Source organism: Eulemur rufifrons, chromosome 28, assembly GCF_041146395.1.
Source record: "Eulemur rufifrons isolate Redbay chromosome 28, OSU_ERuf_1, whole genome shotgun sequence".
NCBI classification, from domain to species: domain Eukaryota; kingdom Metazoa; phylum Chordata; class Mammalia; order Primates; family Lemuridae; genus Eulemur; species Eulemur rufifrons.
Window position 1 is genome coordinate 28,912,023 of NC_091010.1, and position 72,089 is coordinate 28,984,111.

A 72,089-nucleotide genomic window follows, 5' to 3' on the forward strand; every position below is an offset into this window, starting at 1 on the left:
TCAAGGAGCAGAAGTGACCAGGGCTACCCACGCGAAGAGAGAGATGCGCGAAGCTCTCAGAAAGTCCAGAGTGATGACTTCTGGTCCTGGGAAATTTCATTTCTTCAAACTGGGCAGGAACCTCGCGTTTCTAAAACTGCTTGGGCAGCGGATTCTTTGGCCCTCCTGCGTCCCAGCTTCGAGTCACCGTAAGAGCGCGTTCCTGTAAAACGTGTGAGTAAATTAATGTACTTCGGTGGAAAAGTAAGGAGGAGGTGCCAGAGCGGCGCGCTCCCCCTCCGCCTTTGGCTATGCAGCACCTTGACCTTCAGTCCACCTCCCTCCTCTGTCCAGCCCCTGGACTGGGGAAGTTCTGGTGGGCCCCTCGGAGGCCCGGAGGCGGGGATAGAGGACAGGGATAAAGACTGGCCCCCAGAATTGGAAGGGGGATGGGCAGCGCTGGAGAATAACGCCCGGGAGTCAGGGCAGCGCAGCCCCGGACTCCCTGGAAAGCCCAGCAGTCTAGAAAAGCTGGATTTGGATTCTCCCCTCTTGGAAGAGTTCTCAGGAAGTTTGAGGGGAGGGGCGAGCCGCGCTCCCGGGTTCTACCCGCGTCGGGCGCGGGAGGGTGAGAAGGGACCACCGCAGCATCAGGTCTCCGCGCTGTCACGTTCCCGCCCTCGGGCGGGCTCCTGGTGCTCCCGGCCGGGTCCGAGGGCAGAGCGCGCAGGCCGGCATGGAGGGACTGGTCCTGCTCAACGCCCTGGCCACGCGGCTGCTTTTCGTGCTGCACTCGCTGGTCGGGGTCTGGAGAGTGACCGAGGTGAAGAAGGAGCCGTGGTACTGGCTGCTCGCGCTGCTCAACCTCTTGCTCTTCCTGGAGACTGCGCTCACCCTCAAGTTTAAGAGTGGCAGAGGCTACAAATGGTGAGAGTGCCCCGGGAAAGGGAGGGCGCACGAGGGCGCAGGATATTGTCCCCCATGGCACTCGCGGGCAGCCCTAGAGCCCATCTGCCCGAAACCCGCCGCTTCTTTACTGGAATTCGGCCCCCACTTTGTCCTCGCTGGAGCTTGGAAGGCGCGCGAGATGCTGGTGCGTCCCTTAGGCACTTCAGGGGTACCCAGTGCAACGCTAGGAAGGCGCGAGCCGTGAGCGCAGGCGAGCGCCATTTAGTCTCGGATTTGGAAACTTGGAAGATGAGAAAAAAGAAGGGAGGCACTTAAATGCTCTGCAGACTGTGTCCCAAAATAGGGGAATCTTGGATCAAGGAGGTTGCCACGTGCGATGCTTTCTGAATGTGGGGTTGTGTGGGTGTGCGCGGGTTAGTCTGTGTGCGTGCAGGTGTGGGAATGCCCTTTGTTGGGCATCAGCGACCTTTGGGAGAGCTGTGCGCACCGGCACAGCTCCCGGGATGAGAAGCCCCTTGCTGCGCGTCAGTGATTTCAGCCGCTTCCCTTCCTTCCAGCCCGTGCAGTCCCAAGCTCTCTAGTGCAGGGCAGTTAAAGGCGTCGGGTTTGGTGACTTCGCAGCTTGGCTAATGGCCAGCCTATCTTGCCAGGAGTGGTTTGCAATGCTGGTAGAGGGACCAGCAAGTAGTGGCTGTCTTAACCTCAGTGTGCAAGAATTACAGGCTCTGTGTGGTCCTCTATTTCCTCCCCCGAAAGACTTGAATGGAAATAAAAGAAGGGAGAAAGATTTTCTTGTGATTTACAAAGAACCTCCCCCAACCCATCACTCTCAGTACATTTTCAATCCAAACTTCTCCAAGTTAGGCCTCTTCTTGTATTAATTTTTTTTAAAGGGCTATGTTTTCATATATATCAATACTTTAAAAAAAATAGCTAATTCTATGGGAAAGGAGAAAATAGTATTAGCCAATTTAAGAATTACATACACTATGGCATTATAGTTAGTCATCATATTAAGGGAAAAAATTCTCTAGGGTTTTACATATTAAACTACAAAAGGCTGTGTATTTCATGACAGTCCATAGAAGAAAATGTGTTGCCTCTGAAGATGATGTGAATCTTGCTTAAATTTTCCACTGTTGAAAAATTTCTAGAATTATCAATGCCCAAATTATTCAAAACAGCTCTAATTTAACACAGTGAGGATTGGAATGTTACCACCCCCCGCCTCTTCACAACAATTTATTAAGCATGAGACATTTGAGGTACTTTCCAGTGTGCCTTTTGGAAATCTCAAAGAAAAATGGTGTTCACTTCCCAAATAAGCCTCAGGGTTAAAGAAACAAAAGGGGAGAAAAGTGTTTGTTCACTCAGCAGGTCATATAACATTGATTTAGTTTTTGCTGAGTAGCTTGAATACACTAGGGTAGAAAAAATATCTTTGGTAACAGGAGGGTGAAGTCTTAGGCTGGAAACTGTTCTATGTAACCAACCATCAGACCTTCTGGGAGAAATGTCCACCTCAGAAGTGAGGTCTGCTCAGCAGAACCTAAAATAACCCCTTTCCCACTCCAAGAGTAGACCAGAGGCCTTCAATTGCTGTGAGTCAAACCCTCCAGTTGTGTAGAAATACTATAGGCAGTGGAACTTTACCTTCTTGTCTATATCATCACTGCTGGTTATGACTGATATAACTTGCAACCAAAAGAGGAAAAGTGATTGGGGCAAAAATGGGTGATGGTCAATGTGTTGGGTTAAATAGGGAAGTGGGGATATACTAGCATTTAGAGTATGAGCCTCAAAATCAGTTGGATAATGGGGTAAAATCTGGGCTTTCCTACTTACTTGCTATGAGACCTTTAGCAAACTACTTATGTCTCTGAGCCTCAGTTTCTCTTCTGTAAATACTTATAGGTTGTTGGAGAATTATATGAAATAATATATATTGATGGTCAATGAATAAAAAAATGGTCTTTTCCAGAGCCTAAGGTTTTCATTTTCCTCTTACTAAAAAAATATTCTTGTATCAACTAGACACATTTTATTTCCACACAAGTCAAATAATTTACTTGAGTAACTAGCCAATAAATCATTGGTTTAGAGAAAAAAGTAGAAAAAAAAATTCTCACTTTTATTTCAGAAGAATAGATCCATGATGTATATTGTGCACTATAACCCTAATTTAAGAAAAATCTTGCTGATTCAACATCTAGACTAATATTCAAGAATAAGCAAAGAAAAAAAGTTGGCTTATTGTAAGATTTCACAACAAATGAATCTTTGTAAATGGTCTGAATAGAAGTGTGATTAGTAATGCCTTCTTCTACTGATTTTACCAAATACAACTGAGGCTACGAATATGGTCATTTGTGTGGTGGACAGAGCCCACATGCCATTCTGTCATAAATTTGAGAAAAATGTCAGAAAATGGACTGCTAAGAAATTTAGGAAACTATCCTTGAAATAACATGGTAATGATGAAAAAGGGTTTGACTTGGGGCATATCTCATTTTGAGGTTGAAGTTTTCTGAGTACAGGAAGGCACAATTTTTTGTTATTTTTGACTGTTAAGAAAAATTTTTCATCAGAAAATCTAGGCTGATGAAATCAAATAGAGATAAAGTAAATATTAGGATAACATCCATACCTCTATATAGAAAAATATTAATGTATATTGATCTATATGCATTAATAGATCTATAGAGATATAGATATATAGGTAAAGCTTTGACCCATTGGTTTTACATTTTGGAACCTACACTATAGAACGTGAACAAAAATATTATCATGAACAATGTATGTAACAACATGAACAAAAATATTAATTTCTATCTTGTTAGTAGAAAATAAAACTGAAAACAACTTGATTATCCATCAAAGGAATAGTTGAAAACTTGTGAAATAGTCATACCAGAGACTATTTTACTGGTATTAAAAATAATGAGCTAGATTTTAACCAGTGACCTAGAGGATTGTCCATGATATACTTCTAGGAGACTAAAGTTACAGAGTTACGTATTAGGGTTCATTTCTTAAAAATGGACTTGTAAAAGAATTACCCATTGTATCAATTGAAAGCATTCTTCTTACAAGTTGAAGAAGTAGAAGGAGGAAGAGAGAAGGAGAGGGGGAGGAGAAGAAAGAGAAACCCTCCCATACTGAAAATAAATAAAGATGAATGGAATAGAATAGAATAGAATAGAATAGAATAGAATAACACCTGAATGGTGTTATGAAACATAAGAGTTGAAACATTTCTTTTCCTTGAACATCAGATCCAGGAACCTCCTTTGGACTACTGTGACCTACTTTGAATATTGTTCTTTTTACTAAAATTTACACCTGGACCCAAACAAATAAAATCTACATAAACCATGGAACAATAAGCAGAGCTATAGAGGAAAATGTGAACTACATTTTTTGAAAAGTAGCAAACATGTTATATTTATCCAAGAAATGTTTCTCTAGCTATCCTTTGGAGAGGAAAAATGGAACTAGAGTTGCTGAGCTCAGCTGTCCAGGGACAAACAGCGTTACGTCAACATCACTAACTTGCCAGTTGGAGAGGTTTGTTGGAATCCTATAGGATAGAGTGATGAGCCAATGACACATCCCTTGTTAAGTTCAATCAATGTGTGCTGGTGGAATTTGCTTTTTTTTTCACCCAATATTTATTTCACCTTCAAATTTAATTACATTTCTATTATATAAGATAGAAATTAGTATCACTTAGCTCAATTTTTTCTTGATTTTATTTTCTGTTGTCTGGGCAATGGTCCAATGGATCTGTGAATTACCATTTAGGTAAAGTCAAATAGAAGGCAATATTTCAGTTGTTTTCCAGCCAATCGTGATAAAATATTCCTCAGGGATAGAAAAAATTACCAAGAATGTGACAAGTTTGAAGCCTGTTCACTTGAAAGCAGGCAGCATCTAAGACTAAGTAGAAAAGTTAAGCTGAATTAACTGGCAAAAGTACAAAATTTTAAGCACTGAGCTTTCTTCACCATACTTTTAAAAAATACAAGGGAAATATAATTTTTGAATTAGCAGGTAATAACTCATCTATTAGGTCACCTTTCTTTGTTATCTCTTTTCATTTTCCTTTATTAAGTTCAACCAGACAATTACTTGTTGAATTGCTTAGCATGATACTATGCTAGATGCTGTGTGACCAGGTGGGAGAAATAGAAAACAAACACACCTCATATTTTAAAGTAAAAGATAGCATTTTTGGTTAAGTGCCCAAATGTGTGGGAGTCAGAATAATTATGACTATTTAGCATTCCCTATGTTCCTGGAACATTTCTTGTGTTCTAGGCTCTTCCAAGTGTTCTACACAGATTATCTCATTTGACCCTGACAACAGCTGTAATTATTTTTTTTTTGTTTCTATGTTTTCTCCCATTTTTAGATGAAGGAACTGAGGCACAGAACTGTTAGATCATCTCAGGATCATTTAGTTGTCAGTTGGGAGAGAGAGAAGTGAAGACCACGTTCTCACTCTTAGCATTCATTCTAACAATGCAGAGGAGCAAGGATGTAACATAGACTACTGGATGGAGGAGAGGGAACTTTACAACATTCGAGCTGGAGCAGGAGAAATGGGGAAGCTCTGCACTAGGAGAGAAGAGTACGTAGACCATGTAAATATGGAACCTTCTGAGTGGGTTGGTGAATGTAGGGAACTTTGGACAGATTTCTCCGGAGGAAGCATGGAGCCTTCTCATTCTACATTCAACAACAATGTATGGGACATCCACTGAATTGTGTTAGGCATTGTTCAAATATTGAGAACATGAAAGTGAATAAAAGCCAAAATTCTGCCCTCAAAAACCTCACATTTTAATCAAGGGGCTCAGAAAATAAACAAAGAAGTAATTAATAAGCAAGTGAACTTATAAGTAGTAATAAGCAAGCAGACAAACGAGTGATGAGAACTGTGAGAGCCTAAGCGGCCTGGGTGACAGAGCACGGAAATGTGCCGGGGAAGGTTTCACCGGGGGCAGAGAGGTCTGGCTGGGGAAGGTGACATTGGAGCTGAGGCCTTGGAGAAGAGATAGAGCCAGGCATGGAAGAGTGCTCCAGGGGGAAGAAAAAAAGCCAGAGAGGGGAACAATCTTCTTGTGTTTGGACATTTCTGACATATCCCTAAATGACTGAAAAATATCAACTTTCTTTTCTTCTCTTTCCTGTCCCTTCTCCTACCTGTGTCCTCTGACTCGAGATGAAAAATTCATGCTAATATTTTTTAACTTTATTGTATCTCATTTTAAATACTGTGTATGTGAAATTCTCTGGATGGCTCAGAACTGACGACAGGAAAGGAATCAGAAGGGATTCTATCCTAAATTGATCTCAAATTTAAACCAATTTTGTAAAAAATTCAGTGAAATCTATTTGATTATTCAATTGCATTTGGAAAGTTCACAGGGATATTAAAAATCTGGACCTGACAAATATATACTGTACGAAGTCTGATCTTGATTTACAAGTTTTGAGCAACGCGGGAGAACTTCGTATGATGTAATTCTGTGGTATGTGATGATATGTACTTTCCTCCACCAAAAATGTTTATGAACATGCCAGAGAGAAAATTGGGAAATAAGAACACTTTCCCATCCTTCCCCTGATCTTTTTAGACCCCAGAAAGGATAAGATGGAGAGATCAGGAAGGAGACCCTGTGACTTCCATATGGCCAGCTTGGGCACTGGAAATTCTCCCGGAAGATATACCATCTCTCTCCCTCATCACACTTGCTGTCCAGATTTCCTGAAATCTCTCTTTAGCTTTTTAGTTATTCTAGTGACACTTTTCACTGTACATTGGATTTATCAGACCTGCCTACAGTGTGTACCTGGAGTATTACAATATAATACAAACATACCTCATTTTATTGCGCCTTGTTTTATCGCACTACGCAGAAATTGCATTTTTTACAAACTGAAAGTTAGTGGCAATCCTGACTAGAGCAAGTCTCGGTGCCCTTTTTCCAACAGCATGTGCTCACTTTGTGTCTATGGGTCAGCATTTTTTAGCAATAAAGTATTTTTAATTAAAGTATATACATTGTTTTTAGGCATATGCTATTGCACGCTTAATACAGTATAGCCTAAATATAACTTTTATATGCTCTGAGAATGGTCTGGAAGTGTATCCACAATATCTCCAAGGTATGCCTGTGTTATCATCTTCCCATATGTTGGTGGGTATGTGTTTTTTATATCCTGAGCTGTGCGCACAGTGCAGAAGGGTGACTTAAATCTGCATCCTTTTTGGAAGCACACATTGAATGTTACCAGCAAATGACTTTGTTTTTGGTAATCTAAGTCATAGTTTAGGAAGAAGAGTCATCTCCTTAAATTAGTACTATGCTTCACTCCCAAGAAGTCATATTTTTTTCTTTTATTTCACAATGGGCTTGGGATCAATGTCATAGTTATGTCTGCATTTAGATTGGGACCTCCAAGAAATTGACCCATTGAATGGTAACCATGCTTTCTTTGTGAGTATGTTCAATGGAGACATTTAGAACTGAAAATTAAGGTTACTAATATTTTTTAGCTCCTTGTACTTGACTGAAACGAAACAAAGAACAAATTAGTGTGGGCAGCTCCCATGAGTCAGTATCAATATATCTCTACTTTTAAATTTTATGCATTTCTCCTTCTCATGGCAGTGACATTGTTATGCATACAGCATCAGGACAAATCTGAATAGCTTAGCTTTTTTTTTTTGACAATGGAAAATTCACATTCACGTCAACATTTATTCTCCTTATGTGCATGTCTTTCCCTATTCAGCAAGTTCCTATGAAATATTGGTATCTGGACAGTCAAGCCTACAGATGTATGAATTGTTTTGTTACAGAAAACCAATGCTTCTGTTCTTTTTTTTTTTTTTTGGTTTTGAAATGTAGGTACCATAAAACGTACTTTTTTTTGAAAGCTGCAAAATACTGTTAAGGACATAAGGATTGTTAATATAAAATGCCAGAGTGGGCACTGATTTTGTTACTTTTCTCTGAAGGTGAACTACAGGGTGTCCCAAAAGTCTCCATATGAAGGAAAAATTTTGTAAAATTTTGTAATGAATGTTTTGTAAATAAAGGTATATTTAGGCCGGGCGCGGTGGCTCACGCCTGTAATCCTAGCTCTCTGGGAGGCCGAGGTGGGCGGATCGTTTGAGCTCAGGAGTTCGAGACCAGCCTGAGCAAGAGCGAGACCCCACCTCTACTAAAAATAGAAAGAAATTATATGGACAGCTAAAAAATATATATAGAAAAAATTAGCCGGGCATGGTGGCGCATGCCTGTAGTCCCAGCTACTCGGGAGGCTGAGGCAGTAGGATCGCTTGAGCTCAGGAGTTTGAGGTTGCTGTGAGCTAGGCTGACGCCACGGCACTCACTCTAGCCTGGGCAACAGAGTGAGACTCTGTCTAAAAAAAAAAAAAAAAAAAAAAAAAGGTATATTTAGCTACAATTTCCCATTTTCCCTATGTATGGCAACTTTTGGGACACCCTGTATTACCCATAGTTGTTTAAGGAAGGGCATTATATATTCTCTTTGGTTTGTCTGATTGGCCTCAAAGAGATAGATAATGTACAACTGACTTAATGTTAAATACTTAGTAGAATAAAAATTACTAATCCTTAAGAAAATAAAGACATCCTCTCACATCAGTGCTGATGCCAGCCCTGGTGGGACCTGTGGCATTCCTTTGCTTTCTTGTTGCCCACATTGAGCCTCCTGTCCCCTACACGTTTTAATCCACTCAGAATAGTCTCCTAATACACTGGCTATTTCATTCTTAGACAGCCTGTTAATAATAGTGATAAGGATGGTGATGAAGATGATGATGATGATGGTGATGATAAGGGAGGTGGTGACAGTTATCAATTATTGAGCACTGACAATGCTACAGGCCTGCTTTACACCCATTATCTCATGCAATCCTCACAATCACCCTATGAATTAATTTGCATTTTATCACCATTTTAGGATGAGGACACTAGTGCACAACAAGGCTAAATCATTTATCTAAGGTCACAACTAATAATAAATCGTGAAATAATTCCTAGTATCTGGAGAGCACTCACATTTATTGAGTCAGGCATTTGCATTGCATACATCACCTCATTCAGTCCTTACAGTAACCCCTCTGGTTGTGCCCTTATGCTCCTACTTGCAGATGGGAAAGCCAAGGCTTAGAGGCTTGGAGGAGGATTTTCTTCCTAGCATTGAAACCTTGGTAATCCTGTGTTGAGTCTTGCCCTTACTGCATCAGCCTCTTTGTTACATTTTGCATTCAATAACCAAATTGGGATTTGCCTGTGGATAATACCACGATGCAGTTTTTAGGAGCAAGGATTTTCTGTAGTAGAGAAAGGGTCAAAGCTTTGCTGTTGCTGTTTTTTTGTTTTTGTTTTTTTAATTAAGGCAGGTAAATTTCAGGTGACCTGCTAATAGAAGGCTGGCATGATTTTGCTTAGAACATTATGTAGAAAAATTCATACTACATACAAACATGACTCAGAGACACTCTTGTACAGGCAGACATCTTTATAAAACTGAAACTGAATATAAAAGAAAAAATACAGGGAAAAAATTCTAGGCTGTCTTCACTCTTGATCCCAAAGTGAAGAACTATCCTCTTCTACAGAACAGAAGTAAATACAGTCATCTTTATATAAAATGAAATAAACTAAAGCATTATATAAACGACATTCATAATGCATTTTATCTTCTCAGAAAGCATGAAAATCCCCATAGTCAGCATCAATTTAAGTTCATTTATTCATTAAACAAGAATTTATTGTACTGGATGCTGTGATGGTGTTCTTGAAAGAATGTAAAATATATAGAGTTATATGAGAACAGTACAAAACAACAATTTGAAAACCAAATAATTTTCCACAAATTATGCCCAAAAGTGCAGAAAGGCAGCAGAATCAAGATATAATCAGTAAAATAAGCTTGTTAGACAAGGAAAATTCCTGAGGTAAATGATTTCTGGGGTACTGGTGGTTATACAAGAGTAAAGAGAAGAGAGATGGGCTTTTTGGGTTGAAAGAATATCATGATGGTGATATTGAGGGTTTCAGATGGAACCAATTCATTTAGGAGGCTGTCATGATTTTCTTTGCCTCTGAAATATTTTATAAGAAAGATAGTTTGTGATATAAAATTGATTCATATTTTGTTCCTATAACTGGTTTAGTGACAAACTAAACTAAAGCATCCTGCTGAAGGCTGAATATGAACACCTTCGGTTGTAATAAAGCATGTGCTTACTTTAGACATATTCTTGGAAATTTTTAGATTAAGAGATGTATATAGAGTACTCAGTTTGCTATCAGTTTATATCATTTGGGAATATGACTTTATTTTTAAAAACTAGCAACAACAAACAATGAAAACTGTAATTAAGAGTCACCTTCAGAAATATCTCCCTTTACAAAACCTAAATCTAGACATTCTTCAAGGGCTTTGGAATTATAAAGAATGATTCCATTGCAGTGGATGCTTCCAACCCATTTGAAATTCCTCCCCATCTCTTCTGTTATTATTTGTCTTCTCTTCCTTAAGATCACTGAAAACAATAAACCTATAATCTGATCTTGGCACCTACTGAAATATACCGGCTTTATATTCAATTTTCCATTTCTTTAGGAATTCTCATGAGCTTACGGCCAATGAGTTGTCGCCTCCCTTGCTGGTGGGCAGGTACACACAAAGAAATCTGGGAGGGGAGGTGGTGGTGAGGGACATGCTAGTTTATAAAATAAATGGGTGGTGGCTGGGGTCAGGCTCATGACTTCCCAGACACTCAGAGGCTATGTGTTCTGCAAAATCACTGGGTTCACTTTGAGAGGTCACAGAAAGGTAGGTGAAACACTGAGGTTGTCATATGGGCCACCATATTTCCCCTGCACACCAATAGAAAGCCCTTGCTGAGCAGCCTAGATGGAAATCATATATGTCAAGGCCACATAGAGAAACCAGTCTACATGTAAGGAGAAGAGGCAATCCTTAAATTGTTATACAGGGCTTAGGGGTTCATGAACAGGCATTTGACCTAATTTCCTGATTTTCATGAAAATAAACCCGTTACTGTAAAAGTGTGCCAGAAATTTTATTGAGGACGCTCAAGTCAGTTTAACATAAGATTTTGAAACTTGGATCTAGTATCTTTACAATTCTGTGTTTTTGTAGAGTAGAAAATACTGAGAAATGAAATATAAATAAAATCTGGATTCACACTGAAGTAATGTTTGAACGTTATTTTTGCTTCTTTTAAATATTATTCATTTCAGATTTATGTATGCCATCAGAAATCAGAAAGAGAAAAATTAAACAGGGTAATTGGTGATATTATGGTTAATTTTTCTTCTATATGCTTATTTATATCATTATATGTTTCTAAGAATGAGTGAATGTTACTTTTTCAATAGGAAAACAACAGTAATTGCCTTTTCTAGAAAGAGGAAAATGGAATCCTAATTCTAGACTAATGGCAATTTGAAGTATATAAAATCTATTGCAGAGCTAAATTGCTAAATGTCATGACATATCATTTTGTGAAAAGCATTATAATTTGTTGGAATGACAACTTTTTATGATAAATAATATTTTATAAAAATAAAATACAAAAGTGTGAAGTGAATTGAAAAATAAAGCAATGAATATAGCTCTTAAAGAGCTCAGAGCAGTGTCTAGCATATAGCAAGACCTGTATATATATTTAATTAAAAAAAATAAAACAAATGAATTTGTTAATAAACAAATAAATACATAAACAAATAAAGAAAAAAATCCTTTGAGACAGGGCTACTGCTTGTGTACTTTGGAGAGGATTGATAAGTAGTCTAAGAGTTATGGAATTAAAAACAAACAACAAAACTATGAAAAAGAAAGAATACTTTCAGGAAGGTTTTAATTTAGAAAAAATATCTGAGCAAAGTAATTTGGCGTTAAAGTATTAATGATGGACAACTTAGATATTCTGATAGGATGATAGTAATTGGGATTGTATTAATAATAAATCTAAGTTTCTAAGGGCAGATAGTTCACTGGTAATAGGTATGATCAATTTTGTAAAAATTTCCCACTTGGACATGTCTTAATCATTTAATCCTATACTTACCTTTTTTAATAAGTCTAATATATTGTTTTTATAAACAATAGCCAGAAACCTGATATAAGTTTTTGTGAGTTGGCCAGACCCCTCTATGGTATTAGTCTTCATACAGGGCTCTTGGCATCTACTTATGCCTGAATGCCGTCATGACAAAGATTGAAGAAAAATTATTTAGTAGTTCATAAGAAAGGGCATACAATTTGATTAATTGCAGAGAAAAGGGTGAGATTGAGCTTGGTTTATTAATTTTTAGGCTTCATACTCTCCTTGGTTCCAAAAATGAATTGCACTGACAACACATGATAAAGAATATTGCAAACCCTCAAAATAATAAGTAACGGCCATGATGTCACCCTGAAATATTAAACCTTTCATAGAAGCAGAATATATTAAATTAGTTTCCTTCAGTAAAACTTCCAATAAAAATCAATTTATGGTGATATTTCAAGAAGCGATTTCTAGTTAAACCAGCAACAGAGCATCAAGAAAGTAGAAACTGTAAATCAGCTAGGGCCTTAGCGAATTACTAAATATTTATGGGGAGCCCATGATATGCCAGACAATGCGGAAGTAGTAAAGGGTATACAGTTGGTCTTTCATATTCATGGATTCTGTGTCCATGGATTCAACCAACTATGGATTGGAAATATTTGAAAAACAAAAAAGAAACAATAAAAAATAATATAACAATAAAAAACAATACAAATAATATAGTGTAACAATTATCTATATAGTATTTACATTGTATGAGGTATTATATGTAATATAGAGATGATTTAAAGTATTTGGGAAGATGTATATAGGTTATACGCAAATACTACATTATTTTATATAAGGAACTTGGGCATACGCAGAGTTTGGTATCTCCAGGGGGTCCTAGAACTAATCTCCCATGGATGCTGAGGGATGACTGTAATTATGAGCAGACAGACACAGTTCCTGTGCTTGTATTATTTAGAATTGCTTGAAAATAACAATTAAATGATATCAAATACACACACATATACCTGTGCACATATATAATTATAAACATTGAAAATCTATGAAGTAAAAGTGAACAGGGAGGGCTAATTTAGACTCAAGAGACAAGGAAAGTATTTCTGCAGGAGTCCTATATAGCTGATGTGAACTATGAGAAGGAGATAACCAGGTGAAAAGTACATTATTTGCTAGGGAGATAAATACATGTGTGAAGGCTTGAGTTAGGAAGGCACTTAGCTTTTTTTTCCAGGACTGGAAGAAGAATACTGTTATAGGAGCATAGTTGAAAGAGAGGCAAACAACAGAGCCCAGGAGGTAGGCAGAAGCCTGATTACAAAGCATCTTGCAGGTCGTGATGGCAAATGGCCCATGCAAACCAGGGCTGTATGACAGTAATTGCCTTAACATTGACTGTGAAGCCAGTCATAATGGTGTTTGTACTCAGGAGTACATACAACATCCCTTGATTCAAGGAGTCTTAAATAGGTTTAGTTATGAGAATCATGGTTTTAAACTAGAATTGATTATAAGTCATTTGAAAAAACAGTGCTCTAAACTGTTATGCTCTGAGTCCCTTTAAGCATAGGTACCAGATATGTAGCCATGAGTAAATCTGCAGAGCTCAGCCTAGAGAAGGCAGCAACTGCATTCACTGAGCACCTACAATGTCAGTCTCATGGCACACATTGTCTCATTTAGTTCTCAGAACCACCCTAAAAGGTGGCATCATTTTCCCCATTTTACAGATAAGGACACTTAGTCTCAGAAAAGGTAGTGAATTTCCAAAGGTAAATTAATGGAAGAGGCAGTTTTCAAATTTGGGTCTTCTAAGTTTGTGAAATTTCTGCTGAATCATACTGCAGGGTAATAATTCATCAAGGGTCACAGCTCAAAGGACTTGCTTGATCCTGGGCCTCCTCAAATAAAAGATCCTCGTAGATGCCAGTAGCCTCTATTTTCTTCATTTGTTCAGTCCCTCCTTTATTTATAAATTTATGCATTTAAACACTGAAGCATTTGCTTAATAAGCATTAACTGTAGCCTTAGTGAAACACTGCGGCACCACTGGGGGTGAGGAAAAGGTGAAGGATTGGAAAGAGGGAAGTGATATAAAGATATATAAGACCAGGGATCTGCCTTCAAGAAACTTATATCAGGAAAGCTAAGTCTTATATACACATAACTATGAAACAGCACAGCATGTGTTGGGTCACAAGAGAACTACAGGTTAAGATTAATTCCTACTGTGCCCTTAAAGTACAAGTAGGATATGGATGGATAAACATGTAAAAGAAAAGCATTCCAAAACAAGCTTTCATAATTTTGGGATGCATTTGCTCTAATGCCATTTCAGAACCTCTCTCCTCAGATTAACCAAGCTAGGAGAGCATAGGGCACTTTCTGTTCTTACCAAGAACCCAAAGTTAGTTAAACAAGGCTGGGGATTGAGTTGAATGTAGTTAATTCTTTGACTTTCATAGGATTCCTTCTTCCTACCCTTTTCTTCTTTATGTCAAATAAGTCTAATAAAGAGGTATTGAAGTGAAGGGAACTTTCCAAAACATTTTGTTTTGTTTTGTTTTGTTTTGTTTTAAATACACAGCAGGTTGGAAGGACTGGGTTGCTCAGCTGATAGGATGTGATAAGGGAAGAGGAAGTAGAAGTGGAGATAAGACCAGATACTGGAGGCTTTGATTATCAGATTATGGAGTTTAGATATTCTATTGTAGGCAACACAGAAAATCTTGAATCTTGAAGTTTGTTTACATAACTAGTTTCCTAATTGGAAGAAATACTGTGAAACAGGATAGTATTTTTTTTCAATTATAGAAGTAAATCTTATGCATAGAAGATGTTAAGGGTTATTGTTTGTTTTATTTTTAACCTCTTCCAAGAGCTATTACATATTCAGTCTATGCTTTCCCTAGATTATTATTATAACTTATTGTTAGGGGAATAAAGTCTAAGTAACATTTGATATGTCCACACAAAAATTTACATATTTCAACTGTCCCTCTGACTAGAATTCACTTCCTTTCCCAATTTCACAAAGGAAATATTCTCTCCTGATGTTTCCTTTGATATGTAAGGTCAAGAGTTAATTGTTCCTTTTTTTATAAGCATGCTCAACATGGGCTTTTGATATCTCTCTGCAGTTTTGCTATCTTCTGAGTAAGATTTTAATAATACCATGACCCATAACCTTTTGCTTCAAAATTGGTTTTTGTAGGAAATAAAAGGTGGGGGAGTATCTATATTAAATATTGATTTTTAAAAAAGATCTCTCTTTCTCTTGCCCTTTCTCTCGTCGTATCTCTAGGAATTGAAAAAAGATATTAGTGAAAGGGTTAATAGCCTTTAACAAATTCATTCTAAAGTTATTCTTTTCATTTCAGTTTATTCACTTTGTCTCCTGGATTATAACAATATAGTTTTGGTAAGAATTCATATAAAATAATTCTACATGTTGAGCAATTAACATCTCTATTTTCTAGGTCATTTTAAACCATCACATGTGTGTATTAAAAGCATTTTAATAAAATTATATTGACTTATAATTTTGACTTTGAGATGTTCTAATAATGCGAGAGTCCAATCTAAAATGAAATTCAATTTGAAGAAATGGATTTGAAAAGTATATCATTTTTATCTTATTTCACATTTTTTAATGACACTTTTTCATTGCACAATGACCCATGATAGTACTAATACTATCTACCCATTATTGGATGCGCACCTCTGCCAGGCACTGCTTTACAGAAAGTGCAATAGGAGCCCCTGTGAGACAAACGTGATTGCCTCAGGCTGAACTGTGTCCTCCTCCAGATTCATACACTGCAGCCCTCACCCCAAATGTGATGGCATTTGGAGATTAATTTGGTAATTAAAGTTAAATGAAGTCATAAGGGTGGGATCCTAATTCAATAAAATCAGTGGCTTTATCAGAGGAGGCAGAGAGTATGGTCTCTGTCTGAGGACACACTGAGAAGGCACTGTCTAACGCCTCCAGACATAGGGCCCTCATCGTGGACTTCCAGCCTTCCAGTCCATCGTGGACTCCAGGACTAGGAGAAGGTACGTCTCTGTTCTGTGAGCAGGCAGTCTATGGTATTGGGTATGGCAGCCCGAGTTGCCCGACACAGGGATTGTCCCAATTTTATGGATTAGGAAACAAACTGAAAGGTCAGTGGCAAAACTGGCATTTGAACCTGTGTGTGTCTGACTACAAAAAACCCACTGTTTAGATTCCCCTCTTGAATTTCAAGCCAGAAAATTAATGAATATAGATAGCCTTAAAAAAAAAATACCAAACACTTCAGCTATTGTTTGTATTTCTATTTTACAGGCTTAGCAAAGCACACAGAACACAGGTGGATTGTTCTCATTCTTAGTCTTTATTACCTGATTTTTGTGTTCTAGCGTGATATGATTTGAGCTTTCAGGATTCTAGGTTAATGTTGAAAAATGCAGTCAATCTTCCTGGAATTGCAGTGTTGAATAAATCCAGGAAGATTTACTATTGCTGTATTTGCTTTTCATAAAACATATCAAATACAAAATATCCAGTGCTGTGCCTGAAACTAATTGGCAGTGTCCCACTAAACCATATTAAAATTAACATCTATTAATTGGATTAGAAATTCAGTGAGAATGACAGCTGCTAATGCCTTTTACAGTTACTTTGTTTCTTTATAATCCATATGGCAGAAATCACATAATGCCTTTTTCTCCATTGAAATAGACATTTAAGATAAAAAGGTTTGAGTCAATGTGGTCAGAGTATGTGCATTTGTTTTTCTTTCTCTTTTTAAAATAATTTTTTTTTTTTTTTTTTGGAAAAGCTAAACTCTCTCTTTTTCTTCCCTCTCTTGCAGGTTTTCACCAGCTATATTTTTATATCTGATTAGCATTGTTCCATCATTATGGCTTCTTGAGATGCATCATGAGACCCAGGTACTTCCTTCTGGAAAGTAGGAAATTGAAATATTCAGCAATAAATAACTTCCACAGTAAGATCTGATTTATTTCAGAAATGCACTTTTCTAAAGGACTGGAGTTATCAAGCCTTGACTAAATACGAGGCCATCAGCAAAAAATAAATAAATAAATAAATAAAGTGAAGCCATGATTTGTCAAAAAAATAAATAAATGAAAACATTACATTTATTTAAGACTTAACATTACATAAATAATTAGCATTTTGCATTAGAGATCTTGTTACTAAGACTCCCCCATCCACACCCCACAACATGCTAGAGTTGACGTGGGGGTGTGGAAATTTGGTTTCAACCTTTGCAGCTCCGTTGAGTTTCCGTGTTGTGCTAAGCAGGGGTGGGCCTCGCTAATCTGGCATCCCATAAAATGACACTTTAGAAACTACAAAAACAAAAACAAAAGCTTTATTTGTACTTGCCATCTAAATACAATCAAACTTGTAGGTTTAGAATGTTTTGTCTTACTTAAAATAGTCTGTCTTAAAATACAGGCTGTGCAGATTATAGGAGATTCACTTTTGGGAGTCCCATGTGCTGTCTTGGTGAATAGAAATTCTATTCTAGAATCCAGAAACTAAGGTTAAAGCAGAGGAATCATGGGACCCACCAGGCGGAAGATGGGCTCATATGGATTAGAGCACATTGACCTAGAAAATAAACCGTGGCTTTCAATAAGTCTCTTATTTGTATAGAGAGCTTTTCAATTGAGATGCTTCCTACACAGACAGCTCTAGTTAGCAGGTTCTAGGCTGAGCTCAGTCATTTACTGCTGTTGATCCTCCTGTACAACCTTGGAGAGTCCAAGTTAGTAAAGCCCATCAGCCTCCAGCTTGGACTTCACAGTTCAGTTTACAGGACTATGTTATCGACGAACTGTGCTTATGATATAATAGGATTTTAGTACCTTTACTGATAAAATTCTTTAGGCAAGATCTGTGAGAACTTGGCACTATACAGATTTTTTTGCTATGGTTGGTAATTTTATTGCAAGGTTAAGCCTCCCATACAGTAACATAACCCCATCTGGAAAATACTCCAAATTTTAGGCACACAGAGGGAAATTTATTAAATACATCTGTAGACTGTTTTTGAAGAATTCCACAAACACATATCAATAATGTAGGATGAAGAAAACATTTTTCCTCCTTAAATCTCCTGCTAAAAAGCATTAAAGGCACAAGCTATCTCTATGCTTGTAGTAAAAGTATTTTTGTAACTATAGGTTGGTCGGTTCAAATTATCATGGCTTTTTAAAACTACACCATAAGGAGTTAAGGGACTGTTTCAATCTCTTTACTACTTACTACTTTCAAGAGTGTGGAAATAAGCTCTGGTGATTTGAATCAATTTTTTCCTTCATATCCAATTCTATGACATGGCTATCATCTACAATAACAATTCATTTCCCCAAATGCTTTTATAATTTAAATGTGTTGCACAGTTAATTGATATACAGGTCAAATCCCATTACAACAAATAGCATACAACCTAAAGCTCTCTTTTTAATAAAAAAAGATTTTTGAGCCCTGGGCAGTACCTCTCTAATTTTCATACTACAAAATAAATTGAAACTTTAGTCATAATGGATTTGACTAGTTTTGACACTGAGAATGAAAATGAATGCCCAGAGATTGAATTGGGCAGGGTGAGCAGAGAAGGAAGTAAAAAAAGGAAGAGGGACACAAAATATTGGAATTGAAGAAATAAGATATGGCAGAATAAAGGAAGTTACAGTAATTCTCTTAGTCTACTCTTTTAGAAAATTTTGGTTGTGATAATAATCAATTTTTTTCCATATGGTCTCTTGTACTTTCATAGACATTTTTTCATTTATGAACCCAGAAACTCTGTAAGTTAGGCATGGTACAAACATTTCTATTTTATAGAAGAGGACCTTGAGGTTAAGTAATTTTCCTAAAGCCACACAACTAGTCAACAGCAGTGCTGGGGCTGGGACCCCAATGGACCCTTGTCCATGAAACCACTGCCTTTCTCAGTTATGTGTGCCATGTGTTAGAGGCATTTGCATCAAAATCATCTGAGTTTTTCATGATGGAAAAGAGTAATTTAATTTCCTTTCACATTTTCCATCTACTCTGCATCCTAAATGTTCTAATCTGTGGCTTGGCATTAGGAAAACATCCTGACCTATTTCATGAAAACATTTCTCTTAGATGACCAATTTGGTACCTTCATTCCTGAATCTGGCTTGGTCTACATGTATGGAACAAGATGGTTACGACAATGTTTGTGAGCTTAGCTCTTAGGTCTATGTATGAAGTGGCACGATAAAAGTAATGGAAACATTCTGGTCTTGATGATGTCACAGCCTGGTTTGACCCAAAGGAATATTTTTGATGCTAATAAGAGCTTTAAACACACAGCTCATGAAAAAAATGACATATTGGTACCCAGGTCATCTGTATGAACTCACCTATACAATGCTGAATGTAAACAACATAACCACAAAAATAGTACAAGTCAGGCTAGTGATTGCAGAGCGAAATCACTTATTCATTTCTATCCTAATGTAGTTGCCACTTACAGGAAAGTCTCATCAGTCTATTAATATAACAAATAGAATAACAAGAGTAGAGAGGAACTCAGATAAGTCTTAATACCATAATATGGACAACAAAGCTATTTGCTTCTAAATTATCTTCTGCATGAAACAATGGCTATTTTCTTAAATAACAAGATGTTTATGGATTTTTAGTGATATGAATGTCAAAAACATATTAAGGTCATAACTTTTAATAGACAGTCTGCTTTCATGCCCATAAAGTGGTCAAAATTTATTTCCTATTGACTATTAAGTTCTGAGATAGAGTCACAAAACTACTCTGCAATGAGAATTTATTGCTTGGCTCAAGATTTAATTTTTTATCTTCATTATCTTTTCTTGGAGGCTTAGCTGCACACACGCACGCACACACACCAATATAAAAACAGCTGTATTTTTGCTCCTAGAGATATGGCATATGGCCATTTTTCTTAATTATTCTAGTCATTTCACCCATAACACTAGTTGTTTGGATGAAAGGTAGAAAAAATAGCTTCTTGGCAGACTTTCCTTTCTACTTTATCAAGTAGCTCATAGAATAATCGATGAAGTATCCAGAATAATTAAGAAAAATATACTTGTTATGGCTTTAATTTTTTTAAGTGATTTCTCTCCAAATACAAATGTGTGATTGTGGATGTGTGATAATGGTAGTAGTGGTGGCGGTGGTGTGTGCGTGTTTCCAAAATGTGTTAGCACTGCAGATGTTTAAAAAAATCTTCAACCCTTTTTTTAACCGGTTTATAAAATATGCATTGGCTATAGCTACATTTGCAAGTGCCACTCCTTTCCTCTCGTCTACTTTTTCCTTCTCTTACTCTACCCCCAATTACCAGCATCTGGTAGATAAAAATCATGCACAGTTCAGTTGCAGAAATTCACAGACAAAATGAAGGAAGAAAACACATCATTTCTTTTAGGTCTATTGTCGAATTTTCCTTAAACCTAAATTAACTTCTGGACTGTCACTAAAATGTATGTTTTAGTGGGTGAACATGCAATTTTTTTAAGTTGCTTGACAGATAAGATTGAAGATAGATTGTTTACTTTTCAGAATGGTATATGTTAGATAAAGAGGCTTCTGGATAAGAAACAAACTCTCAAAATATTGTAAATGCTTTGATCAGGATCGTACATGTTTTCATTGTTGCCATTGATTATTGGTTTGTTTTACAATTGTTGCAGGGTTCACAGAAGGAGCCTCAGTTATCAATCTATAAATTCTGTAGCTCTTTGTGATGACTCAGAGCATTTACATCCTCACAGACCTATGGAAAAATAAGATATATGTAGTTGACACTATTCTCATATTAATTAAAAAGTGGTTTTCTATCTCTAGCCTATATTCTGATTTTTGGAAATGTTTATGCATATTGTATAAACTCCACATATCTGCTCATAGTCTCTTGGATAGATTGAGGCCGTTTTAAACTCTACCTTATTGTGATATTTTTTGGCATGTTGCCTTCCCCTCTGCTCCCCAATTCTTAGTATTGCAGTATCCAATCTGAAGAAAAGTCACAGAATGCCAGCAGAAAAGAAGGCTTTAATCCAACACTGACGTCCAGTGAACAAACCAATGGAACTGATGATCTCATTAAGACGGTGAGACCTTTTTCCACCATAATTAAAGGATCTAGCAAATGGTGAGCTTAGTGAGGATAACATACTGTACACCTTACAGCTCATTCTGTCCTGAAGAAATTTCCCAGTGATTTAATTGTTAGCCTCAGTAGTTCACAAAATAGTCATATTTTATATATTATTAAACATATTTAAGTTATATATAAGTTAATATTAACATATTAATAGATATTTTATATTAAAGATATATTTAATTTGCAGCATTAAGGAACACGTAAGTCAGATAATGTGTGCAAAGAGAGACATATGCATTTGTGAAGGAATGATATAATTAAAAGATTGGAATGTGATATATATATATACACACACACACACACAAATATGAATTTAAGAATATTTTAGAGAAGTTTTAGCTTTGCAGCTAAATTGAGAGGAAAGTACAGAGATGTCCCATATACCCTGTGACCGTGACAGCCTCCCCATCCATCAACACCCTATACCAGAGTGGTACATTTGTAAAAATTTAAAAATCTACATTTCATTTTTGAGAATGCTAATGTAAATGGTATTTTGTTTTTAATTTCAAATTCCACTTATTCTTTGCTAGTATATAAGAAAGATATTTCCTTTTGCATCTCAATCTTTGATCCTGCAACCTTGCTGTATGTAAATGCTTATTAGTTCCAGGAGGGGTTTTTGGTCAATTCTTTGGGATTTTCTATAGACAATTATGTCATCTGTGAACAAAAATAGTTTTATTTCTTCTGTCTCGATCAGTATACCTTTTATTTCCTTTTCTTGTGTTATTGAATTAGCTAAGATTTCCATCACATGTAATTTTTAGGTGTTTATTAATAAAATGAGAAAATTTCTAGCCCAAATAGAATCACTTCTTTTTTCTTCACATGTCTGATACTTGGCAAACTGATCATGGCCTATTCAAAAATGGTGTAAAGGAGAGACTCAAGGCTAAGACCCCTATCACAGAAACATTCTGTGAGGTTTTATAGAATGAACCTTTGATTCTAAACCAAGCTCCAATCACAATTTATCTACATACCTTTAGACAAATCACTTAGATTCTCTCTCTCTGAGTTTTTCATCTGACAAATAAAAATATTAATGTTTATCCTACTATTGTGATTCCTATATGAATAAATAAGTTGCATGTGAAGCTTCATAGAAGAGATATAAAGAAGTGTGCAAACGAAAGGTTATGGATCCTCATCCTTCAATCAGGTTAGCAACCTGCCTTGTCTTTTGTCCACCCTTTGCTTGTGCATTTGATGTCAGACAGTGATCAAGAGTGATAAATGGATTTTGCACAAACATAGTTAAGTCACTTATATGAGTAAGTGAGAATCATTATCCAATTCACTTAAGATCTAAGTCCTTGTAGTCTTTACAAGATTGTAACATATAGGGTCAATAACAGACTTTGAGCCTTATTTAGAAGGTAATTGGGCAAGAGATGTTGACCAGAATACATGAGTGGGATGCAAATTTTTCTTAGAGAGCAATAATAAGGGCAGAATAAAATTACTTGCTAGCTTATGGATTATTAAATAACATGTTGAGTATTCAGAATAAAAATAATAACTTTAGAGTTATTCTCTTTCTTTAAATTTAGGTATTGGATAAACATTATTGCCTTTTTTATGGTTTGATATAGTAGAGTTTTAAAGCAATAAAAAACAAAGGGAAGATTTGTACCATGCTAAAAATATTTCCAGATGAGTAAATTCAGATTTAAAATCTATAAAAGAAAAATATAGAGGGAGTTTGTGATTTTAATGTGGAATTTATAACATTTTGCTTTGTGTTATACTTTGAGTATAGTAAAATGAGAAGTTATCTTTAAAACCTTATAAAATTGTTTCTTTAAATATCATATGGTACAATCCCACTAGCAAGTGTAAGGTTTAAATTACTTGCTAGGTATAGGCAGCCTCATCTTAAGGACCGTATTAGCTATTATTTTTCAGAGTGCTCAGCTGAAAGGAATGTTACTTTCTTTAGCAAGTGAAGAATAATTCCTGACAATGACCATCCACAAAAGTTAAACTCTTGATTGAAAGCCATGGTGAAGAAGATATCTCTCTCCAAGGCGGCAGCTCATGATCTTTCTGTCTGTATGACATTTCTGTTTAATAGGCCAAAGTTTTTGTAAGTAACTTATCTACAGTATGTGAGAAAGTTTGGACTTTGGGACTCCATCAGACATTCCTGTTAATGCTAATAATTGGACGATGGCTTCTACCCATTGGAGGTGGGATCACTCGAGACCAACTCTCTCAACTTCTTCTTATATTTGTGGGGACAGCTGCTGACATACTGGAATTCACAAGTGAGACCCTAGAAGAACAAAACGTAAGGTAAGCAGGCCATGCAACGAAAAGACCTTTTCAAGGTCAGGGCCATGCACCTGTCTCTTTGTTCTCTCCTTTTTATTTTGCATGAATAAGAATTTTTAAGATATCCTGTATCCAATGTTAGAATCAGAGAATTTGCTGCTATTTAGATACACATGAAAAACCAGCCCAGTCTTTATTTTTAAAAAAATACATAAAGGAGATTTCTGCTAGAGAAACGGACACATAATGTGCCTTGTGGGTGAGAACAGAAAAGGTCTGCATGTTTGCATGCCCACAGGTCAGGTGGAGCCCTGGTATCCGAAAACCTGGAGTAGAATTACCAGCCCTCGCTCCTTTTTATACCATTTCCAGTGTCAAGAGCACAGCCAATCATGAAATTCTCTTCTAGAGCTCAGCACAGCTACAATTACAAGAGAGCACCTAGAGAATACACAGAGAAACCTCTCTCCTATTCAGCTGGAGAATTTTCATTCCCTGGTGTAAATGGAGAATGGGGCAGATGAGGTTTTATTTTACTAAATTTTATTTTTAGTCAGTTTTGTTCAAAGTGCCCAAAGGCTTTCTGGTGTAGATGCCTATAAATTAAAACTTATTGAGTTGGTACTTTTATTTTTGCCACAAGCAAATAAACTCAGAATCCATGATCACATCTGTTTATGGAATGACTTTCTTACCATTAGGGATTTAAGTCTCAGTGCCTGAATGTACTTTAAGCTTGGGCTGTTTTGCACTGTGCTATAAAAATAAATTGGAATGAGGCTGGCTTTTAATGCTACAGTTTACTTTATGCTGTGTTTCTCAAACAACAAAACATAAAGCTGAACAAAATACACTAACTTACTGAGTAAATTTAATATCCCAATTATGGCACAAATTATATTTATAACCATGGGTTACCCTTATAAGATGTTTCCTGATTCATTTATGCTAATATTTGTTACAGCTTATTAAGTTGACATATTCTTTTTAAAAAAAAATCTAAATTGATCTATCACCTTCGCAGTGTTGAGTTAGTTCTGTAGTTTTCATGCCTTATGTATGTATGGCTAATGCTTTACAATGTATAATGTATTTTCAAATACAGTACAATGTGGTTACAAGAAAAACATGAAATCATGACTGAGCACATAGAAACAATAAATATCAATAATGATAGGGAGATCACAATATAAAAATAACTATACCTATATAAAAATAAACATGTACATGCAAAATCTCTAGGGAGATGGGATGGAACATAGGATAATAAAAGAGATATTGAGGAGAGATACATTTTGGGGACCAGTCATAAAAATGTGAGAAATGCTAAATTCAGTGATCTTAATGGACTGTTTTGTAGTCCCATCCAGAAATGACACCAAGGGGCAATTTACAAATCTGTGCTTGCCAATAAATGTTGAATATTCAATAAGTTCATGAATAACATTGTAATTGCCCAGCAAAACAAACAAACCAAAAAACCAAACCCAAACCAAAAGACTTTGAAAACCATAAGGCATTATTTCATTCACTAACTATTGATTGGTTGTCTAATATGTGCTAAACACTGTGCTGGGCAGAGATTGGGGAGCAAAGGGTTAGCAAAAGGACACAGTCCTATCTCAGTCATGACTATTTCCGTTCAGCAAGAATTTAGGAAGCACTCGATGTTTCAAGACACCTTAAATATCTCCAGTTTCTTCTATAATGTACAGATTAATCTGAATGCTTCATGAATATACATATTTTTTAATTTTAAACTTACACCATATCCCAAGAAAGCTGATGTTTAATGGGGCCAAATAAGCTATGTCATAGTTTATACAGTTAATGTTTTAAAAATTTCTTTTCAGTTTTCATTAGCAAGGATTGAAGCCATTTTTATTTGTAATATTATTTCATTATGTCAGTGGCTTTCCGTAATCCCTATTCCATCCCTCTGTGCCACCATTACCCACATACCTCCCCTTCCCCACAAAATCAAGGCCCACAATGAATATAGAGTTTTTCTCCCTCCTGAAAGTCATCGTCCAAGTTCTGATTTCCTGTCTTAGGTCTTTCCTATGCTATGAGAATTGGCACTGCAAACGTCTGTCTTTTCAAAGCAGACCCTTAATCCCTTCCTACTGTACAGTGTGAGGTAAGCCTGCCCTTTTAGGCTCGAAAGGGCAATTATGAAAAATAAACTTAATATATAAGTAAAAGATATTTACGTGTGATTGCAGATCATTTCATTGTAGCCTACTCAGCATTGCCTATTATTATGGCATTATACTTTCTCTTGTATTTTATTACATATTTTGGGCTGATAGATTTATTTGGGAGAAAGCCTACACGATGTCTACATCACAATGATATCTACATCTCTTTCCTATATTCTGGCTAGTATGTCAATTGCTATTTTTTTTTTTTAACTGAAATCAATTTTTTTCCTTTGGGCCACACTGAAGTTCATCTGCCTAAATTGTAGGAATTTATATAGGCTTGTAAATCCTATGATTCTGTAATTTTTCTTAACAGCTTTACAAAGTTGTATTTTAAATACCAAAAATTTAACTATTATAATTCTACAGTTCCATGATATTTAGTAAATTATAGATTTGTTCTTCCATAACCACAATCCAGATTTAGAACATTCCCATCACTCCAAAAAGATTCCTTGTGGCTCTGTGCAGTCACTCTTCACTCCTACCACCAACCCTATGCAACCACTGATACACTCTTTTTTTTAAATGGCATCACTTAAATTTTCTAATCTTTTACTTGTTTAATTTTATTTATTTATTATTAGTATTTTTATTTCAGAGTATTACAGGAGTACAAACACTTTGGTTATATAAATTGCTTTTGCACCGCCCAAGTCAGAGCTGCAAGTGTGCCCATCCCCCAGACAGCGTGCACTGCACCTGTTAGGTGCGAATTTACTCATCCCCTCCTTCCCCTTCCCACCTGCCCAATACCCTATGAATGTTCCTTCCCATATGTGCACGTAAGTGTTGATGGATTAGTACCAATTTAATGGTGAGTACACGTGGCATTTGTTTTTCCATTCTTGTGGTACTTCACTTAGAAGAATGGGCTCCAGCTCCACCCAGGATAATACAATAGGTAGTTTATCATTTTTTATGGCTGAGTAGTACTCCATGGTATACATATATCACATTTTATTAATTACTCATATTGATGGGCACTTAGGTTGTTTCCACATCTTTGCAATTGAGTGCAGATGTCTTTTTTGTAGAATATCTTTTTTTTCCTTTGGGTGGATACCGGATAGTAGGATTGCTGGATCAAATGGTAGTCCTACTTTTAGTTCTTTGATGTATCCATACTACTTTCTGGAGGCACACTCTTTTTCTCTATAGATTTTCCTTTCTAGAAATTTCATGGAAATGGAATTATAAAATAGGTTGCCCTTTTTTTTTTACTTAGCATAATGTTTCTGGGGTTCATCCATGTTGTTTTGTGTTTAGTTCCTTTTATTAATAATTGCTGAGTAGTATTCCATTGAATGCATATAATGCATTTTGTTTATTTATTCAGTAGTAGATGCATGCATGCAATACTTCCTTTTCTTTGTGCTATTAAGAATGATGTTGCTTATGAACATTCACTTACAAACTTTTGGCAGGCTATGTTTTCATCTGTCTTCAGTAGATCCCTAGAAGTAGAATGGCTGATTTTATGTTAACTTTTCAAGAAACCTCCAGAATTTTTCTCAAAAATTTCAGCTATTATTTCTTTGAATATTTTCTCCTCTTTGTTCTCTATTTCTTCTTCTGGGACTCCTATTAAAAATGTGTATGCTTAATTGTGTTCCATAGGTCTCTGAAGCTCTGTTTTTTTTTTTTTTTTTTTTTTTCAGTCTTTTTTTACTCTCTGTCCTTCAGATTAGATAATTTTCATGAATTTATCTTCCAGGTCACAGGGTGTTTTTCCTGCCATCTTAAATCCAGAGGTAGAGTCAAACTATAGAGTGCCTCCAATAAATTTTTTATTTCAGGACTCATATTTTCAACTCTAGCATTTTTATTTAATACTTCCTATGCTTTCTGTATCTTTATTTAGATTATTTGTTGAGTCATTGCCATCATATTTTTCTTTAATTTATGAAATTTAATTTTCTTTAATTCTTTGAACATATTTATAATAGTTGCTTTGATTTCCTTTTCTGGGCCCCATTAGGGCCAGTTTTTTCCTCCCCCATGATTATAGGTCACCCACTTCTGGTTTTTGCATGTCACATACTTACTTTGTTGAAAACTGGACATCTTGGGTAATATATTGTAACAATATATTATCCTCAGGCTTTGCCCCCTCACCACTTCAGCCTTTTTCTTTTGTTGGTTTGTTTTCTTAATCTGAAGGATCTACCTCTCCTTGGATTGTAGCCACGGGTATCTCAGATTGGCTTTTTTTTTTTTTTTTAATTGTTAGTTTTATTCTTAGCTTGACATCTTAGCAGCCATACCTTTAACTACATAGCTTGAGGTCAGCCAATGATTTGGGCAGAGATTGTGATCAAACACTTTGAGCCCTCCACCTACTACACTCTGATGATCTGTGTATGGATTGGGTAGCACATTTAAGGTTCAGGAAGTTTTCACGTCTACCTCAGCCTTTAATTTCCATTGTGTCCTCTTGGGTCTTCCCTGCCCTTGCCTGCAATTTCTCAGTCAGCCAAGCATACGAGAGAATTCTAGCCTTTTTATAGCTCTGTCACTTTCAGAATCTCTTCATTAAATTTAGAGTTAGTTCATCTCTCACTCCAACTGGGATTGCAATTTCAAAGTGAATTTTCTGATTCATTCCAACTAAGTTTGTTACTTTTATTGACCATACCTCTGAATGTGAGTTTTCATATTCCACTCCAAATCAAGTCAGTACCCTCTGGCCACAAGGAGCCTCTGGTGTTCATTACCAAGCCTTCTCTGGTAAAACCACTTTGATTGATCAAGATGGCCTTCGTGTTTCCAGAACTTGAATAAACTTAGGCAGGGATTTTCCTGACTTTAGGTTCCTGACTTCTCTTTTCTTAGAGCATTTATTTTAGAAAACCTGATATTATAAATTCTTTTCTCTAGCTCTCTGAGACGTAAATCTTCTCCCAGCCTCTTGCCAGTTTACAACCCAACAATATCTTTCTCAAGGACCTGGGAGGCATCTCTTTAAAATTTAATCATAAAGAAAGATAGAACTCCAATATCCTAGTCTCTGCGGGACAGTAGGATCTTAATTTGATAAGTGCCAATTAACAAACACAAACGGCATAATCACATTGAGCAACCTCCACCCTAACCTTCTCCAGGACTTTCCACTAGCTCTCTCCAGCGCTTAAAAACTTTCCCATCTTGTGTTTCAGGAGAGTTCAGTCTCTGTCCCCTATTGCAATAGTCTAAAATAAATTCTTCATCACCTGTTCAACAGTACAATTTTTTTTAACACAGCCAAACTGGGGGTATGGGAATATCCATGGGAAAGAATGGTGTAGATTTCCTGAATTTCTGCCAGTTTTTCATGAATAAATGGTACTCAGCTTGTTGTTTGCCTTTGGTTGATTTCCAGAGCCCTGAAAGGTGAATATTGGCAATTTGTCCATTATTATACATGTCTTTTGGGGAGAGTATTTGCCGACTTTTTAATTTGTTTATAGCCAATCTCCAACATTTTCACAATTCAGAATTTCAACATCATTGCCATGAAGAGTTCACTGGACATTTTACACATTTGGAGATCACTCTATGTAGTCTTGTTGTTGAACATAAGTCATTTGTTAACAAGAAGAAATCTGTTTTCTTAGCATTACTGATATTTTACTGTGAGTATTTGACCACACAAAGGAGAATCTTCCTATGTTTACATTGTGTTTTCTCTTCATTTTTCTTTGTTTATCTTGGTGAAACATCACTTCCAGGAGAGGCTAACACTTGGTTTACTTTCTTCCTCTCTTTCTCCCTCTCTCTTTTTGTCTCATTATTTTTTCCTTCTCTGAAGGTGTTTGTCAATTTTTTTTTTTTTTTAAAGGCTGGATGATTTCTATCCCCTGATTTCCTCTTGTCTGCAGGAATATTTACACTTCCAAAAAGAAATGGTTAAGTGAATTGGCAAATATGACTTTTTATTTCTAATTTTTACCCACCAGATTGAGTGTGCTGATCTGCTAAATGCCAGTCTTTTATCCTCCCAGTTTTTCAAGCAGAACAGTGATACTCACATCAATAATTTTCCTTCTCAAGATCTTTTGTCTCTTTATGAATCAAGTCCATCACGTCTGCTCACGTGCTTCTCAGTTGACATTTGTGAAGGCAGATCACACGTAGGTGACAGTGGTAGACAAATCCACCCCAAAATTCCTTGGCAGAGCTTGAGTGTTTGTGATTTAAACTCAGTGATTTATTTACATTCCAACATTTCACCTTCCTAAGTATTTTTACTGCCTGATCTAAAAATTCATATTTGCCTACTTTAAAAAATGTCTGGCCTACTTTTCCAAAGTTTCTTTTGATAATTTTACCAATATGTTTCTTAACATCCACATTCTTCCATATTTTGTGTGTGTATAGATAATGCATGCATATGCAAAAACCATGCATTCATTATTGTATGGTTAAAGTTGGCCTTATATAGGACTAGGATTAGGCTATAATTTATTCCTATTTTGTAAGAGGATGAAATTGAGACAAAGTGTTTAAAAAGCATGCTGACATAATAATAAAAGTATTACTATTAGTTTATGTTTGTCACTTGCTGTGTGCCAAGAAGTCTATTAAGAGCTTTAGTTTAATAAGTTATTTAGTCCTTACATTAACATAATAAGGTAGATATTATCATTATCACTATTTTATAAGCAAGGAGTATTAGGCAAAAGAAATTTAAAAAGTCTCAAAATTACATGTAATATAAAAATGCATAAATTGTAGTGATCTACCATAATAGTCTGTGTCAGGTGCTCTTCTAAGAGCTTTAAATGTTTAACATAATTAAATAATGTAGTTCTTAAAAAGTCTAGTAGCTTTTGTCATCCTTATAATGTAAATGGGTAAAGTATATAAATGTTAAATGACTTGTTCATATTCATGTAACTAGTAAGTGATCAATCTGAGATTAGAGTCTCACATCCTATCTCATTAGCGAGGCTCGGAGCTGGTATTTGAACTCCAGGTCACTTGGCACCAGAGCCTGTGCTTTGCTTTCTACTGCCTTACAGACAAATCGCACCTGAGTTTTTGGTAGAATTATTGAAGTTTGGCATTAGAGGAAACTTCAAAAGTGACCATCTTATGAAAAATTTATTTTGTATCTATTTTTTGAAAAATCCTCTCCTACATATCTTCAACACATTTTTCTGTAGGTTCTATTTGAAAAATTCCACTAATAGAAGACGTATTAACCCAAGTGGCAACTTATTCTAGCTTGAGGTAATGTTATTAGCACTTTCCTCTATTGCAATGAAATTTGGATTCTTAGAGGTGTAACTAAAATTCTTTGAGTCTGAATTGGTCTTCTAAAGTCACAAGAAATAAGTTTCATTCCTCTTCCACATTATAGCCCTTGAAACATATGAAATAAAGCTTGTAAGGAATTTTCCCTAGTTTTCAGTTTCTTGAACTATCCCACATGTAACATGACTCTGAGTTCCCTTACCATCCTAGCTTTCCCCTTTGGTACAAGTAACTTCATAAGCATTCTTCCTAAAACATGAAGCACCAAACAGTATTTCAGGTAGGTTCTGAACATTGTAGAATAGAGCAGAGCTAAAACTTTCCATTTCATTCATGGAAATAGTATAGTGTCATGTTTGAAAGAGTAGATGCTGAAATCAGCTATCTAGTTTTGATTTCTGCTCCCAACACTTATAACCACATTACTTTGGACACATTTCCTAAACTCTCTATGCCTCAGTTGCTTATTGGTAAAATGGGAATAATAATTATGCCTACTTTGTTGAGTTGGTAAGAGATTAAGTGTGATCATAGAATTAAGCATTTGGAAAACTTCTTGGCATGTAAGTCTGAGATCAGAAACCTTATTTAAAAATTCAGGCACTTATTGAATGTCTACTGTGTATAGACATTGACCTTGTAAAGAAGGGAAAGTTACAGTCTGCATTCCCAAGGCATTTCTTCTTAAAATTCTAGACTTTGTATTTCTTCTGAAGCAACCTATGATTGCATTTGATTTTGCTAAATCATAAATCATGTCTCACTGTGGACTCATAATTAGATAATAGTAAGGGAAAATCCTTGAGCCTTTTTTTATAGCTGCTGCTGTGAAATGCTATCTCTTCTATCCTATTCTACTCCTAATCTAGGTCATTCAGTTACATCCTTCAGAATCCTGATTGTGTCTTCCGGGGTACTGATTTTCTATCCAAGCTCCACGTCATATGTGCACACGAGAAGCCTCCCATAAATGTCATCAACCAAGTCATGGCTGCAATGTGAAGTAGAACAGACTCAAAGGCACAGCCTGCAGCAACCCCTTGGAGAGCTCCCTGTGGGGACTCATTTACACAGTTAGGACTCCACCTAACAGTCCTCAGACCCAGAACATTTCTTAATTTTGTTACTAAGGACACTATGGGAGATTTTTTCAGAAGTGTTTAAATCCAACTGTCTATCCTCAGTTTATATAGCATTACCTGCTTGGTAATCCTAACTCTATTAAAAAAAAAAAAGAAGAAATAATCTTAGTTGAGTGCAATTGTTCTCAGAGAACCTGTGCTGATTCTTAGTAATTACTGTCTTCTTCTACAAGGGCTCTCAGAAATCTTTTAAAAAATCACTTATATAATCTAACTCGGGATTAATAGTAAATGTGGTTTTTGTACTTTGAGATATTCCTGCTTCGTTTTGAAAGTTGAGACTTTTTCTGTCACCAACCTTGTCTCCACCATTAACTGCCAAGACAGATAATGATGGCTTAGAAATCTCATTTACAAATTCTGAGTTTTGAGATTTAATTTTTCAGGGCCTCAACACTTGAAGCATTTAAAGATATCCCTCACAATCACCTCATTTAGTTTGGTTTCAATTACTCTTCCCTGATGCTTTTCCAGCCTTCTTCAATCTGAAAATCCCTCTTGACTGAAGATGGAAACAAAATCTGTTATTATACCATTGAGCTCAGATTGATAACTTCCTTTGTATTTTTGCTAAAAATGAATGTCACTTTCTTTAATATCCTTTGCATTTCTGCAACCTATATTCTTTCTGATTTTAGTCTTCATAACCATTTTCCTAGATCTGTAACATTTGTGTATTTGCCCAAGAATGGGCCTTTCTTTTGTACATTCTACCATTCCTTCCACAAATACATGTTGAGTGCCTGTTATTTGTCAGGCACTGTTCTAGGCACTGAGGATACAGTGTTGAATGAAACACACATTCCTAGCCTTACATCTTAGTATCTGGTGTAAATATCTTCATTTATTGGATTTATCTCCTCACTATTTTTTCCATCTAAGGACAGTTTCCTTTTACATGCTGAGCTCTTCATTTTTCAGCATCATTTAGTTCTTTTGAGATGTCTTTTCAATTAGATCCCTGGAGTCTTAGAATAATTATTAGTTTTCCCCCCCTGGAATTTCTTGAAATCAGCCCTCTGAATATCCATGTATATCTATCGGGTATCCATGTATACCTATCTGAATATCCATCAATGTCTAACTTTTTTTTCTAAGCGTGTCTCTGCCATAATGTCACCATGATTTTTTAAAGCTAAAGACAGCAATATGGTACCAAGAGGCTTTGTATAATTCTTGCATATATTGAGTTTTAAGTCTCAGATTATTTATTTTTCAATTCTTTATTATTCCTTTATGATCATGCATGAATTTTTTTCATGGATTTATTATATCACCAAGATATTTTGGCAACTCACAAGCGGTTTATTAGGCATATATTCAAATATGAGCTGGGAAGATTTCTCTCCTCTGCACTTGATCATACATTTTGTTACTAATTGAAAGTTTTGTCTGTATTCTAGGAACAGCCCTGCACTAGTCTATGCTATCCTCGTTATATGGACTTGGAGCATGCTACAGTTTCCACTGGACTTGGCAGGTAAGTGTCTAGATGTCTGTGCAAAGAAACAGAAAATTACAACTCTTGATTATAAACTGTACTAAAGCTAAGGAGGAAATCGAGAGTATTATTGTTGTGATATCCCAGTGTTAGTTCCAGTTCATCTTACAAGGGAAGTAGATTGAAACTTAGGAAGCCATGAGTGGATCCACGCTGGTACACAGTGAGCTTAAGATAGTTGTGTGGATAATCGCACAGCTTTTTATTTACTTCAGATGGTCATTCCATTAGTTATGATTTGTAAAACCTCCTGCAAATCAGTTAATACCTCTGTGCCTCAGTTTTTTTATCCATGAAATAGGGATGTTAATCACAGTAGCCAGGGCTGAAGGTTCTTGTGATGACTCAATAAGACATAGCTTGTAAAGTGTTTAGCAAGTTGCTGGCATATGAGTGTTATCTCTTAATATTTGTAAGGGGTCATTTTCATTTCTTTGTCAAAACCATGTATTTGAACCTCGGAAAAAGAGTAATTTCAGAAGTAAAAATTAAAAATTAAAATCTCCCTCAGTGGTGGCTCTTGGAATCCCATTGGTCTTACTTTAACAAAGGCTTATAAACTCCTGATATTTTGCAAAACTAAACTGTTTCCCAGGAATTTTATACTAGTGATGATCTAGAGTTACATTGTCCAACATGGTACCCCTCAACGACATGTGATTCTTTAAATTAAAATCAATTAATATTAAATAACATTAAAAGTTCAGTTCCTTAGTCACACTGGCCACATTTCAAGTGCTAATCACCACAATGGCTACTATTACTATATTGGACAGCAGAAATATAAAACATTTTTACCATCACAAAAAGTTCAATTGGACAGTGTTGATCTGGAGTCATCCCACAACTTCTTAGAATGCTACAATTTTGATTTGGGAATTCTCTTGGATGCCACTTTACTCTGAAGAAATTCTAGACATGAATAATTACATTTTTCTTAGTCTGACTGTTTTTTTTTTTTTTTTTAATGACATCCTACCTGATGGCCTCAGGATAAGAATTAATCCATAGGACAGAAATATTTAACTTGTTTCTGCATCTTTTTTGGCTCCTTTTGATAGGCTCTGAGCTCAGAGGCCATTTTAGACCTTAACATCCACTTTCTGAAAGAAAATTGTCACCAGAATCAACAGAAAGAGTTGCTGTGACTTTGTTGAAATATCCAAAACCTAATTGCTGATTAATAATTACAAACAAATGTATGATAATAATATGCACACACAAATTTTGTCGTAGTGCGCCCTTGAAGGTATGCTGTGCTCATTGGTCAGCTGCCGTCTACTGATAGAATGTTAGGTGACATCACTTTACATATTGAGTAATAATACCCTTAGGAGGTCCATTGGGAGCCATCTCCTGACCTAGCTTCTCAGGAAAGGCTATTATTGATCTTACATTAGCTTTTCTTTTGTCATTCACTCTCTGATCCTCACCCTCCCCTCTCTTGTGGTTTGCAGCCTTGCTAAGAAATTTTTTATTTAAGAAAGAAATTTTGTAAACTTTCAGGGGTGATAATGTTATGCAGCTGTTTGAAAAACAAAGACCAAATGTTACTTCTGACTAAATCACTATTGTATTTTCCAACAAACAGTACATTATGTTCATCCATATCAAAGCAGCTTCATCATATTTGCAGGCTCCAGTAGACGAAGGCATTCTTTGTTTGAAAACTCCAAATGGAAAGCTTCATTATTATAAAAGAATTATTTTCTGCCCTTGACCCTGAATTAAATTTACATTTTAGACATTAAAACAAAAGGTTCATCTGTTGATTGGACCTCCTTTTGTTCAGCTGGAAAATCAGTAATTACATCCAGTCTTTCTTGTAAACTGTGAAACAAAAGCATAAGGAATTAGGACAAAATAAAATAACAATGGCATTTATTTGGGCTTCCCCCCACCCACCATCATTAGAAAAATATGTTTAACATAAATTAAGTTTGAATTTGAATAAGTACTTGAATTTTCACAGCACAGTTTACGCATATCACTGAGTCAACCAGTAAGTAGGTGGATCCTAAAGTGAGGATCTAGAATAATCTGGGCCACATATACTTTGCTCCAACTCCCAAACTTACAGTCAAGCACATCAATCATCATCCTAAGGGGAAGACTGTGGAAGAAAGTGAAGGGAAGGCTGGGCTTTTACTCTGATAGAAACAAAATGAGGCTGTGAATAGGCCTCTGTCCTCACAGATGTCATTGTTATCCCAGATTTCAAAGGAAGAAACTGAGGTCCAGGAGGTTAAGTGACTCGGCCAGCATCTCACTGGAGAAATTGCAGCATCCAGAGGTGCGGCCAAGCCTGCCTTGAGGCCTGGAGCACACTGCTGTGGCACCCACACACCGCAGACCCCAAGAACACACTAGTGGTTCCTTTGTTCTTTATTCCCTGTAGTCTCTTTACTTGTGCTTTCCCCAGAGTGATGACAAAATGATCTGAAATTTTTTACATGGATGGAAACCACGTGGCAGGGTGCTCTCATTTGTTCCACCCAAAATTAAACTACGGGGTCACTTCCAATCGTGTACTAGCACAGCCCCCATTGTTAATGACTTGCCCCCATGTCATTCTGTCTGACGTGTCTACATTCCAGAGAGCCATGGTAAGTTGTCTGTCTTGGGTTTTCAGTCCAGAATTTCGTGTGCCCCCTGTCGGTGACAGCGAGAGGATTCCTCAGCCTGTTCTTCTGCCAGTACAGTGCCGACCTGTGGAACATCGGAATCAGTGTCTTCATCCAGGATGGCCCCTTCCTTGTCGTACGTCTCATACTGATGGCCCACTTCAAAGTGATAAATCAGATGCTGGTGTTCTTTGCTGCGAAGAATTTCCTCGTGGTGGTGTTGCAGCTGTACCGCTTGGTGGTGCTGGCCCTGGGAGTCCGCGCTTCCTCCCACGGGCAGGCAGATGGCCCTACAGGACAGCACAGTGGCCCGGGACAGCCCTCCCAGCGCGGGCTCTCCCCGCCGCACTGGCAGGGGGAGCCTCAGGACGGCCTGGCGCTTCCTTTGCGGGCCACCCCTGTCGCCTCTGACGACACCTCCGCCGACTCCCACCCCACACCATAATTATTTATTCACAGCCCCGTGCAGCTAGGACCTTGGACTTTTTGGTTCTTCCTACAGACAGGATCGCCTTCTTTCTTTTTCTTTTCCGACTTTGGCATATCATAATTTTCAAAAGAATAACATAAAAAGGTGATCTTAAACCAAAGCCAAGGAATTTTCTTTTTTTCAGTTGAATGGAAGGTGTGATTAGTGGCTCTCACTTACAACTTCTGTGTGATGGTATCAGATGTTGTAGTTGTTCAACGATTAAGTGATTTGTTTGTCTCGAACCGTTTGAAAAAGCTACGGGCAGGGTTATAGTGACATGCCCCTGAAAGATCTAGTGCAAACTGTCGCGGCTGTTACCTGAAAATAGAGAAGCTTTGAACTTTGGCTCCATTGTCAGACTATCTCGTCTGATCTTTTCTGCAATGTCCCTCTGACATCAAAAAATGTACATTCAGTGAATGCAGAACAAATGAAGGGAAAAGTGCCTTTAAAATTACCTCACTGTGGGCTGGAAGCAGTGAAAATCTCTGCCCAGCTCCCGTATCACAGAGAGCCCTATTCATCGCTGCACAGCCCTTCCCAGGAAAATCATTTTTCTGGGCTGATGTGGTATTCTGTCATGGCGCATATGCTGTTACAGAAATTTTATTGCTTTTGGCTTGGGTACTACGAAATTCACAGCAAGCCATTTCGGTTACATATCTACTGGTGGCAAGGCAGGAAATACTGGAAAAATGCTAGCGAAGTCATAATTTCCACTCTGAGCATGATTTGCAGTGTTCGTCAGCATTTTCCTGAACCCCACTTTACCATTTTCTATATTGCCAAGTCGAATCACGTGGGCAGATGCAGGGAAGCCCTGAAACAGTGAATAAAGGTGTTTCGGGCCCTGTAAGTGTTACCATGGTTTCTGGTGTCTGCCAGCAGTCACGAAAAAAAGCTGCAGCTCCTCTGAGCCGCCACTACTGGAGATGGCCTTTGGTCTCAGGGAACACGGGGATGGAGGACAGCATCAGCCCCACTCATGGCCAACAGCCAGGGATGAGTGACGGAGCTCGGAACATGCCACCACCCTGTGGGAATAATTCACATTATTTTCCTGTATTAAGACTTAATTTTCTCAGTATTGAAATGGCTACACTTTCCCTTTACATACCTCTGTACTTTCCAGATGGAGGCGATTCAGAAGCTCTTCTAGTGAATTTTTGCTTTAAAAGATGCAGTGTGAAAATTTGCTGGGGTGTATAGCAGTAATTACATAAGGCAAACAGTTACAAAACTGTTCTTTTAGGATTCAAAGCATAATTCCTCCTATGTCAGTATGCTCAGGAATTCAAAGAGACATTTAAGGTAGAGTGTACCCTTAATTGGGTATGACCTATCAACAACCAATTGGGGCAATTTTATCTATAAATCTCTGTGTGACATAATGTCCATTCAAAACACTTGATACAAAGTTTTACAGACAAATTCTGGTTTTGTATAGAGTAATACATATTTTCCAATAAATGGCTTCTTCAGTGCCATTCAGTTGTATGTTTCTATTGCTTTCTTTTCTTCCTCAGGCTTCTAATTTTAACAATATAATGATTGTAAAATGATGCATGAGACTGATGGAATACATTTATAATTTTCCATAATAACTTTATGAAAGTTAAGATCAGGAAATTATATTTACATGAAGTAAAGAACTTGACAACCTTTAAGGGCATGTTATTTAAAATGCTTAGCAATTGAAAGCAAAATAATAACTGCTATTTATAAAAATGTCTCAGCAGAATCTGTTTTTATGTTGACTGCTTTGCGTTGAAAATTTTCTTCCCCAACATGTATGTGCTGCTTATTATTGCAGATTTGCTCATGGCATACTTTTCATGTTTTAATTTTTTTCTTCCAGCAAAACAAACATTGAGCCTCTAAAAATAGATAAAGTATAAAGTAGTACGGCTGTTGCAAGGATAATTTTAAATACTTTCAAATCTGAGATTTGGCTTGGCTTCATGAATGAGTTTGTGGTGTTTAAATGAAGTATTTTGTAATTAGCACTCCTCTGAAGGCCTGAGAAATAAAAAGTCTGTCCAAAATCTAGCTTCATTTAGAGTGTCAGGAAGTCAAAGAGCACCCAGGACTGTCTTGGCGATTAATGGTGGCAAAAATAGACACATGCTCTGCAAGGTTTTCCAGGAAAATCTGCTAAGGGCAGCATTTGTTAACCTAACTGCCAATACTCCCACTCCCTTAGACTGGATGTTTTTATAGTACAGAAAAAAAAAATCTGTATTCATTTAGTTTATTTTTAAAAAGCTCCAAGTCCAGGTTGTAACCATCTCTAGGACCCAGGATGAAAAGTTAAAAATGTATTCAGTTAAATTGTATGTTTTTAGTGTAGACTGCTAAACATGGTAATGTTTTAAAACATCCCAGTGTTTGTTATAAAGTGGCTAGAACATCAGTTACCTCCCACATGTTGACATCCTAGGACTTGTTTACATTTTATTTGTAATAAGATAACTAGCTCACATCATCTGTATAGTGTGACATAGCCGGACCTCTCCACCACCCCCCTTTGCCACAGACACACAACAGACCAATTTCCCAGCCACTGAAGAAAGTGCCTTATTTGTGGTTGTTGGTGATGTTGTTATCATTGCTTTTGTTGTTATTTAATTGCTTGATTAAAGCTTAATTAAATGTTCTTCTTAAAAACACATCATTCTGCTTGTGAACATAGTACACATGTTTTAATGATACTGTGCAGAAACACATCTCAAGACCATTTTGTGGGTTTTCTTTGCCTTTGCTGGATGAGCCTCAAAGGACATAACTTGACATGGTAAAATCAGTAAACTGTCTTATCTGTGATTATTCTTTTAATTTTTATTGAAGCTGTAAAAATAAAAAAATATATAAAAAAATAAAAATAAAAAAATAAAAAAGCTTTTATTGAAGCTTAAAAAATAAAATTTTGTATCAGCCAGTAACAATTCTTTCTAATCTTCCAGTGAAGAGTCTTGCACAAATGGACCCTTAGCTCTGTTGTAGTTCCACTAACACGTAGCCCTTTAGGTCTTATAAAACTGTAAAGAGATGGGCAAGAAATATCAGGATTTACTACTGCAATATTAATTGCTAACTTGTTAATTAATAGAAACTTTTCAAAGCTCTGCAAAGGCATGCATTGTAGGTGGACAAGCGTTACGATTTCCACCCAGGTTTCAGAGTTGAACGTTGACTCTTATTATCTTTGGCATTTAATCTCCATGACTTTCAACCGAGTCTCCTGTTAAAAAGAAAAAATTGCCAAAGCAAGGCTTCTGTCTACCTTAGTGCCCCTCCAATGCCAAGAAAGAGAGATGTTGAAATATACTGCAGAGACTCAGAAATGAAAGTGAAAAAGCCAAACAGTCTCGAATTAAAAGAAAAAAAGGAGACTGTTAATTTTTTTTCTAATTTCAGACTTCACTTTTTTACTTAGTGGACATTCTGATCTAGTTTCAGAAGCATCTGATTTGAGGTTAAACCAGGCAGCTGGAGGATGTTTATAGCTTTGAGGCTTCAAATAACTTTCCATGTGATGGAAGAAACTCTAAACAATGTTTGAATAATTAACTGCCACAGCCCTATATTTTATGGGTATCCATCCTCTGAATCTTTCTTACCAGAAAACTATATAAGAATATTTTCTCTGAAGTATGTATATTTGTACTATTTTGCTATGAATGACCTTTGTATTTTACTGTAAACATTAAATAGTGTGTGCACAACTTTATCTTAATGTCTATTTTTTGCCTGCTTTTCATGTCTTTGTTCTCCACTGCACTTCATTTTCTTTACGGTTTCTAAGCTCCAGTTTAAAAAATAAAACTAATCTATTTAGAATATGATTAAAGTGGCATTTCAAACCAGTGAGGAAAGGCTGACCAAATTTACAAATGATGTTGGGAAATTTTGCAATCCATCTGGAAAAAATAAAGTTAGATTTTTATCTCATGCAATATATAGAAATAAATTCCAGATGGATTACAGATCTAAATGTAAAATGAAAACTATAAATATTAGAAGAAAATATGGAATGTGACTTTAGTATTTGGGGGATGGGAAAGAGCTTCTGAAGCAAGACATGAAACCCAGAAGCCACAAAAGAATAGACTAGCAAATTTTTCCTACATAAAAGGTTAACATTTCTGAATAGCAAAAAATATCATAAATATATCACTATTATTTTCTTCTCTGGAGAAAGGTGTCTGTGCAATCAGACAAGAGAGATGAAGTACAGAAATTGGAAAGGAGGAACCAAAATTATCATTTATTCATACAAGATTGAGTCTTGAACATCCAAGAAAAGCATATTAAAACCTCAGAAACTATTAAAAATATGAAATCACATGAAAATCAATAGCTTTTCTATATGTAGCAACACATAGAATATGTATTTGAAGAAGAGATTTTCTTTACAGTATGAACTCAAACCATAAAATGCATACGAATAAACTTAAGAAATGTATAAGATCTATGTGAAGAAAACTTTCAAATTATTTTGAGGGCCATAAATGAATAATTCAACAAATATAAAGATATATTCTATTGGAGAATGGTAAGCAGGCTTGAAACTTTAAAAAGGTATCAATTTTCTCTAAATTGATCTATAAATTTGATGCAATCTCCATAATGATATCAAGATTTTAATTTTTCATGACTATACAAGCTGATTCTAAAGATTTCATGATAAAATAAGCATGAAACAATAGCTGGAAAATACTAAAAAAAAGAGGAAAAATGAAAGAGAATTTTCAGTATATTTAAGTATGTTATATAGCTATGGTAACCAAGAGAATTTGGTTCTGATACTCAAATAAACAGTTAAAAAAGTGAACAGAATAAGGTTAACCAATAGACTGAGCTATATAAGGGATTCTGATATATGATAAATCATGGAGAATGAGTATAAAATATTATAAATGGTTTAGGCTTTGGAAAATATTAAATTAGATCCCTACCTCAATCCTGTGTCCAAAACATTTACAAATGGATAAAATAATTAAACATTTAAAATAAAGAGTAAACATATAAAACATTGTTTTTATAATTGTAATGATGAGAATGATTTCTCAGAAAAGATATAAAACCAGAAACCATAGAAGCTTCATAAATTTCAGCTCATGAAATTAAAGATTTTAGCATCATCATAAAAATACCATAAGTGAATTCAACTTTGAACAACAAACTAGGTAAATATATTTGCAACAAATGTAACAAAGCATTCATTTTCTTAATGGACAAACAGCTCTTACAAATAAGAAAAAAAGTAAAAACCCGTTGGAAAAATGAGCAAAAGACACAAGTGTATGAGTCACTGCAAAAGAAATAGTTGAACAAAAGCAAATCAAACCACAATGAAATACCATTTTGCAAATGCAGACTAAACTACAAGGTAACCATTTTTCATTTACTGGGATGGCAAAGATCGGAAGGATTTTTAGAATGCTGTATTAGAGGGGGTCAGAGGAAGTAGGTGTTTTTATTCATGGCTAGTGAGGATGTAAATTGGTACCACTCCTTTGGCAGACAATTTGGCAATATCAGTCAGCAAAATACATTTATCATCTGAACTAGCAACTCCACTTCTAAGAACATATCCTATAGATAACATGTGTGCAAAAATGTGTGTATAAGGCTGTTTGGTATTTTCTATAGTAGCTGCATACTGCCCATCAATAGAGTCGTGGTTAAATGATTCCTCTAATACTACATAATACCATGTCATTTTTGGAAAGAATGAAGTAGATCCCTAAGTGTTGAGAAGGAACAGTTGCTTAGATATTTTGTTAGGTAAAAGTGGGGGTTTAAAAAAGTATGTCTCTATTTTTGTAAATGTTATCTATATCTTTACAAGTAGCTAATAAACATGAAATGATGCTCAAGTTTCTAATGATCATGGACATCCTCTTCTTTTTTATTTTTATGCTTTTTATAGCTCAGATTTTTAAAATTATGCATTACTTTTATAATTTAAAAGTAATTATAAAAAAAGATACCTGACCAACTTGTAAACTTCACTCGAGCCTGCTGCCATGTACAGATGCTTTGACATCATTCTGCAAATAAAGTAAAAGCACTTCATTTATTTTCCCCCAAGAAAACAAAGACTGTACCACTAGAAATAAGGATGACATCCAGAAACTTTAGATAAATCAAGGGCTTCAACCATGTCAAATTCTGCTTGCCTTATGAAGCATCAAATACTTGGGAAATGAAATAATGAATAGATCCATAAAAGCACAGCAAAATCAAACTGACCAAAAAGATTGACTGGGTCTTTCTTGATGAGTACCATGGAGACTACTTTGCAGCTGCCAGTCTGACATTTCCACACTCCCTGACATTTATGGAGCCACCAGAACAAACCATAGAAGAATTTCACTTTGAATCAGCCATGCTGATTTCCCCAGGAGAGATTGTGAACTGAAGGAACCTTGAAAGAGAAAACTTCAGAAACAATCTATGCATCTGTTTCCAAGTCCATGTTCACAGCCCATCTAATTTGTGTATGTAAGGTTTTTGATTTTGTCAAATATTTACTAAATTTATAATCGACTGTGGCGAGTGATCAAATGGGTCATGTGCAAATCTGATCAAATTATTGAGGAAAACAAAAATTCCTAAACCAACCATATGTCAAATATCATATAGTCTTTGTATCCAAACTAAGAATTTGGGGCAAGGAAAATTGGATCTACAAGACAAAATATGTTTTCTCTGTGGGTGCTGGTGTTCAGCTTCTGCCAAAGGCATAGCTGGAGAATTCAGATGGTTGTGGTTCTGGGATCTTGGGGTTTGTTTCTACCTTCTGGCAAAGAATATTCTTCTCTATTATCCAAGGGTTCCCATATGACCTAAGTGACAGCTAACAGATGGGTCAAATGCTATAATTATTTCATCAGCTCTCTTAGTTTCAGCTATTTCCTATAACTAGTGGTTTTTATTGGTATCTCTAGCCCCAACCTCTTTCCTGGTCTCCATGTCTGAATTTGCATCCCCTACTCCCTGCATATTGTGCAAGCATCACAGACTCCATACAGAAAGAATACATTTCTTACCACATTCAACCCCCATTCTACTCCCCTTCCTGTGTTCCAAATGTTGGCTACCAGCATCTCCAGCCACTCAAGCACCCATGCCAAATCCTTGGCACTTGCCTCTTCTTTCTTGTACTTCTTTTCCTACATAATCCCTAAATCCTGTCAGTTATGCTGCTCGTGCTTCCTCTCAATCTTTATCCTACCATCTCTATCACAAGCGCTACTATTTTAATTTAGTTTTGTATTATTTCTTTCCTCACTATTGCAGTTATTTCCCAAGTGGTCTTCCAACCTCCTGGTTTAATCCTCCATAATAATCTTCCAAACTTGCATTCAGAGCTGGCTGTTCTAAAATGCACATTTGATCATGTGTCTCTTCTATTTAAAACACTTTGTTGATGCCTCACTATCCACAAGATCAAAAATAAAATACTTGATATGTTGATTTATTTGCTATTTATCTTACCTCTAATGAAAACATTAAGGTCAAGGGTATCTGTCTTGTTTTATTGCTGTGTGCCCAGTGGCTAGCACATAGTAGCTGCTCAAAAACTACTGTTGAATGAACTGTATTTTCTGTGCTTGTTTATACCTATAATTCTTTTACAAAACTAAAATCATACCACAGATTTATGTGTATGCCCTTCTATATTCACATTTATTTATTATAATTTCCTGAGACTCTCCTAATGTTAACGCTTCTTCAAGAACGTAACACCTACCTACTCCTCCACGTGAATGTAGAGAAAGAACTAATCATCAAATACCAAGGGCTTTCCCTTCCTGACACTCTGCCTTTTTCTGTGGCCCCCTCCACTCCTATGGCGATGTGAGAACCATCACCTCCTGGTTCTCCTATTTCCTCATGATTGCCTTCTTTTATGTCCACGGGTCTGTTTACTCCCTCACTCTCTAAATGTGCAAGTCCTATCTTGTTTATTTGGACTAACCTCTCTGTGACTCCATTTTCATCAGTGACCCACTAACAGGGGACTGCCTGCTTCCTCCCAAGCTTCTCTTCCATATTTTCATTGGCACTTCCAATCAACATGCCCACAATTGGATTCAAAACATTTCCTCTCCCAATCTGTTCTTTTTTTTGACCCCTCAGTTTCTATTAACAGAACTACCATCTGTCCAGTCATTTGTGTTCAAACTAAGGAGCCACCTTTGATTGACTCCCCTCATTCACTCATTTGCTGACTCCTACACCTTGTTTGCCTAACTAGTATAGTTTTGTTGCTTTCTCTGATTATGTAAGTCATATGTGTTTAATGATTTCAAATACACAGAAAAGTATAAAAAAGGGGATAAAAATCGCATGAACTCCTACCCTACTAAAATTCATCATTAACACTTTAGAGGTTATTCTTTTGTGAATCTTTTAATACAGATAGAAAAATAGATGATAGGTAGATATAGATAAGGTGATATACTGGTTTATTTTTTAAAGATAAAATACATTAAAAGGATTGCGAAAATTGCGGCTTAATTTCAGTTGTATTTTGAACAACTTCAGCTCTCAATGTCGTCAGTCTTACCTCTAGGAAGGTATATACAATCTCACTTGGAGAAATGAAAAATGTTTTAGGCCTTTTGTGAATTTGAAGCCTGGACAAAATGGTACCCCTGTGGTACATTATGGAATTGGGACCTCATTTTGTTTATCTTTCTATGCCCCATAGAGACTCTCATGGTACATGAGGAATAATTTTTTGCTCCATGAATTATCAGTGGCATCAACAAATATCTGTTAATACCTACCATATACAAGCAACTGCTAGCTATGAGAGGGATACACAAATGAATAAGACATTGCCCTTGCTTCTGAGTGAATTTATATCAGTAGCCTTTAAAAAAGTGCTGCGATAACCTCCATAAACTTCGCTTCCTACCATCTATCTTCTTGCCTGTGAAGTGCTCATTTTGGTTCTGTGTGAGTTTTGTGTAGAACCTGAAGTCCCCATCCATGCACTTTGAAATATGAGAACGGATGCAAAAAAGAAAGTAGATCTTAGAGGGCTGATTTAAAAGAAATGAAAGTTGTTTGTTTTTTGAAAACACATTTTTGTAGGTCGATGGCCCTTTATCACTGTGGGATGGCCACCATAGAATCCCCCTGACATTGCAAGAGCTCATCTTGGACCTATAATGATTTGGGCTATGATCTGCCGTCTTCTCTTCAAAGGATGCAGCTCTTCCGGAGAGGCTTCTGTCTGAACTCAGCCATATTTCTATGCTCAAAGTGGTAAGGCACCATTCATGTGAAAGCCCCATGGAAGACTTAAAAGCATTGTACCGACCTTCAGAATAATCTAAAGTGTATTCCTGGTAGATGTCCAGGGCAGAAGATCCTCACTTGTCACATGTGAGGGAGCAGAGAGATTTATTTTCATAGAATCATTGGTTGAAAGGAAGAATAGTTTTGGGACCATCACATTCCAGCCATCTCAATGACAGCAAAACAATCTTAGAAGGAAGACATACTCTGCTCTTACTTGAAGATTACAATCTCTTTCATTAACTCTTTCTGAGTACTTTTTGAAAGGTTTAAAATTATATTAAATGATACATGGCATAAAAGTCTTAGGAAAAAAATGCTAGTTTGGGGAACATGTCAGTCATTTTTAAGAGCAGATGTCTACCACTTCTCTCTTTTGGGACGCAGCCCATTAAGCTGTGTGCTGCTGAATCAAATATGACAAGAAAGTTCATTCAGTCTGGTTTATTTTGGCTTGAGAGTCAACATCATGAGAGGCAATGGCTGGTATTTCTGGATCCGCTGTTGTTTCTACTTTAGAGACTGTTGAATCAGACTTGATTGAACTTGCAGACATCTCTGGTTCTGCTGCACCCACATGCCTCCTCGCAGCCTGATCACTGGTGATCTTTATAGCATCTTGATAATTTGTGTTTTAAAATTGGACACCTACCTGCACAGATGTAAAATTAGCACTAACCAAAATAAGCTCACCCTTGAATCTTTGCACTCTGTGTTCTTCCATAGAAGACTAAACATCCAGGCACTGATCCATTTATTATACCATACATGGCGTCTCTGGAAATGACAGCCACATTCATCAAAACTCCAGTCCCTTGAAAGGGATAATGTTTAGGAAATATTTGAGCAGCTATCAGAGAATTTATCCTTGTCTTATGGCTTTTCTAAAACTTAATAAAAATCCTCTTTTCAATCAGAATCTTCCAAAAGATATAAACCTCATTTCTCCAACTTCTTAGAGAAGCTAAAGCAAACGCTGACTGTTATAACTTCTATTTTTTAGCTTTAAGTCCCTCAAAAGTGCTGTTTCACTTAGTGTCACACTGTTGACTTCCTTTCAGATGTTGCCTGCACAAGGATTTTACTCATGATAGACTCAGCTCTCTAGCTGTACTTTGAGTCACATACTCCTGAAACATTTGAGTGTGGAGGGATATTGGGTCTCCTTACCACCTTGAAAGTGAAGAAATGAAAGTTGAGAGAAGGGTCGTCCCTGTTGTGGTCTAGTGAGTGGCAAATCCAAGACCAAAATGACCTGTACATAAAACCAAAATACAAACAAAAATATAATTGACAAAACAAAAAATTAACCTTCTTTAGTCTTTTGCTAATAACATACTATCTGTAACATCCTTGAAATGATCTTATTTTCCAACATTTTAGAGTTTATATGACACTTTCATGTCTTTATTGCAGTCTTCACAACCAATCTGGAGGCAGGTTTAAAAAAAAAAGAAACACAGAAACCCAAAAGCAAATGAGGAAATAAGCACTCAGAGAGGTCATGGGATTTGTATAAAGTCACATCTTTGGGTCCAAGAAGCTCAAGTCCAAAGAATCAGCTCCTGAGCTAGGAATGCGTTATGAAATGTTTGTGTTCCATCAGTGATCATTTGAGGGCACAAATCAACTTAAAAATCTAGATAGATTTGCTTTTCCTATTGGTCTGAAATTTTCAAAACTTAGCTTTGATCAGCACAATTGTTCTGGTGTTTGTGGAAGTGGGTCCAAAGCCACCTGGATGAAACGACAACTGCATCTCTCTGCATAATCAGAATGGGATTAAATTACCACCATTTCTTTGGGCCCTGAACTGGTTTGTTCCCAACAGTTCACATCCTCAGAAATATTCTAACACTCATTAAAAATGAGAAAAATAATTTGACTGCCTCTTTCCAAAGAGAGGTTTGCAGTGTGCACCATTGTTCAAAGAAAACTATTGCCATTGTTTCTGTGGTACTGGGATTAATTCTGTCAGAGCATTTTCTTTTGATTGTCTCCTCTTCTATATTTAATGGAACTGGAAAAAATAAAACTCATTTTTCCTCCTTCCCACACTGAAATCCGTACTAATTTTCTAAGACAATTAAGAGAATAAAAGAAAGACACAGTAGCAGGGAATATGTGAGGTTCTCTTACAGAAGACCTTTCCAGTTCCCATGACACAGACTTCTCCCTTCCCTTCTCTCCCCAGCTCTTCCTCTTTGCATATAAGCACTTTAGGTCAAGGAATATGGGTCTGCAGCAAGTAAAAGTGAAACTAAAACAGCAAGTCTTCCTTTCTCTTCTTTCTCTGACTTCTTCATTTGCATAAATTAAAACCTATTCTAAACTGATTTTGCCTATCTTTTCTTTGACATGAAAATAAGTTCTTAAGTACTCATTAAATGCCCAGTCCTGGTGGTGTCACCTCATCCTGTCTTCCTTTTCCTTAACTTTTTGTGCTTCAACTTCTCATGGATCTCTCTTGTCAGACTGGTATAATTCTTTCTGTGAAAACTGAATTGGTGACCTTGGAAAGTCTGAATTGCATCCAAAAGGAATTCATTATTGCATGGGGGTGACTTTGACTTTCATGAAAATGAATGCTCCGAAACGATCAGCTTTGGAAAATAATTCATTACACTTTTTTTTTTATGGTGGGGAGGGGGATAAAATGTCTTACATAAAAGCACCTCTTGTATGAGTATACTGCGTGACCTATCTCTTATGAAAGAAAATGTTAGGACAGTCAGCTATTTGGAAACATTGTACATTCAAGCTTTTATGCTGACTTTCAGCGAGAACAAGATGAATCATGAATACTTAAAATTTTTTCCCCATGGTTCTGCTTAAATCCTAGTTTAATTGTTTCAGAGTATGCACCTGGGAGACTCTGTATGCAATATGGATTTGGGAGTTGGAACTTCCAAGAATTGTCTAGCTTAGTGGCCACTGGGAATGTAGTTCCCTGGAATTTTTATCTCAGTCTTCCCTTCTCTCTTAATTGGGCAGATACTTTTATGTCCTTTTTTTCTCTTAAGGTGAAAGAATACCACTAGGCCCAGGATTTTGAAGACGAACAAAATACCTTCAAAGATATTTTTCCCTAGTTTTGGAAAATTACAGGAAAGTACAGAGTATAAGATTCATTCATCTAACATCCAGGCTCAAAAACTCTAATATTTTGTAACATTTGTTTCTGATTTTTTTCATATGAATATGGAAATATAATAGAAATTAAGTTAAAATCATCTTTGTACTCCTAATCAATTGTGCTCCTCTTTCCACCTCCCTAGAGACACACACTTTCATAAATTTGGTATGTATTCTCCCAGTCCACATTTTTATATCTTTATTACCTATCTATAAACAATATGTAGTATCTGAGGCAGACAATTCTAACCATTCACCTAATTGTCATCTTTCCCTTCTTCTATCCTATCTTCCATCCTGGTCTTGTTCAGGAAGTTGTGGCCCAGCAAGTTCTATGCACCCTCCCTCCAAGGCTCTTTTTCTAGTAACTAAAGAAAGGAGTGGTGGGTAGGGAAAAACAAAACCTAGTGTTGGTCAAGGAGCTATAAGAAGAAGTTTAAAAGGTGGAGCTTCCAGGAATAACATTCTTTTCTTGGTAAGAGTGGGTGGACTTACACTCAATTCTTTTACCTTATCCCTCTTTGGATGTGAGCACGGATATGACGTCTGACACAGGAGCTATCATGTAATCTTGAGGATAAAAGGATGGCTGAGAAGAGGGTAGAATAAGCCATGATCCTGACGGAAGGGAGCCTGATTGCAGGTTTCAGCCCCTACCAAATTAAATCTTTGAGTCCTCTAGCACAGGTGGACTAAAATATATTTATACATGTTATATTTTGTTCCATTTAAATTTCTTTAAATGCAGGCAAACACAATCCTAACTGGTGATGTACAATTTTATTTTAAGATTGTTATAGAAATGGCATTGCCTTAACAAGTTGTTCTGCCATTTGCTTTTTCCACTCATTACTTTTGATCTCTATCTACCTTGATCTATATCTAGTCCATTTATTTTTAACTCAATTTTTTCTATTTATTTTTTTCATGGATATTTAGATTGCATCTAATTTTTAATTTGGGTCCAAGTGTCTTTTTAAAAATACAATTGTTGGTCAAGATGACCAAATGGAAACCTTCAGAAATCATTCCTCCACACAGACACTAAATTCAACAACTATCCACACATACAGGCACCTTCAGAAGAACCAAAAATCAGGTGAAAGAACATAATAGCTGGTTTTAACATTATATCAAGGTAGAAGGCACTGAAGAAGGCAGAAAAGATGATCTTACATTGCCTGCACCACCCCTCCCCCATCCCACAGCAGTGCCTCGCCAGCATACCAAGTGGAGAGAGAATACCACAAAACACATAGATATCAAATAATAACATGGTAGTAAGTCCTTACCTATCAACAATAATGTTGAATGTGAATGGACTAAAATATCCAATCAAAAGACATAGAATGTCTGAATGGATAAAAAAACAAAACCCAACTAGATGTTGTTCACAAGAAACCCACTTCATCTATAAAGACACATATAGATTGAAAATGAAGGGATGGAAAAAGATATTCCATGCAAAAAGAAATAAAAAAAGAGAAGACATGGCTCTACTTCTATCAGACAAAATAGATTTCAAGAAGAAACTATAAAAAGAGATAGAAAAGGTCATTATATAATGATAAAGGTGTCAATTCAGTAACAGGATATAAGAACTCTAAATATATATGCACTCAACACTAGAGCATGAAGATGTACAAAGCAATATTATCAGAGCTAAAGACAGAGATAGACCCTAATACATTAATTGTTGGAGACCTCAGCCCTCCACTTTCAGCATTGGAAATATCATTCACAAAGAAAATCAATCAAGAAACACTGAACCTAGGAGGTTAGGCAAGATGGATGACTAGAGACATCAGTAGCCAGATTGTCTCAGAAAGCAGGAGAAGTTTTAGATAAATAAAAACATACCTCAAGTGTAATTCAGAGCTAAAAGTGCCAGAACCTACCACAGATTCCACAAGAAGTTGTGGAGCAGAACAAGAACGAGCAAAATTTTGACAAAGATCAACCCCCAGAGTAACTTGGAGTCCAACAGAAAGGGTAGGTGGGGGTTTTGTTTTTCCTTCTCTCACACCTCTGGTAGTAGCAGTCTCCCCAGCTGCTGGAGAGCTTTTCTATCCTCACAAGCCCAAAAGCTGCTGCTTCCAGTGAACTGGGAGCTTCTTAAAAATCAAGCACCAAACTACTAGTCCCCTCCAGGTCGAGCCCAATTACAACAGACCTGAGCTGAGATGGGAGGTGTCATACTGATCTTCTATCCATTGTGTGCGTTTGTCCTCCCCAGGGAGCTCCATCCCTTCAATTTTCATGTCACTGGTCCACACACAAACATTTCCCAACTCCTGACCAGACCACAGTGGCTAAACGGGGTATTGGGTCCCAAGGGATCTGTGTGATCCCAGAGCTTGGACATTCTGGGTGGGCTGCCTTCTAAGGAGAGGGACAAAGAGGACCAGAGTGCCAGCTATCCTCCATTCAGATTCTTTTCCTGCCCCTCCCCTCCCTTGCCCACTGCCAATGAGTGGTATGGGTGCACCAAAGAATGACTGAGCCAGGGCTCTCAAAAGCAGCTGCTTCCCCGTTCTTGGCATGTCCACTACACAGAGGCTTCCACACATTTCCTCTTAAAGACCTGTAGTGGACCAAGGGGTGCTTAAACTCTGAGCTCCCTACCCGCCATCTCTCCCCAGTTTTGCTCACATGGCTGTTCCAGCAGAGCAGGACACACCCCAAAGTGGAAGGACATTAGGCCTATTTGAGCACTCCACAGACTACTTGAGACCAGTAAACTTCTCCCTGACATGATAAGGGATTGAACATGGGGGATCAGAGGACAGGCCCTCAGGCTGGATCCCATACTCCCAGTACTTGATCGTGTTGTTTGTGGCACAGAGGGGAGATTTGTGAACTAATCTTGTGGGGCAAGGGAGCCCATATGGGTAGAATTTCAAGGAGGATGCAGTGTGTGTCTGAGTCACAGTGCACTCCCAAAGCACCCCTACCCTCACAGGAAAGACATACTTTCAGTCCAGGGTGGGATCCTCCCAGCCTGCAGCACTATTGCTGGTGACCTCAGCTAGTTTGGGATTCTGCTTGAGCCAGACACTGGAAGGAGACCTATGGGGTAGGAGAGGAGGGAAAAGAGCAAAACTCACTCCTGACAGTCAGACTGTGAATCTCACATTGTCTCTCTCCCATGAGCAGACTATTTGGTGTGATGGGACTGCTTCAGCCCCTCCCTGGTGGCTTTCTCCAGTGGTCTGGGAGCTGATCCTTGACTCCTGATGAGACACACCTCTCATATCTGCCTTTGTGGAGCCTAAAGGCAGGATCACATAACCCAGTCCTGCCCAGCCTCACTCCTCCACTGACCTCTGCTGTTTTGGAGAATAAGGAGTCCCCTGGGAGTTCCAGAGTCCCACCCACATCCTGGGGCATCTGAGTACTTTTCCTGATGGATGAGAGCTGGTCATGGGTCTCAGAAAACACCACTGCAGCTGTCTCTTTCTGCAAGTGCCACCTACTGGCAGGGAGAACAACTTGTACACCCCATCACAGTGTTTACTAACTCAATCATACAGGGCATGGCTGATTCTTACTGACAGCATCACCTACTATCTCAGAGATTAAACTGGACATCCCAATATAATTCACACCGTTAAGGAGATCACAGAGCTGAGGAAAGAGAAAGGATTTCAAACACAGATTTTCTGTCTCTTGTTGACAAAGGAAGATGAAGGTGTTTGAAAAAAGAGATAGGGAATCTTCCCAAAACATAGTACACTACTGCTACAGCCCGCAAGTAACTAGCAACTGAGAAAACCACCACACTAAGGATATCTATAACCAAGGTGTCCATCCATTCTGCTTTGATTGTGCTGGTAATCTGTTTGCTATAATATTGAAAATTATAAATATATAATTTCCTATTCCAAACCTGGTAAAAAGTATGTTATACCTCCAGATAAAGCAGTAGTGAATGTCTTTGGGCAATTAACCAAGAATTCTTTGGTAATAATGAGATAATTTAGAATGAAAATAAGGGAACTTTATTGTCACTTCCACTTGTGCAACTGGAGCAAGCCAATCTTGGAATGATATTCATGAAGCTCAATATATGTCAAGTGGGATGTGTTGTATATATATAAAATAGATGTTTCAATAAAATTTTCCAGAGTTGTAGAATTACATAGACTATTAACATATTTTACAAGAAAAAAATTATTTCATTTTGGTTAAATAAAGGGAAACAGTTTTATTTACAGCTGGACATTTCAGAACCTTGAAAGTACTAATGGTTGGGAGATTTCTTGAGTGAACAATCCATGTAATATTTCAAATGTTGACCTTGGAATGTAAGGTCAACATGTTGTATAACATACAAACGTTGACCTTGGAGTCTTTCTTCTTTTGCTTTCTAAGAAATATTATTTTGAAAAATAGTGTTCCATAAAACAAATGTTTACAATTTAGTATTAGATTTTTAAAAAAGTTACAGTGTACTTTCTATAAGAGAATGTATAAATATACCTCCTACTGATTGTCTGCCATCTTAATTTTGATGGAACTAAGTGGGGCAAGGTATGAACCCAAATAATAACAATTGTCATAAAAACTGTCTATCACTTCAGCCCATTATTTAATCTACTAGCAATCTACTTTAGTCACTTGTAGGATTAAGGGTAGAAGGAAATTTGAACAGGACTTATCATGTATTATAGGTTATGATTCTTAGGTTTGGAAAGAGAGAAATCAGCCACCTAAGGAGAACAGTTTCTTAGGGCAATGCTAATGGGCCCTGAAGTGCTGGCTTCTGTTTTTATGGATGGCTACTCTAACCAGTTAATTAGGTGAGATGAAGCCAGGAGCTATTATTTCTTAAAAGGGAGCATATGTCATTTGCCTATTTTTATCTGTCATGATGATATGTAACCTGGACTACAAAAAGTTTTCAAATAGCACTGGTTAGCAATCTCAATAATTATAGGATTTGAGAAATGATTTTTAAAATGAAAATGTACCAGAACCAAAAATATGTGTATTAGTGGACATACTTTCAGTCCTGGAATCAAACGCACATCATAAAAAGCACTGAGGTACAATTTATTTATTATATGTGTGTATATATATCCTTATACACGTACAGTAAACTTATTTTATTATATTGCTTAAATTAATATTTTTATATTTTGCATCTTTCTTATAAACTTTTTATCTGGCTAATCTCCTGAGTTCCTATAATGTACCTTCTTGAAATTTGAAATCATTTCTGAGAAACCCTTGGTAAATATCCTCATTGTTTGCTATAATGTGAGTCCTAAGAACAAAGAGATGTTGCAACATAAGCTAAGACTGAGTTCTTAATTCCTTCTTTAGAGATATTTCCCCTCTGGCAATTCCTCAGTCACAAGAACAAAAAAAGGCCATAATTACAGAACTTTAAAATTGTTGTAAGGGACCCCAAAGGTTATTGACTTAATAGTTATGCTTTTTTGTTGTAATCTCTAATAATCATTTAAAAGATGTTTATAGCATGCACCATTATTTTTGATGACATTTAAACACAATAAGCAATATCCTATTTAATTAATTTTCATAATATTTATTTTCCTGCCTTTTCCATCATTTCTCCCCAGGCATCTGGAAGGCATAAGAGAAAAAAAAAAAAACTTTTGTAGCTGTACAAAGTCATTTATTTAGTTCTTAGTTATTTAACACACCCTCTTCCCCTCCTCCCATAAAAAGGATTTGCGTGTGCCTCAGGAAGAATGGCTCCCTAGCAGAGCAGAATTGAGTTGAGGTATCAGACACCCCATGATTTGACTCTGATTTATCCTTCCAGTTGCAACTCTCATGACTTCCTGCCTTGAAATTTATCTTCCAGTAGCACAAGATCCCATGTAACTGATGCATTGTTCTTTCTTATTGCTCTACCAGGAATGGTCTTTCTTCTTACCCATGAACTTCTTGTCTCTTGGCCTGGTGAATTCCTACTTGTTCTCAAAGACTTGCGACAAAAGCCTTGCTGACCCTCCTGGGTTGATAAGTGCCTTTTTCTGGGCTCTCATAATAGGCCATGCAGAGATTGACCTTGGAAATTTTCAAAATGTATTTATGTGGTTTCCATAATTTATTACATTTATGTGGTTTCTCCCTGCATGAAGAGAGGGTTTGCATCTTATTCTTTATGTCACCGGTGTGTACATAATGCCTGGCACACGGTAGGTGCTCAATTAATGTTTACTGGTTTCATGAATGCCATATGTGGTAATTATACATTAAACTATTTTGAGGCTGTGTAAGTAAACTTCAGTACAGTGAGGATTAAAGTATAAGGCTATGTGAAGCAATGAAGATGGTTTGAAGAATTGGAGATAGAAGTGTCTGAAACTTTGGTATGGGATAATTGTATCCACGAGGCATTGAAATATTCCACATAAATGAATTTATCATACATGACATAGTTGATAAGTGACATGAGGAGTAGGATTAAGAAGTCAGCATTATTTTGGTGCTCTTTACACCAAACTGCATTGTCTTTATGGTTCTCAGCTGAGATGTGCTCGAAGTAGGGTCTTTTTATTTGCATGTATTTTCAAAATATATCCTGTTACACAATCTCTCTGGCTTACAGGTTGTTTGTGAAAGTGGATGGACTATACGCAGCAGTCCCTGGACTTTTTGGCACCAGGGACCAGTTTCATGGAAGACAATTTGGCATGGGGGGTGGGGCATAGCTCTGCAGCCTGGTCCCTAACAGGCCACGGACTGGTATCGGTCTATGGTCCAGGGGTTGGGGACCGCAGGGCTATAGGATAAGCTAAATTCTCAACATGATGGTAGTAAAAAACCAAAGACAGATTTTGCAAATTAACCGTTTTCTGTGACTTGACCTTGGGAATATGCCAGATTTTAAGCTTTGTCTTATAAGCCCATTGGAAGGCAGAGATTAACTTTCTCTGAATTTAATTTAATTTTATTATTTTTCATTTTATTTATTTTATTTTAATTTATTTATCAGGGACTGGTTTTTATTAGCCTTAGCCTTTATTAGTTTGTGCTCAGCAGCACAAGACCAGTGCTTAATAAATGTTCTACCATTGATATGCTCACCCACCAATTTATGCATCAAAGAATAATTTGTTAATTATTATCATAGTGATCTCTATATTTATTTTCTGGCTCAGAAGTCCCAAGTGTTTCCAATAAATTTATTTATAGATATGAGATGTTTTGCTGCTGATAGTGTTTTATTCAAAGATAAAAGGTATGTTGACCCAAACTAATAGCAGAAGCCAAGAAAGTCAATCAGGGATTTAAAAAATTATTTTTCTTCACTTCCAAACACTTTGATCTTAAAGTATTACACCATCTGTAATCTCCTTAATTCTTAATCCCACTGACTTTAAAAATCAGTCTTCTAGCAGCCCCAAATGGGATGATCGGCTGGAGGGGAAAGGCAGGAATATAAACTACATCTCTAATCTAGAGCTCTCTCCTGACCTCCAGACTCACAAATTCAAATTCTTACTTGACATTTCTGCTTATATGTCTAGTAGCTATTTGAAACTTACCATATCTAAATAGAAACTGTTAATTTTTCCCCACCCAGATAATGGTGGTTCCTGTCATTTTCCCCCATCTCATCAATGACAGCTCTATCTTTCTACTTGGCCAAAACTTTTACTATTTCCTGACTCCTATCTTCTCTCAAACTCATCTCTAAACCATCAGCAAACCCTATAGCTTCTACCTTTATAGTAAACAAGAATCTGACATTTCTTTATCCTTTATAGCTGCCATTCTTATCCAAGCCACAACCATCTCTTACCTAGACCATTGCAGAGGCTTCCTAACCAGTTTCTTGCTCCATTTTTTTCTCCTCTTCTATCTATTCTTAACATAACATCCCAAAACATCTTTAAAATGGTAGTCAAATTATGTCATATCTCTGCTCAAAAACCTCCAATAGCTTCCCGTATCATTCAGAGTAAAAGACGTCTTTACCATAGCACACCAGCCACTGCATGGCCTATCTATCGTCTGTGTCACCCTGGTCTTTCTGTTCCTCAAGCATGACATGTCCACTCCTTTCTCAGGATTTCTGTACTTCCCTTCCCTGCTCACTGTTCTCTAGATGTTCCCCTGTCTCACTGCCCAGTTTCCTTCACGTCTCACAGGCCATTGCATTATTGAGATTTTCTCTAACCGATCGACTTAAAATAACAATCCCTGTCCTCCATTACTCCCTGGTCACTTTTACATTATTTTTTTCTTCCTTTTACTATCTGTCATACAATATATTTACTTTTTATTTTTTAAATTTTACTTTCTGTTTCCCTTCCCCAGAACATGAATTCTACTTGGCAATGACTTTGTTTTGTTCAGTGCTCTATTCCCATGTCTAGGACAGTGTCAGGCACATAGAAGATCCCCAGGAAATATTTGCCAACCAAAGGAATGAACTTGTGATTAACAAGGCACATTGTTGTCCATCAACTCTCTTTCCCCTTACAATATGCCCACGATGAGATGGTGGGTCAGGAATTGTTAGTGCTTTGAAAACCAAGACTTCAAAGAATGTCTTAGGACTCTTGTGATTGTGGGTAATAAAACCCCACAGAATCTAGAAAAGAAATGCAAAGAACTCCAGCACTAAGACATTGGATATCTCACAGAACTGGCGTGTGGGTGCGCAGCAAGTCTCAGGTAGGATCTAAACGGGGGATGTGGGGTGAGAAAGCTGCCAAGATGATTCTCTCTCCTTCCCTCAAGATAGCTTAAGAATGCATTAAGACTCAGTTTCCCTTTTTCATATTTGCTTTTCTTTTCTAGAACCTTCTATCATCCCTGTGGATTAGCTTTTTCCATTCCGTTACAGGCATGGGAGAATGAAGCTTTTCACAGCTTACCTTTTATTAACCCCACGGAGGGAGGAAAATCTGACTGGTAAGGTCCAATTCGCTATGGGTACGAGTATGCACACAAGATTTCCATTGCTTCCCAGAGAAGTGGGAATCATTTTGAGCTGGTCAGGTATCCGGAACAATCTCTAATACAAAGAGGAAAAAAAATTTGCCCAAAGCAACACATCTCAGAAGGAGAAGAGGCAGTATATGAACTAGAGTCTTCTGTTCCAAATCTTGAGCTTCTTGAATGTCCCCAAACGTACTCTTTCTAGTGAGTCTTTTCTATCTCTTTGATGGCCATAAGCAAGAGTGGTTAGGTTAAAAAATAAATAAATTAAAAAATAGGACAAAATGAAATAAAAAGGGCTTAGGGGAAGGAAAAAAGCAAGATATTAATAGAAGAATGGAGGCTTCAGTATTCTCAGAACCCACCCCAAACTATCATGCTACCAGAATGTAAGGCTGGTGGCAGGCACCCCTCCCCTCCCTAATGGAAAAAGAAGCAGCCCACGACCTGCCAAGGACAATGCCTGCAAGGCCCAGCTAAGTTAAAGGAGGACCACACCTGGATGGTTACCCTGATAAGAGTCTCCGTTCCTGAAGTCCACACATACCACCGGCCCCTCCTGTTTCTCAATACCCGTCCTAAAACTGCAATGGAAAAAATTCCTTGCTCTCCCCACTGTAAATCTTCCTGCCAAAGAAACCCCTACCCCCATCCCTAAAAACATACATAAACCCACTCAGACTTCTGGGCGATGCGACTTCCCGGGTCTCTCTTGGGGCCCGTGAACCTCGACCGGGAGCGCCCCAATAAAGCCTCGTTGCAAGCCTCGTTGCTTACCCCTTTCAACTCTGCTCGTCTTTCCTTCTCTGGCGCCAGCCAAGCCAAAAAACCTTACACGGAAAGATGGCGGCGGCAGCCAGCCAGCCTGCTCCGACTGCGGAGTCCTAGGCTGTTGCCGGAGATCCTGGGCGTAGAGAAGAATGTGCTGCTTTTGTGGTTCCAGCGTGCCCAGCAGAGCATCCAGAGCATCGGTCTGGCATAATTCTACCACTGGTGAGCATAGGCCTGCTCGGTAAAATATTTATTTTATCAAATTTATTTCAACTCCATTCCTTTCCAAAAAAGAAATGGAGGCCTCTCTGTGCTGCTATTGGTTTATTTTTTAAAAAGGCAATTTACTTTACTTTCTGCCCAGTTAATTTAGCCCTATTGTGTCCTTGCCCCAAGTTCATGGAAATGTGACTTCACGAGGGAAGAATCCATGTAAAGATTGTACATTATACTTTAATGTCGGAAAGGTGGATGAATTGACATCATATAATGGAGAGTGTATCGCCCTTTTACTAAGAGATGTAATAGCAGAAACAGTCTTGACTGTGGAAACTGCCATAATAACTGCTATGCTCATTTTTTATTGATGATGGATAAAAATTCTCATAATACTGTAGCACAGTCACTTGCTGGAATATAGCTGCAGGCTGCCCCTAAGGCAGACTTTATTTATGCATCCCTCCTTTCACTATTTGTAATGATAATGATGATAATAATAATAATGATAAATATCAGTACTTTCTGAATTACAACAGGAACTAGAAGTTTCAGCAATATTTACCTGAAAACTACTCTGCTGAATCTTCTTTTAAGAATGTAATGCAAAAAGAGGCCATTATAATCTTCACCATTGTCCTGGTTGCTAATAGACCTGTGCTAGCAATTTGGAACAGAAAGTGAAATCTGCCCACTGTGGGTTTTGCTGGTTTTGCAACTATTATTATAGGCTTTTTAAAAATTATTAATTTATAAAGTGCCCTGAGCCTTACAGAATATAAGCAACTGAGCAGGCTGGGGAAATAAAGTTACATAAATCGCTATTAAGTTAGTAGCACAAACCGCAGTGACCCTACGATGGCTCAATATAGTAGTTTCAGGAGACGAGGCATAATCAGGAATTTTTAAAAAGCCTAAAAAAAGAAATATCATCAAAAATAAGTAAATCTGTCAAAAGATTTATAAAGAGAGTGCCAAATGGAGATTAATGGAAATTTCAGAGAATTAGAAAAAAAAATGTCAGGATAATATATAAAATTCTTGATAATTTGACATTTTGATGACTTTAGAAGTATTCATGAGAGAAGCAAATTATGATCGGCATAAAAAGGACACCTCACAATTAATAAACATGCTTTCCCTGAATTGAACCTCCAACCTCCCTCAGTCTTAGGAAACCCACCACTGGATTTATTGTACAAATGCGGTTGGGAACGCTATGCCATAAACTATGTACAGTGTGACTTTGCCGGGCCCAGCGAGAGAATTCCTGTCTGACCTTAGTATCAGGAGCAGTGGTACAAGGAACGGGTTTGTGTTTTATGTAACGGACCCTGGGAACTGTGTAATTCACCAGGTTTCCTTTTCCATATTGGCTATAGGAGAAAAAAATTCTAATTTATAGCCTTCTCTTAGCGGTGTATAGGTCATTCTAGTTAAGTGTTTTTCTCATCATTTCTGAATCCACTTTATGTTCTACGCCATGTTTTATCACGTGTTGTTTGCTTTATACATCTGCTTAGCTGCCTTATTTAAATCCTTACTGGAAAGAATATGGGGGTGGGGGAGGAGAGAGAAAGGAGAAGAAAGTTGAAATTGTATACTTAGACTTAAACGGAATCTTTTATGATTATAAGATCTAATTCTATATTTACAAAAAGGTAATAAAATTCCGCTTAAGGGATCCATCTCTCTAATGTGAAATAGCTTTGATTCGTGGATACCAGTTTTAATTTGTATCATGTTCAGTTTAACACTATGGGGTCCCTGTTAGGCTTCTTAATTGCTGTCTCAATTTATTCATCTATAAAGATGTGGTAATAGCATGTACCTTGAAGGCTTGGTGTAAAAATTAAGAAGAATCTATATGACAAGTAACCCTTAACCTTCTTGTACCTCAGTTTTCTCATCTGTAAAATGGTTATAAAGTAGTATCTATGTCACAAGTTGGTTGCGAGGATTAAACAAGTAAGAAACCTTCTATCGCAGACTAAATGCAATTATTATTATTTTATATTTTTATTTTACAAAGGTTCTGTACCCATCCTAAATTAATTTCCCCAACTCAAAGTTTGGGAATATAAATTTTCTGAAACCAAGTACTATAGTAGCCTTCCTGGGTAGGCTTAAAATGACCATTTAAAAAAATTGCATGCTCTACCATTTTCTCCATAAGATTTTCTGTTCATATTGGTCCTAAATAATACTAGATTAGCTACTGTAGAGCAATGGTTCTCAACCGGGGCGGTTTTATTCCCTCCCTCTCACCAGGGCATTTGGCAACATCTGGAGTTGTTTTTGAAAGTCACAACTGAGAAGAAGTGTGAAACTGGTATTTAGTGGAGAGAGGTCAGAGAGGTTGCTAAACATCCTAAAATGCACAGAACAGTCCCCACAACAAAGAATGATCTGACCTAAAATGTAAATAGTACCGAGGTTGACAAATTCTGGAAGGCTGAGGAATCTTAGTGTACAGTTTCACATGAAGAAGGGGAATAACAGAACACACTGTCATAAAACTGGGGGACATTGACCTTTCTTACTTAGGTCCTGCTGTTTCTGGATTTTTGTTTCCAGTTTTGTGAGAAGCTTAACAAATACAGTAAAAAAAAAACAAGCAAATGTGACACAGTATAGTTTAAAGGGTCCTGGAGACTACCATTGCCCACCTGCCTCTAAATTCACAAACAATTCTATTTTTATTTTATTTTTTTAGTGAGAGCTACTTTTTATTGAAAATTTTCTCTATTCCAGGCACTGTGGCTAATTGCTTTATTATTTTAGTTAACACAACATCTGCATAAAGTAGTACAGTTATATTGTCTCACTTTCTAGATAAGGAAACTGAGTCTCTGATAGGTGAATTAACTCATCCAAGAGCCAGGATTTCAGTTCAGTCTAGGTATAAATACATGCTCTTAATTGCCAAAATTGTGTTCTTCCACAATGTGACGATCTATATCCATTTTTTGAGGATTTTTTTAAATATTTTTTTTTAAATTTTAATTGTTATGGATATATAATAGCTGTATATCTTTATAGGGTACAGGTGATGTTTTGATACAGGCATACAATGTGAATTAATCAAATCGGGGTAATTGGGGTATCCTTTACCTCAGGCACTTATCATTTCTTTGTGTTAGGAACATTCCAGTTCTACTTATTTTAAAGTGTACTCTAACTTATTGTTGGTTACAGTCACTTTGTTATGCTATAAAATATTGTTCATTCTATCTAACTATATTTTTGCACCCATTAACCATTCCCACATTATCCCCCCTTCCTAGCTTCTGGTAACCATCATTCTATTCTCTGTCTCCATGAGATCAATTGTTTTTGATATTTAGCTCCCACATATGAGTGAGAACATGTGAGATTTGTCTTTCTGTGCTTGGCTTATTTCACTTAACTTGATGTTCTCCAGTTCCATCCATGTTGTTGAAAATGGCAGGATTTCATTTTTTGTGGATATATAATATTCCAGTGTGTATATGAACCACAATTTCTTTGTCCATTCACTGTTGATGTACACTTAGGTTGATTCCAAATGTGGCTATTTTGAATTTTGCTGCAGTAAACATGGGAGTGCAGATATTTCTTTGTATACTGATTTCCCTTCCTCTGGATACATACCAAGAAGTGAGATTGCTGGGCCAGGCAATAGTTCTATTTTTAAGTTTTTGAGGAAGCTCCATAGTGATTGCACTAATTTACATTCCCACCAACAGTATACAAGGGTTCCTCTTTCTCCACATCCTTTCCAGCATTTGTCATTGCCTTTTTAATTAAAGCCTTTTTAACTGGGGTGAGATAATACCCCCTTATAGTTTTGTTTTGCATTTCTCTGATGACTAATGATGTTGAACATTTTTCATATGCCTGTTGGCCATTTGAATGTTTTCTATTGAGAAATGTCTATTCAGATCCTTTCCCCATTTTTTAATTGGATTATGTGATTTTTTTTTTCCTACTAAGTAGTTGGAGCTCCTTATATATTCTAGTTATTGATCCCTTGTCAGATGGGTAGTTTGCAAATATTTTCTTCCATTCTGTGGGTTGTCTCTTCATTTTGTTGATTGTTTCCTTTGGTATGCAGAAGCTTTTTAGCTTCTTCAGAACAGCTATTATGAATTCTTTGTCTGAAAGGTCACTTATCTCCATCTCTCTGGGATTAGTCACCAGTACCTTATTTAGTTCATTTGGTGAGGTTATGTTTTCCTGGATTTCTTGATGCTTGTGGATGTTTGTCAATGTCTTGGCATTGAAGAGTTAGGTATTTATTTTAATCTTCACAGTCTGGGTGTGTTTGGATGCATCTTTCCTGAGAAGGCCTTCCAGATAGATATTCGAAGGGAATTGAGTGTTACAATCTAACTGTTTAGTCACTACAGTCATATCAGCACTAAAGGTACCACCTTGGTGGAGTTGTATAAGATACAAGAGATTTCCTAGATTATCAGCCAAAGTTTCTCTCTTCCCTCATTTTCTGTGCTGGGCTGCTGGTGTTGGGGGAGCAGTGATATGGGCACTCCCTTGTGGTCACTGCAGCTAGGACTGCACCAGATCACACCTGAAGCCAGCCCAGTCTCACCCATATCCCTTGGTGACTGCTGCCTGGCTACCTCTGATGTTTATTCAAAGCCAAAGTGTTCTTTATTCAGCAGGTGGTGAATCCTGCCAGGACAAGGTCCTTTCCTTCAGGTAGCCTGTTCCCTTCTGGCCCAGGGTGGGTCTAGATATGCACTCCTAGAGCTAATACCTCGAATCAGGAACTTCAGGAGTCTGCTTGGTACTTTATTTTACTATGGCTGATCTGGTACTCAAGATGTAAAACAAAATCCTCTGGGCTTTTTCCTTTCCTTTCTGCCAATGGAAGAAGACTCTCCTTGAGCTGCACTGCCTGGTATTTGGGAAAGGGTTGAGACAGGCACTGGCATGGCTGTCACTGATGATGTCTCACTGGGTCATGTGCACCCCAAGTCCACTGGCTCTGAGCCAGTACATCTAGAGCAGGAACTGTCCAAGGACTACAGACTTTGTGGCCTGACTGCCTTATGAATGTATTCCAGGCTCCAGGCAGCTTTCTTCCAGGTGGTGGTAAGGCTAGCTGTAACTCAGATTTTGGGGAGGATGATTTTCCTCTGATCGGGCTGGTCTAAACACTTTTCCCCTGGGCACCAGCAGAATTCTGTCCTATGCTGTGTTCCCCTGGTCCAGGGTTGTCCTGAATTTCAATGCAATTCCCACAATCACTTTGCTCTCCCTCCCCTCCCAACACAGTTTCTCTCTCCACTCAGTGTGCTGGTGTGGCACTGCTAGGGGATGGGGAAGGGTGGCATAGGCAATGCAGGACTATCCTTTCTGCTGTTTTCAGTGCCTTTTTCCCTGACATAATGTTAAAACCAGGAACTGTGATCGCTCTCCTGATTTTTGATTCTACTGAAGGTGCTTACTTGTATGGATAGTTGTGCAATCTGGTGCTCCTGTGGAGGGACGATTGCGGGAGGTTTCTATTCAGCCATCTTGCTCCCCATGAAGAAATAATTTCTGAACAGATACAACTGAATTTTCTTTAAGTGATGAAAGACAAAAATGTTCATATCAAAATTTTAATTTGAGAAGTGTGCAAGATAAACACAAATGCAATCAGAACTAAAACATTAAAGATATTAAAAATAATCCTAAAACCTGGAAAGAAAACAGTATCTACAGAAAAATAACACAAACTGTCAGGAAATTTCTCTTTAGCAATAGAAAACCCAGGAGACAATGACATTATAGATTTAAGTTGTTAAAGACAGTATCTGTGACCTTGAATTTTATTTCCAGTCAAATTATAAAAGCAAAAGAAAAATAAAGACAATTTCAAACACATAAACACTAAGAGTATTTATACAGATAGCTGAAACAATAATTAGATTGTTGTCAAGCAGAAAAGGGAACCTAGAAATTGATAAAATGTCAATAAAGGTAATTATTTATTGACTGCAAAAACTGTTTATTGTTTAATATATTTTTTGAAATGTAAAATTATAAATCTAATTGAAAGTGACAAGATGGTAGATTGAAATGATTAATACACAGTTGTAGTGTGTTAAGTTCTGTGTTATGTGGGAGAAGAGGAGAAATGCTGCATAGTACTAGAATTTATTAGAAAATATAACTATATATGTTTTTTAAAATCCAAATTACCTGCAAAAGTAACAATACAATTAGAGATTCTGGGCCTATAGAGGAAAATAAAAGTGGCTATTAAAATTTTTATTAATTCATTAAATTAATTGTCTGTCTTCTATTTCTTCCAAAATTTCCATAACTTGGTGATGATTCATACATCTGCATATATATATTAAATGATTTTGACAACTAAACAATACCCATGAGACTTTTCATTAAGTTTGCTTTAGAAAATGGAGCAGATATTTTCAATGTGTTGCTAACAGTGAAACAAAATGATAGGAGAAACTCAATTTTTTGTTTCTTTGTCAATAATTATTATTTGAATGGTAGAAAGAATGCTACACAATTTTTTCTGTACTGTAGTCTGTAATTAAAGGGTTTCTTGAAACATGAAAAAAATATACATTTATTAAAATAGAACTGGGTTATACCATTCAGACTTGTAAATAATTGTTTCCATTAATAATATATGACAAATATTTCTACATGTTATTAAATATTTAAAATGTGAAAAAAAGGATTCAGTCAAAGGGAAACAGGAGAAAAATGAGTAAAGGAAAAGGATATGAACAAAAATAAAAAATAAGATGGTAGAAATAAGACTAAGTAGATCCATAAATATAATAGATTAAGCTTCCCACAGAAGAGTATGATTGACTAATTTGGGCTTAGTAATCAAAATCCAAGATAAAACAACCCTGAGAAATTGAAACTATGGGTATGGAAAAGGATGCCATACAAACATCAACCAAAAGCAAATTGGCAGGGAATTATTAATATCAGGCAAAACAGAATTTAAGAAGAACTCAATTGGAACAAAGAATAATAAAAATAATTCACAAGGAATTTGTCAGAATCATGACTTTGTGAGAAACTAAAAATGTAGTCATCATTAACATAAAGTAAAAACTGGCAGAATTAAAAGGTAAATTTCACAAATTAGCAATCATAATGGGATATTTTATTTTTTATTTATTTATTTTTTATTTGTAAAAAAGTTTTCATCCTGACATAACTGCAGTCTTATAAAAAAGGTTGCAAAATTAATACAAAGAATTCCTGTATATGCTTCACCAGATTCTTCAAATGTTAACATCTTACAAAACAACACAATCATGATCAAGATCTAGTCTGTCAAAAACTCCATAAGTAAAGCAGCCAAAAATAATCAAAATACAGAAGTTTTGAATGAAACATAAATACAGAGAGAGAGAAATTAATTTACACCAAAGAAATAGAAGGTATACTTTCATTTCAAGTATCCAGGAAACATTTACTAAAATGGAGTTTATCCATTGCACACACTCCAATACAAAATTAAATTAAGAATTCAATAATAAATAATAAATTGATGTTAGAAAGTTAGAAACTTCAAAAGGCACTTCTAAGTTCCTAGTAGAAATTTAAAAAATATTTAGAGTTGAATAATAATAAATGTAGTGAATAACAATAAATGTAATAAATAATAAAAATATATAGTATCTAACAAATATAATTAGAATAAACTTATAGTCTTAAGTGCCTTTATTAAAAAACAGGAATATTTGAAAGTAAATGAATTTAACTTTCAAATCAAGAAGCTAGAAAAGTTACAAAGAACAACACTTAATTAGGGAGAAGAAACTTTCAAAATTAACATCAGAAACTAATGCAAAACAAGTCAAAGGAACAAAAGGTAAACAAACCTAAATATAGTTCTTTAATGAAATAATACAAATAATAAAATAGTCACACTGCCAACAGGAATGATCAAGAAAAAGGAAAGAAATATAGTCATGCACCACACAATGACATTTTGGTCAAAAATGGGCTACTGTAATATCATGGGGCAATGCCATTACTCATGTGTTTGTGATGCTGCTGGTGTAAAAAAACCTTCTGTGCTGTTAGTCCTGTAAAGCACAGCACATACAATTATGTACAATGCATAATACTTGACAATGATAATAAATAACTGTTGTAACTGAAACAAATTGGGTTTGTTTGCCAGCATGCAACAGAAAGCCAATCACGGAAGCACTGGGTTTTTGCAGCAAGAATGGTTTAGTATCAGGTGACCAAAACAAGGAGAGAGGATTCACACTCAAATCTGTCTCCCCCAGCTGGGAATTAAGGCAGGTTTTGATAGTCAAGGGTAATGAGGGGTGATCTGATTGTATCTTGCCATGGAGTGAGATCAGGAGACATGCTCTGACTTCAGCCTGACCTGGGGTAACGCCAAGCCTCAATCTGATTGGATCCTGGATCCTGCTGTGTGGTGTCCTCTTCTTAATTCAGTCTCCGTGGTCCAAGCACTTAGGTTCCACCTATGATTGCACGTTTGGTTTATCTGGGCATGCATAGGTTACGTGACCTTCAACCTAGGGGTCTATGACAACTGAGAAACAACTCCTTTGTTACATAAAAGTTCCATCAGACTAGTCTGATGTGGTTACACTATGTTACTGGTTTATGTACTTACTATACTATACTTTTTATCTATATTTTATTTCATTTTCAGTTGATTCAATTTTATTGATCTCATAAAATAATTTAATCATTTGTATTTCATTTCAGACTTTTAATCTTTGTTTTAGAGTGTACTCCTTCTACTTATTAAAAACAAAAGTTAACTGTAAAGTCGCCTCGGCGGCTCCTTTAGGAGGTATTCCAGAAGCAGCCGTTGTCACTGTAGGAGGTGACAGCTCCATGCATGTTACTGCCCCTGAAGACCTTCCAGTGGGACAAAATGTGAAGGTGGAAGACAGTGATATTGATGATCCTGACCCTGTTTAGGCCTAGGCTAGTGTGTGTGTTTTTGTCTTAGTTTTTAACAAAGAAACATAAAAGGTAAAAAAAAAAAAAATTAATAGATATAAGCTAATAGAATAAAAATATTAAGAAAGAAAATATTTTTGTACAGTTGTACAATGTGTTGTGTTTTAAGCTGAGTATTACCACGGAAGAGTTAAAAAGTTAACAAAAATTAAAAATTTTTAAAGTAAAAAAGCTACAGTAAGCTAAAGTTAATTTATTCTCAAATAATTTTTTTATATAAATTTAGTATAGCCTAAGTGTAGAGTGTTTATAAAGTCTACCACAGTGTATGGTATTGTCCTAGGCCTTCACATTCACCCAGCACTCACTCACTGACTGAACCAGAGCAACTTCCAGTTCGGTAAGCTCTATTCATGGTAGTGTCCTATACAGGTATGTCATTTATCATCTATAGGAATGTCATTTATCATCTCTTTTTATTTTTCATGCCATGCTTTTGTACCTTTTCTATGTTTAGGCATGTTTAGACACACAAATACTTACCATTGTGTTACAATTACCTATGGTACTCAGTACAGTATCATGCCATAAGGGTTTGTAGTCTAGAAGCAATAGGCTATACCACATAGCCTAGGTGTGTGGTAGGCTGTACCATCTAGGTTTGTGTAAAACACTCTACGATTATACAACAACAAAATCGCCTAATGACACATTTCTCAGAATGCATCCCCATCGTTAAACGACACATGGTTATATTATGAACTAAACTTACATAATCACAGACATTATGTCAATTTTTAAGATCATAAGGGAATACTGTAAAGAAAGTTAAAAAAATTGAAAACCTGGATGAAATATATTTATAAAGATATATAAATTTTTCAAATTAAGAAAAGAAAGCTGTAATAAACTAGAAGCTATTAAATAAATTCAATGTATAATCAAAATTATTGTCCCTCATTCCCATTTTCTCTACTTGCAACAAAACAGAAAAAAATCTCAGACTCTGGCTATTCTCAAAGTGCATTTTTCCAACCTTCAAAAACCCAACAAATACAAAATATTTAACAGAATAGAAAAAGAGTGGAAACCACCAACTCATTTTATGAGGCCAGTAATAGCCTTGAAATCAAAATCAGATGAGAAGAGAAAAATTATGAATATAGTTACAATATTCCTAAACAAAATACTGGAAAAGGAAATTAAATAACATACATGTCAAAATCAAATAATGTCTAGTCTAATAAATCAAGAACAGTTCGATTTTAAAAGAATCCAATAGAAAAAGTGAGAAAATAACATGAGCAATCAATTCACAGAAAAGAAAACCTATAAATAAATTAATAGATATTAAAACTCACTAGTATTCAGGGAAAAATACACAATCAATACCAAAACATAAGTGAGGAATATTTTTGCACACACAGAGTTGGCAAAATCTAAGAAGTCTGACAATATCAAGTATTGACAAAAATAGGGAGAAAGTTGCAAAATTTAGGCTTTCCAGCATTGGTGGGAAAATTGTAAATTGCTATAACTACAAACGCTTTATCTAGCAATTGGGTAATATCCAATACAATTGAAGAAGTTTACACCTAATGATGCCACAGCTCCTCCTTTGGGCATATTATCCAGAGAAAAATCTTGCAAAAATGCACAAAATGATATGTAGAACATGTGAATTATAGCACTGCTTATATCAATAAAAGTGAAAATAACCTAAAAAGCTTCCAAAAAAGAGAACAGGTAAATAAATTGTAGTTATTGTTAATATGAAACAATGGAATAAACAGAAGTTTAAATAAGTGAACTGGAGCTAAATATATCAATATTGGGAAGTGTCAAAACCACTTAAATATAAGCAAAAATGAGATAGACTGATGTAATATTATATTACACATACATATAAATTTGAAAGCACAAAAACCAATATCATAATTGTTTATGTATCCATACATATGTAGTAATAGTCTACAAATAGTCATAGAGAATTTGATAATTTTCAATTCAATTGAATTGCTGATAATGGCAGATAAACAATTTGGATCAATATACCCATAGAGAAAACCTATGTGTACACATGTATGTATATATGTATGTGTGTATTTGTTCTGGATAAGACAGTTGAAAACCTGTAGGTCAAAGGAAAAATCAAAAGGAAAAGTAGACTGTATTAATACACTTTGAATTAATGATAATAATAATGAAAAAACTACATGTCAAAATTTGTTCACTGCAGCTGAAGTCATGATAGAGGGACATTTTTAGCATTAAATATGTTTATCAGAGAAAAGAAAAGCTGAACATACATGAGCTAGGCACTCATCTCAAGAAATTAGAGAAAAACAACCAATCAAATCCATAGAAAGTACAAGTAAAGAAATAATAAAGACAAAAGCAGAAACTTTAATGAGACTAGAAAAAAGAAAAACACTTTTCAACTCATTATCTGAGGCCAGAATTACTGCATTTTTAAAAAACTGTCTAAGACATCAAAAGATAAAAATTATAGGACAATTTAACTATGAAGATAGATGCAAAAATACTGAGCAAAACATCAGCAACTGAAATCTAGCAACCTGTACGAGGGGTAACACATCACAGAAACTGAGTTATTCCAGGAATGCAAGGTTATTTAACCCGAAAACATTAAGAATAAATATACCACATGTATATAATAAAGATGATCTATGATTTTCTCAACTGATGCAGAAAATGTATTTGATAACATTTATTTTCTATGATAGGCTGAATAATGTCTCCAATGAATGATATATATGATTTAATTTCCAGAACCAATGCATATGATTCCTTACATGGTAAAGGGACTTTGTATGTGATTAATTTAAGCATCTTGAGGTTGCCATGTTATGTCTGATTTTCTTGATTGGGAGAATATAATCACAAGGGTCCTTATAAGAAGAAGGCAGGAGGGGCAGTGTCAGAGAAGATGTCACTACAAAAGCAGAGGTTGTCAAGCCTGGTGGCTCTTGCCTGTAATCCTAGGACTTTGGGAGGTTGAGGCAGGAGGATTGCTTGATTCTGGGAGTTTGAGGCCAGACTGGGCAGCATAGCCCTATCTCTACAAAAAAAATGTAAAAATTAGCCAGGGACAGTGGTTGTGAGCCTGTAGTCCCAGCCACTCAGGAGGCTGAGGCAAGAGGATCAGCAGAACCCAAGAGTCTGAGGCTGCAGTGAGCTATGATGATATCACTGCACTACAGCCTGGGTGACAGAGCCAGACCCTGTCACAAAAAAAAAAAGAAAAAAGAAAAAAAAAAGAAAAAGAAAAAAGAAAGAAAAGAAAAGAAAAGAAAAAGTAGAGGTTGGAGTGATGCAATGATGCCTGCTGGCATGAGCCAAGGAATGTGGGTAGCCGTTAGAATCTGGAAAAGGCGAGGAAACATATTCTGCTCTAAAATCTCCAAAAGGAATATAGCCCTGCTAACCCAGTTTGGACTTCTGTCCTCCAGAGCTATAAGATAATAAGCCTGTACTATGTTAAGCCACTAATGGTGACAATTTGTTACAGTAGCAATAGGACGCTAATAATATTTTATCATTTATGATAAAAAATCTTAGCAATTAGGAAAAGAGGGGAACAATTTTAACCTTAAAAGGCATCTATAAAAACATATAGTGCAAACACCATCCTTAAAGGTGAAATGTTGAAAGCTTTTCCACTGAAATCAGATATGAAACAAAGGTGCACATTATCATTTTTTCTATTTAACATTGTATTGGAAATTTTACGAAAGGCCACAATGCAGAAAAATAAATGATAAAATGATTGGAAAGAAAGAAAACCACCATGATTTGCAGATGGCATGATTATAAATTAAAATGTAGAAGAATATGTAATAAATGTTAGAATGAAAAAAAATGAATCAAGCAAATTAAAAGGAAACAGGGCTCATGTTGTAGCTAATTCCAAAGCCATTACAGTAGAAGAAAAGATGAGCTTGAAACATTTTGTTATTTCAAGAAGTAAAGAAGTGCTCAAAAGATGAAGAAAACATGTCAACATTATGCAAAGCCAACTTGAAAAGGCTCCCTACTGGCTATACTAGGGGAAAATTTAGCTTCAAAATGAAT

The 72,089-nt window shown here is 36.5% G+C and overlaps 1 protein-coding gene across 1 annotated transcript; it reads left to right on the forward strand.

Annotated features, from left to right (window-relative positions):
* The first annotated feature begins 715 nt into the window (after positions 1-715).
* TMEM26 (transmembrane protein 26) lies at positions 716-36,818 on the forward strand. Its single transcript, XM_069460695.1, has 6 exons — positions 716-906; positions 16,885-16,963; positions 21,059-21,172; positions 23,306-23,526; positions 33,493-33,569; positions 36,223-36,818. The coding sequence occupies exons 1-6, from the start codon at positions 716-718 to the stop codon at positions 36,657-36,659; spliced, it is 1,119 nt and encodes a 372-aa protein (XP_069316796.1). The 3' UTR covers positions 36,660-36,818.
* The last annotated feature ends 35,271 nt before the right edge of the window (positions 36,819-72,089 follow it).

Bases quoted from the DNA above. Each gene is read 5' to 3' on its own strand.
- TMEM26 (XM_069460695.1), top strand. From the start codon at position 716: ATGGAGGGACTGGTCCTGCTCAACGCCCTGGCCACGCGGCTGCTTTTC. The intron at 907-16,884 runs GTGAGAGTGCCC...CCTCTCTTGCAG, and splicing joins AGTGGCAGAGGCTACAAATG to GTTTTCACCAGCTATATTTT. The intron at 16,964-21,058 runs GTACTTCCTTCT...CCCAATTCTTAG, and splicing joins AGATGCATCATGAGACCCAG to TATTGCAGTATCCAATCTGA.